Source organism: Phaseolus vulgaris, chromosome 9, assembly GCF_051622355.1.
Source record: "Phaseolus vulgaris cultivar YP4 chromosome 9, ASM5162235v1, whole genome shotgun sequence".
NCBI lineage: Eukaryota > Viridiplantae > Streptophyta > Magnoliopsida > Fabales > Fabaceae > Phaseolus > Phaseolus vulgaris.
Genome location: NC_143506.1, coordinates 7453701 through 7524839, shown reverse-complemented (window position 1 = coordinate 7524839; position 71139 = coordinate 7453701). Strand labels below are relative to the sequence as shown.

Sequence of the window (71139 nt, the reverse complement as noted above, 5' to 3'; positions counted from 1 at the left end):
CTCAGGCCACTCTCGTGCGCGATTCCCTGAGATGTGCTCATGCGAGGTCCACGCGTAACGCTCTTGCTGGGAACCTCAGTCCCAGCTTAACTGCGTGTAACACGAGGCCCCCGATGACCATGCACACCGATGACTGATCAGTGCTCTATTGCTTCTCGCGTTCTGCCCCCAGGCGTTAGTCTGGGAACTGGTCTGTTGGTGGCCACTTGGCTACTGACCACCGACCACCGTTCTGGGTGATCTGTCCCCTGACCTCTCTGCCGCCTGATCTGTCGATGGTCACTTGGTTACTGACCCCCCGATCACCGCTCTTGGCGATCGCCTCCCTGATCTCTCTGTCACCTGGTCCACGTGTCACCCTGCGAGTGGTCCACGTGGTTCTCTGCTGCTGACGTCATTGACTACCGATGACCGATCGGATAAAAAACAATCGGTTGTTTTAACTTAGTTTGAAAACATTTTACTTTCACAAAGATTGAGAATGCCTATGCTTTAGATTTAATCAAAGGGTGGATTACAACGTTCAAACTAGCCCAGAACTAAACTAAACCAGCACAACAACACCAAGCACAACAAAGGCTTCAACATCCTTCAAAGGATTTGGATTCTTCAAAGCTTGAACCCCACTTGGTTCAACAATCTCCCCCTATTTGATGAAGACAAATCTCTGATTCTTGTGTTGTACCTGATTGAATCTGAAGCAGTTCCTGCAAGATACAGTTTTGAACAAAGCATAGAACTTCTGATATTTGGTTAGCACAGATATAACAAAATAAACTTCAGAGCTAAATATCAGAAAATATTACTCATCCCAAACTGTTTTAACAATGAAACTTAAACACAGTAGAAACACAACATATATCTCCCCCTATTTGTCTTCACAAATAGACAAAGAGAAGATATAAAACAAGACATTGTTTTGATTACATCAGAATTAAAGCAGTAACAGCAGAAAGAAAGAAATTTAAAAAACCAGATATAACAGCCAAAAACAATCGATTGTTCCGATAACCAATCAGTTGTTTTTCCTTCATTCTTCTTCATCAGCAAACTGAAGATCAAAGATTTGGTTCTCGACAACTTCAATCTGTTCATCTAGAGTCATGAATCTTGCATCCATGTTGTCAAACCTGGTGTCAATCCTCTGGAAATTGCTAACACAGAGATCATGGAGGCTCCTTTGATTTTCAGCAAAGCTATCAAGCCTATTCACCATGAGTCTTTCAAAAGAAGACATGGCTTGCATCCTTTCTCCTTGATTTCCAGCACCAACACTTGGTCCAACATCTTGATAATCTTCAGGTGGATCTTCATGTTGAACATCCATATCAGCAGGTTCATCTTGTTCAAGATTAGCAGCACCACTAGATGAGGCACCAAGATCACCATCCTTGCTTATCTATTTTCCACCTACTTTGGTAAAACCCATTTTGCTGAGTGATCCATTGTTCAACTCTTGAGTTGACTTGACCAACTCAGATGTTTCATCTTCAAGGTTTACTTCAAAATAGAGTAGAAATTTAGATACCAAAACAGCATATGGATAATGATAATCACCTAACCTCATGGCTTTTTGCATGTGCTTAGGGTTTAGGGTTTAGGGTTTAGGGTTTAGAGTAGAAATTTAGATACCAAAACAGCATATGGATAATGATAATCACCTAACCTCATGGCTTTTTGCATGTGCTCTTTGATGATGTGAATCCAATTGATTTTGATTTTCTTCGTGATGCAGAAGATATATACCATATCTTCTTCAGTAAGAACAGAATGATTACTCCCTCTTGGAGTTAGAATCCAAGTTACAATGAGAGCAAGCAATCTCTCATCAAGCTTTAGACCTCCAACCGAGCATGTACGTACTTGAGCATGTTGATTCTTCAAGCAACTCGTGTAGAATTCGATTTTGTTAAAATCCTCCACCACTCCTGATGGCATTCTCAAGGAGCTCTTCTTGAATGTTGGTGAGTATGGTGCGGAAGCTCAATGTAGGAGATGGACAAGGTCCTCCTAGGAGTTGTGGTGACCTTGAAGGTGCATGAAAAGTGTGGAAAGAGGGGAGGTTCGGCCAGCCCCTTGGTAGATGGTGAAAGGAAGATTAAAACCTAGAAGCTACGCAAGGAGCAAAGTATGGCACTAAATGGGCAGCATAACATTACTCAATTTAATCTTCCAAATACAAGTGATGGGCTTCTCCTTTTATAGGCTAAGGAGGCCGTAAATGTTAAGCTAATAGAAGATGAAATGCTAACCAAATGAAATGGAGATGTGAAGCACATGGGCACATGGCCGTTCCTAGTGGAGAAAACCTTCTAGAAAACGTAAGCAATCTAGGGTAAATCAAAAGGAGACAAGTTTATGCTTTTTAACACTACACTAAGTACTAAGCTACCCCTAATGGGCCTTCATGTAGCATGTACAAGTTCCTTTCCCTTCCATCCGTTGCTTGACCCAAATGTGCGTGGAGATGCTTGGCCATGGACCTAGTGATAGGTCCTAGACGGTCTAGGCTTCCTCCTAGACGCTCCCTTTCTAGTCGCCCTTCATCTTGTGCTAGACGCTCCCCACTTGGCTCTAGACGCTCCCCACATGGCTCTAGACGGTCTAGACTTGGCTCTTGTCTTCCATAGGGTGGTGAGCTTGGCCCTCCTCCATCAACTCCAAGGTTTCCCTTGTTGATTCTAAGACCAGAGAACTTGAGACCAACAACAACAGTCCATACTTCCTGAGTTATCTCCATCTCTACACCCTTCACATGAGAAACTAGATTGTTTTCCTCAAACTTTAGGTTTGTGTAGAAAACCCTCACCAAATATGGATATATGTTTCCATTCATCTCCAGGAACTTTTTGAGAGATTGATCCTTGAGCAGCCTTCTCACATTATCAAGCTTTTGACTTTTTAGCCAATCAAAGCATACAACCTTGGGGTTGTTTATCTTTTTGATACTTGTTTCATACCTATATTTCTCAATAAGATCATTGTCTCCAGAAAACCAGTCTTCTAGCCTTCCTCCAAACCTTACAGCCCTGGTTTTGACTCTCTTTGAGGTGAGAGGAGTTGATTCCATGATGGCAGAGAAGAAAACAGAGAGGAGCTTTCTTCACAGATTTTTGCAAGAGATGTTGCAATTGGTTGTTCTTGTGGAAGAGATCAGCTGCACTAGATTTTATAGCAGAGAAAAGAATCAATTAGCCTTCAATTTTATTTAGTGGGTACTTGATATTTCAGAGAGAGAGGACTTGACTCTGCTCTACACAGAAAACGTTAGAAAAAAGTTGAAAATCACATGGTCTTCACATGTGATCTTTGACTAGTCATTAAGGATCTTGAATTCCCATGATTTTTGAATATTTTCCTTTATGACAGTTGTAACTCCTTTCTGAACGTAATCAACTTTCAACACAGATTCTTTGACCAAGATTCTCTCTTTTGAATTGATCTGCAACGGATAGAAATTCAAAATAGCAATTAAAACAATTTCTTCATAGTGCTGTCAGACCCAAAACAATCGGTTGTTTCGATGAAACAATCGGTTGTTTTTCTGCAGCAGTTAAAACTGTTTTAAAATTTTAACCATGAGCAGAAGAAGTTCAAAGCAGATGACATTGAGCATAATAAAAAGATTGTTTAACCATGAGAAAGAACTTTGAAACAGAAATTAAGAACAAATAAAGGAAAGTCTTATCCTTATGTTAATTCTTCAATGAGCCATGTGCTTTATGATCAAGAAGCCTCTTTTCACTGTTGAGATCTTTTGCATAACATTGATTCAGCTTCAATGATTGTCTTTTTCTTCAAGAATTTGATCAGATGACTCAGTCCCTCCTTTTTCTTTAGTTTTCCTGCATAAAAGATTTCAAGCGACAAGATTTGGTCCCCTTACAAATTTGGGTCTTTTTGACTTTTCTTTGCAGTTAGAAACTTCACATCCCTTAGGAATCCATTTCATAAAACCTCTTGGAACAGAATATTTCCTTATTTTGCAGAACCTAACAGAGTGGCCTTTCTTCATGCAGTAAAAGCATGTAACAACCGGTTGTTTCATCTTAACAATCGGTTGTTTTTCTGACTTTCTTGAAAAACTTTTTGAAAACTTATCTTGCTTGTTTTGTGGACTAAAGCCTAAACCAGCCTTTCCAAAAACACAGCTTTGAGATGCCAAGACATTCTCAAAGTTAGATTTCCCCTTTGAAAGCTTGTCCACAGTTTCAACAAGATAATGAACCTTTTTCTCAAGATTTTCACAATTTTCGCAAATGAGAGTATCACACTTGCAAGAATCATTTTTGAAATGGTTTTCCAAATTTTCAAAATCACTTTTTGCTTTTTCCAAATCTTCTTCAAGTGATTTAACTCTCTTTTCAAGCCAACTGTTAAGATCTTTCAATCGGTTGTTTGAAAGAACCAATCTATTAGCTTCATCATGTGTTTCTTGAAAAGCTTCAAGCAATTCACTGTAATTTTGTTCATTTAAGGAAGCACATGAACTTACTTCACTTGAGCTGCAAGATTCATCATCATTTTCAGCAACCAAGCAGATGTTTGCTTTCTCATCTTCACTTAATGAAGAACTTGATGATGACACCTCATTTTCATCCCAAGCTATGTAGGCTCTTTTTGTCTTGCCTTTCTTCTCCTTGTAGCTAGACTTTTTCTCCTTGCTCTTGTTTGGATAATCTGCCTTTATATGACCTTGCTCACCACAACCAAAAACAAGTATAGTTATTTGAATTAAAATCATTGGATTTCTTGTTTCCATACCTATCTTTGTTGTTGTCTTTGTTGCGGTTTCTCTTTAGGAATTTGCTGAACTTTCTTGACAGCAAGCTAAGGTTTTCCACATCACTTTCATCACTAGAATCTTGTTTCCCTTTGTGCTTGGATGCTTTTAAGGCTATGCTCCTTGTGTGCTTATCTTCACTCTCTTGAACAATGAGTCTATTCATCTCTAGCTCATGTTCCTTAAGCTTTCCAAACAAAGAAGCAACACTTAATGATGTTAGATCTTTAGATTCGAAAATAGCAGTTACCTTTGGTTGCCATGCTCTATCAAGACATTTCAAGATCTTGATGTTCAGCTCTTCTTTATCAAAGGTCTTTTCAAGGCTCATAAGGTGATTGATGATGGCGTGAATCTTTTCTGCACCTCAGCAATTGTTTCTCCTTTAAGCATTCTAAACATCTCATACTCTTGTATTAGAGCATGCTTTTTAGCTCTTTTCACTTCATTTGTGCCTTCATGAGTAACTTCCAAGGTGTCCCACATTTCTTTTGATGATTTGCATTGCGAGACCCTGAAAAACTCATCAGAATTTAAAGCAGAGGTTATAATATTTTTGGCAATGCAATTGAATTTGGCCTTTTTGCTTTCTGCATCAGTCTATTGAGACCATGGTTTCTCAATGACAGATCCATCCTTTTCAAACTTTGGGACAAAATGACCATTTTCAATTACATCCCAAATTCCTTTGTCAAGAGATTCCATAAATATTTTCATTCTTACTTTCCAAAATTGGTAGTTCAAACCACAAAACAGAGGTGGTTTGTTAATTGAAGCACCTTCCCCAAAAGGTAGTTTATCAGCCATTAAAAAAGATTTTTAGGATCAACTTGGATAACTTTCAAGAACCAAGCTCTTGATGCCAATTGTTAGAATGGATGACTTTAAACTAGAGGGGGGGGGGGTGAATTGTTTAAAGAGAATTTTCGTAAACTTTTAAAACAAGAATGAAATTATCTCAGTAAAACAATTGATTCAGAAATTCAGTTCGCCAAAACAGCAAGCAAAAGAAACCACTAAAACAATCGGTTGTTTCACAGAAACAATCGGTTGTTTATACCAACAAACAAGAAATAAAACTGAATTTAAAGAGTTAGAGATAGAGAGATTGTACACAGATGTTTATACTGGTTCACTCGAAACCCAAAGCTACATCCAGTCTTCTTAGAAACCCTGAGGAAATCCACTAAGCAATCACACCTTGATTACTTACACAACAACCAAGAGAATGACCTTGAACACCTCAAGAAACACACTCTCCTTGACCAACACACCTACACCAAGATTGTTGATCTTGATCCCCTCAAGAACACACAGCCAATCTTAGCAAACATAGAAACGAAACTTGTTTTCACAGAGTACAATGATTACACTTGTTACAGAAGATAATCTGAAATCAATATAAGCAGAATCCTATTCCACAAACTTTGATCAATCACAAACTCTTAGCAATCTCAGCTCTTTGAAAAACTCAAAAACTCTTAGCAAAAACTTGTCAAAGATTGATAGTCAAATCTGTTATTCTGAATTTATTCAAAGTTGTAGTTTGTTATCAAATCTTAACAAACTCTTAAATTGCATTAAAAGATTGGTCAAAGCATTTAATGACTGGAGCGTAAGCAGTTAAATCATTTAAAGCTCAGTCAAAGATAAAACAATTTTTCTGTTATGGTCCCAAAACAAACAATCGATTGTTTCCTCGAATCAATCGGTTGTTTTGGTACTTAACAGTTCAACCATTTGAAGAACAGTTTTCAATCTTTTTCTCAAAACACCTAAGTATAAACAATCGGTTGTTTCGACAAAACAATTGGTTGTTTTAACTTAGGTTGAAAACATTTTACTTTCACAAAGATTGAGAATGCCTATGCTTTAGATTTAATCAAAGGATGGATTACAACGTTCAAACTAGCCCAGAACTAAACTAAACCAGCACAGCAACACCAAGCACAGCAAAGGCTTCAACATCCTTCAAAGGATTTGGATTCTTCAAAGCTTGAACACCACTTGGTTCAACAAAAACAAGTTATCAACAAGATAAATCTAGCTAGGGTTTTTGGTGAGACAATATAAATCACAAACCTAGCTAGGGTTTTTAGTTGGTGAGGTGTGTGGGATAAAAGGACCAAATTATACTGCGTCATTTCATTTAACACGTGTGGGCCACTTGTTGGGCTCTCATACCAGTGAGTTTTGAATTAAAGCAATTCATTGTTTACACTCCTCAATTTAATAAGTACCCTCTATTTTCTTACATATTTTTAAATAATCATCTTTCTTTTCTTAACTAAGTAAATAAGCGTTACTCTCTTAATGTTACCTCTTAAAATCTTACCTGCACATTCTGTTTCATGATTGAATATTAGATATTGATATTAATTCATACTTATAAGAAAGTTAGTCGATTTTGTTAATATCATTAAATCTATTTGTAATATAATATTTTCAAAATTACTATTAAATAATCAATGTACAGATAAAAATTGTAACGGTGAAGTTTAAATTTTGAAAATTAAAATCTTCAATTCTTCCACCTTCATAAAAAAATAGAAATATGGAATAATTTTTTTTGAATAAATGTTAAATGCATAATGATATATGAAATCAATCAATCTTGTCTTATGGTTTTTTTGTGAAATGAGATTTTAACAGTTTGGTGGGAGTCTAAGGTTGGATGTACAATAACACTTGTGATGAGATAGGTGTATTATTGAGAATGTGTTTAGTATTTACTAAATGTTAGGTGTGTTAATCCTAATTTTTTACTTATACATGTACTCTAAATTTACATATTATGTTAATTAATGGAGTTTAAATATGTATCTAATTATCTTAATTATTAACGAAATTAAAAATATTTTTTTTCTTATTATATTAAAAATGGAATATATACATTTTAGGATGAATGTTAGAGCTATTTATTGTTCACACAAGATATGTAAATCTAGGTTATTATTTTATGTTTATCTTTAATACTAATATAATATAATATCTAATATGGCATGAAAAAAGTATAAGCCATTTAGTTCAGCTGTACTTGTAAATTATTGTAAATTTTCTGACATTTGTGTTCAAATTTTTAAGAAAACTTAAATTTTATATAAACAATAAGGATTGAGTGTGGGAGAACAATTCCATGAAGCAGAGGAAAAAATGTATTTTGAGTGGATCTCATGTTATTCTTGTCTTTGTTAAAAACCTCATGTTTAATAATATCCAAAAACTCAAAAACAACACAACAAACGTAAAAGCCAGATAATAATTGAAAGAGCATGTAAGGTGTTATTACTGATAATTTTGATATGGTCATTAATTTTTTTATGGAAAATTTAGAGAATATCTTAAAAAGATAATTGATTTTTATGAAATTTTAAGAGGATATTTTTTATAAAATATTTTAAATGTTTTAAAGAAAATACATTTGTAGGTAATAATTTTTGAAAGAGATTAAAATTCTAGAATTCTATTAAAATAAGAGTAATAAAATGATTTAGAAGTAGAAAATTTTAAATTTTATATTGAGAAGGTAAGAGTTTGAAGTCTTTTATCTCCCAAATTCATATATAATTTTTATCTTATATTTTTTATTTTAATGGAAGTGTTATCGATTTTGATTTAGACTTGTATATTGTTAATAGCCTAATCAAGGTGTTGGTGTCACAATCTCAACACTTTTTTTTTTAATAAATATTAATGAATATGTTTTTTCAAACTAAGTGAATCATACTCATATTTTAATTAAGTTATTTTTTTGTTTAAGTAGTTTAAGATTATTTTCCAATTTAATCAGAGTTTTCTGTGTGAACCTTGACATTTTTTTCCTTTATCTCAAACACAATTTTTTTATTAATCTCGATCAATTGATCCTGGTTGATATTTTTTTTCCAACAAAACTCAATTAAACTTCTTTTACAAATAAAGTAAGTTGAAGTTATTTATCTATCAACATTACTAGGGATTTTTTTACCAATATGAATTAGATTTCAACCGATGTTATTCGTTGTTTTTTTGTCGACGTGACTTGTTTTATTTTATCAATTGCCACCAAAATTATTATTTGTTAATAGTTAGTTAGGATTTCTTGAAAAAATAATTCATCCAACTTGTCTAATATTATTTTTTTTATCATTGTTAGTTGGGGAACTTTTCAACCTACACCGATTAAAAAAATAGATAAAAAACCGATATATAAGAATAACCCGAATCAATATAATTAAATTATTATGATCTATATTTATTGAAAAACAACTTTAACATAAATTAATTAAGATTTTTTTTTATAATACCAATTTTTTTAACAAATCGTAATAGAAAATTATTATAATTTTTTTAATATTTACATATGTTTTTTTATTTAATAGTTTATTACGAGATGAGACACTGAATCCACACTTCAACTCACAGTTTAAGTTAGTCATAAATCCGCAACCATTCTGTATTACGGCAAAGCAAATTGATCACTTAGCCAAAATTATAGAATATCATGATCACTTGGTCTCTCAGCACGTGATGAGATTAATTACGAATAAAACATGATTACTCTTTAAGAATAAAACATGATTACTCTTTAAGAGCACAATTAGGTAAACATTGGGACTGAATGAACCATGAATAATCCATCCTGTAGAAAAATGTTACGACAAAACTATAAATAGATGAAAGCTTCCAAGGTAAAAGGTAATAAATGTTTAAACTTTGAACCTGTAACCTGAATATAACCACATCTGATTTGAGCGTCACAATATCTTTGCAGGAACCTCCAGTCCTACCAATAAGACGAGAGAACGCGAGATCAAACGTCTAAAAACAAGTTGAAGTACCCAATAAAAAGATTATTTAGTCTTTTAAGAACAAATAGTAATTGAAATAATTTGTTATAAGTTTTAATTTTCTCACTCAAACAAAAGATTTAAAAAATAAATTAATTTAAAATAAGATTAAATGTTTTAAAAATAATGAAATTATGTATATAAAGGCAAAATTTTGTATCCAAATATTATAGGTTTTCCGTATATTTATTTATCTGCACTTATCTTATTGCTTAATAATTCACGTTTAAATTGTAGATCTTGGTCCTTCATTATTGAGGGGTCCATTTTAGAAGAAATTGCTTTTTGAATTCAGATAAATAAGAAAGAAAGGCAAAGCAAAAGTGCATGCCTTTTTTTTAAACGACTAAGAAATGGGTCGCTAATCTCTCACACTTTTAATTCTAATCAGTGTTTTGTTTTCTATGTTAAGTCCATCTGTCATTGTCTTTAATTAGGTACTTCTACCTTATTATCACTACTTTTACCATTTTTTTTAAGTGTTTTTAACGAAGATAAAAAAAGATAATGTTATTATTGCATTGGACCAAATAATGTTATTATTAAATTTTTAGACGGAAATATGAGATAATATTTTGTATTTCTCTTCTAACACGATTTTGTATCGTTTACTAATTTTGTTTATTTTTTCCAAAAAAAAAACAAATGTTTAAAAATATGATTTTATGACTTTTTACGTAATTTATGGTACATACAAAACGAAATAAAAATGCAAAATACCACATATTTGTATGTTGAGCACTAGAGTTTTAAGTTGGATGATATACAGTCATATGTTTGTGTTTTATATTATTAGTTTGTAGTAAGGTAATGTCTTTAAATATAGGTCATACGCATATTTGTTTCATTTATGATTTTCTTTCTTATCCACTTCCAATTGTTATTTAACGGATTCGATACAAATTTAGTTAATCAATTCATTTCAACCAATTGTTGTGCTATCTTTGAATATGATTACTACTTCATTGTATATTTTTTTTTGGAAAAAAAAGGTATTTTGTGATATCATTTTTCAATCAAACCACTACAATTTTTTTTTTTAATTTTCAAAGTCCTTCTTAATTCCGCTTTACTTAGCCAAATCCACAACAGTGAGAGTATTTTCTCAGGACTTTTTGCAGAACCAAATTTCAATGCTTTAATTAAATGCAAGAGTGATTTCTTGAAAGGAGAGAAGCACTTTATAAAGAATGGAAATGAATGTTTGATATCCATTAAAGAAGTTGTGCCTATATGATCCCTACAATGTGAAATATTTGATTAGATGTGTAATTTTGTTTTTACCTTAAGAAAATTAAAAATAAGTAAACAAAGTAATTTTTTATTTGAATGTAATTTTTTTTCTTTTGTTATTTCTTTAGTGTAAATCAACTTTCGTTCCCATTTAAAAAAAAAATATGTTAGGATTGGGAGATTGCGTCTTTAATTTGCATTTTCTAAAAGCGGCTATTAAGGTTGAGAGATTGTGCCTTCAATATTCATTTTCCAAAAAAGTTGTTCTTAGGATTGAGAGATTGCGCATTCAGTTACAAACTCAAAATGCCACAAAAATTTAAACTGAAAGCGCAATCTCCCAACCCTAACACTAGCTTTTGGAAAATGCGAATCAAATGCACAATCTCCCAACCATAATAGCAGTTTTAAGAAAATGCAAATTGAAGGCGCAATCTCCCAACCCAAACACCAACTTTCGGAAAATGCGAATTGAAGGCACAATCTTCCAACCCTAATAGCAGCTTTCGGAAAATGCAAATTGAAGGCCCAATCTCCTAACCCTAACAACAACTTTCAAAAAATGAGAACGAAAGCTCATATGACATTACATTTCCAACTTTTTCCACACATCATTTGGACCTACACATTTATAATAAAATATTATTTTTATGTCACGTCATTGGTTGTAAAGTGAAGCAGCCACGTGCCAATTGTTTATATATCACTACTCAAGAACGAAAAAGATTGTTTAACATCCATAAAAAAGTTGCACCTGTAAACAACCCTATTACGTGCCACATTTGATGACATGGCAAAAGGTAATTTTGTCCTTACCTTAAAAAATAAAAAATGACGTAAACAAAATGGTTTTTTATTTGAATGAAATTTTTGTTATTTGTTTAAGCGTAAACCAACTTTTGTTTTCCTTGTTCGAAAGCTGGGTGTTAGGGTTTGGAGATTGCGCATTCTATAAGAAAATTATATAAGAAAATTGTAAGAAAAATGATGATGTCTTTATTCTCTTGTATATTTATATAACTTCATGTACACGAAATATATACAATTGTCTGGAGACTTTCTCTCTCCAAATTATAAGTTAATTATGTAGGGATCCACTAATCATGAGATTCTATCATTATTAAATTAATTGTATATAATTGCGTACAATATCATACAATAAAGTACAATAATTGCATATAATTTGACAATTATTATTTTCTTAATACCTTCAATTTGCATTTTCCAAAAGCTGCTGTTAGGATTGAGAGATTACGCCTTCAGTTACAAACAACACTCCAAATGGCACAAAAATTTGAACTTAACGCGCAATCTCCCAAACCTAACACCAGATTTTGGAAAATGCGAATTGATGGCACAATCTCCAAACTCTAATAACAGCTTTCGAAAAATGCAAATTGAAGGAACAATCTTCCAACTCTAACAATAATTTTCGAAAAATGAGAATGAAAGCTCATTTAGCACTACATTCCCAATTTTTTCCACACATAATTTGGACCACACATTTTTAATAAAATATTATTTTTATTCCACGTCATTGGTTGTAAAGTGAAGCAGCCACGTGCCAATTGTTTATATATCACTACTCAAGAACGAAAATGATTGTTTGATATCCATAAAAAAGTTGTGCATGTAAACAACCCTACTACGTGCCACATGACATACCAAAGTGTAATTTTGTCCTCACCTTAAAAAATTAAAAATGAGGTAAACAAATTCGTTTTTTATTTGAATGAAATTTTCGTTATTTGTTTAAGCGTAAACCAGCTTTTGTTCTCATTTTTCGAAAGCTGGGTGTTAGGGTTTGGAGATTGCGCATTCTATAAGAAAAATGATGATGTCTTTATTCTCTTGTATATTGTACCGACCAGTCCTTGGACATCGATGACCGCTAGTAATGGTGGGCCACGTAAGTTGGGTCCCACAAGCGGCATGAACCAGTGTGTCAATTAGTTGTCAGATGTCGATCACCAGGATATGCCGACGTGTCCTCGGCAACAGAGTAAAGCCGATGTGACATCGGGCATCGGTGGTTTAAACAGTTAAATTGGACCGTGGAAGGTAGGTCCCAGGAAACATACCAGTTATCAGTAAAACGCCCAGAGATAGGGGGAGCCTAAGTCACAAAGTGCCCATGCGTGTGGTGTGGATAGCGCAACTGGGTGCGACACGAGTAAAGAGTTATGGAAGGCACGAATGCCTGTTAGGGGTAGGGTTTCCAAGGGAAGCTGCATGCATGGCACGTGAATAGTTAGGATACCCCCATAACGGATGGCCCCAGAGATTTGGTGCACAAGTTGGTACCCAAGTGGCCATTCTGTTAGAGGTTGCACTCATGGTTGTCAAACTCGCGAGTCAACTCGTTGACTCATCCGAGTTTACGTGCCCACTTCACCTTACCGAGTTAACTCGGTAGCAGACTCGGTTTTGAGGTAAAATCGGTGGAATCGGTAGACTCGGTGTGGACTCGCAACTCTGGTCCAAGGCGAGTCCAGCTGGTTTTTTTTTTTGAAAAACAAAGCTGTGTCGTTTTGAATGGGGGACCTGAATGAAATAAAAAAAACTTAGGTTTTTGCGTTTCGTTTTTTGTTTCCGTTTTGTGGAGTGTGGCAACGATAGATTGAGCGGTGGTCGCGGGTTGCAGTGGTGGTGGTCACGTGCGAGTTGCTGCAGGTTGCTATAGGTGGTGGTCGCGTCGCGGGTTGCTGCAGGTGGGGCGTTGCGGTGGTCGCGTCGGAGTGTTCGTCGGACTCGTGGGTTGTTGCTGCTCATCATATAAGGTTAGAGTTGGGTGGTGTGAAATTAGGGTAGGGAAGGGAAGGGATTAGGGTTCTGTTTTTTTTTTATTGGCTGCAGAATGAACTGCAGTATTTGTTTTTTTGGAGTTGCTGGTTGCCCTGCACTTTTGTTTTTTTGACAGAAATTGAATTTGGAGGAGCATTATTTTTGTTAAGAAATGTCTGCGAGTGGATCAAATTCAAGTGAGCTCAATAGAACTGCATCTTCATCTTCTAATAGAAGTAAAAATGCTCTAGGAAATAGAACTGATGTTGGATGGAAGCATGGGATAAATATTAATGGAAATGGTAAAAAAGTGAAGTGTAGTTATTGTTCAAAGACTGTGAGTGGAGGAATATTTAGGTTCAAGCATCATCTTGTTGGAACTAGGGAGGACTCTGAACCTTGTTGTTCTGTTCCAGAAGAAATAAGGGATTTGATGATAAAAATTGTTGTAGAAGCTAAGCAAGCCTCTTTGAAAAAAAGAAAGTTAAATATAATTGATGAAGACCAAGGATGTGAGGGGCTTGAAGAAAGACTACATATATTTGGTTCTAAAGGAAAAGAAAAAGTTGGTAGTAGGGGGGCAGTTCAAGCTACCATAAATCAAATGATGAAGAAAGGTTATAAAGAAGAAGTGAATGCTCAAGTTGCTGAATTTTTTTACACAAGTGCCATTCCGTTTAATGTAATTAAAAATCCAGCTTTTGCAAAGATGTGTGAAATGATTGGAAAATATGGAGCTGGCTATAAACCTCCATCTTATCATGATATTAGAGAAAAACTATTGAAGCAAGCAATTGACAAAACTGATTTAGTGCTTCAAGAATACAAGGAAGAGTGGAAGAAAACAGGTTGCACAATCATGTCTGATGGGTGGACAGATAAAAAGAGGCGTTCTATTTGCAACTTCTTGGTGAATAGTCCTAAAGGGACTATTTTTATGTATTCATTGGACACCTCAGACATATCAAAAACAGCGGATAAAGTTTTTAAGATGTTGGATGACATTGTTGAATTAGTTGGAGAAGAAAATGTAGTGCAAGTGGTGACTGATAATGCTGCAAATTTCAAGGCAGCTGGAGAGTTGTTGATGCAAAAAAAGGGAGCATTTGTATTGGACCCCATGTGCTGCACACTGCATTGATTTGATTTTTGAAGATTTTGAAAAGAAGTTGAAGGTCCATGAACTTACTATCAAGAAAGGAAGAAAGATCACCACTTATATTTATGGCAGATCAATGCTAATTAGCATGTTGAAGAAGTTCACAAAAGAAAGAGACTTGATAAGACAGGGTGTAACTAGATTTGTCACCGCTTATTTAACTCTAGGTTGTCTTCATGAATTGAAAGCCTCATTATTGACCATGTTCAGTTCTGAAGAATGGAAAACAAGCAAATTTGGAACTTCACAAGAGGGGAAAAAGGTTGAAAATATGATATTAGACAGCCGATTTTGGAAGAATATCTCCACGTGCCTCAAAGTTGCTGCCCCTCTTATGGTGGTCCTAAGATTGGTGGATTCAGATGCAAAACCTGCAATGGGTTTCATATATGAAGAGATGGATCGTGCAAAGGAGAAGATTAAGAACAATTTTAATCATATTAAGAAAAGGTAAAAATTTTATAGCTTTTCTCTTTAAAAAATTAATTACTCCTTCTTCTTCTATTACTTATATGATAGTTGGTTGGTTGATATTGATTACTATTGAATGAATGTATGTAGCTATGAAGAGGTTTGGAAAATAATTGATGCAAGATGGGATAATCAACTTCATAGGCCTCTGCATGCAACTGCATATTATCTCAATCCCCAATTCCATTATGAACCTGAGTTTAGATCTGATGATCCTGAGGTGAAAGAAAGGTTGTATACATCCATGAGAAGATTGGTTAAGGATGCTGCAGAAAGAAGGATAATTAATGTGCAACTTGTTGAGTATCATTTTGGTAGAGGAGCCTTTGCAATGGATGACGCAAAGGAAAGTAGAAAAACAATACTTCCTGGAGAATGGTGGGAGATGTTTGGGTATAGAACTCCAGAGTTGAAGAGGTTTGCTATCCGAATTCTAAGCTAGATTTGTAGCTCTTCTGGATGTAAGCGAAATTGGAGCTCATTTGAAATGGTAATTGAAGTTATTTATAATTTCTTTATTTAGTTGTATATGGTTAGTTACTAAATTTCCTATTTAATATAGGTTCATACAAAGAGAAGAAACCGTTTGCATCAGAAAAAGATGAATGATTTGGTGTATGTCATGTACAACTTGAAGTTGAGTAATAAGCAAATTAGAAAAACAGTTGCTCTTCCCTTTGATGATATTCAATCAGATGATGAATGGATAACTGAAGAGGGAGATAATATTGATGAGATTGATCAAGTTCAAGATGCAAATGTTCACTTAAATCCGATAATAACAGTTCCAACTCTAGATGCATTTGATCTTGAAAATTTGACTTTTGATGTCAATGTGAATGAAGATGAAGATGAAGATGAAGATGGAGATGATGATGAAGATGATGATGGAGATGATGATGGAGATGATGATGGAGATGATGGAGGAGAGGATATCATTAGAGGATTGGACATAGAAATTTGAATTTCTAATTATTTAATTTCTATGACTTGAATTGAACAATTTAACTTTTGTAGTATTTGTATGACCTTCTTTATTTGAGACTTTGAAGTTAGATTATTTGGTATATTATTAATTCTCATTCAGGACTAAATGTAGTTATTTACACTATTTTTTTTTTAATATGAAAGTAGACTCTGAGTCGAGTCTACGGAGCTCCCACGAGTCTACGTAGATTCGCGAGTTTGACAACCATGGTTGCACTCCAGCAAGGGGAGCCTTACGCGCTAGATTACACTAAGATTGGGTAATAGCGGAGCAAGGGAATTCCTCTAGAAACCCTAAATGTGGGTAACGGAAACAGAAGAAACCCTATGCTATATAAAGGGTAGTAAGAAAAACCCACGAGGTACGCAGTTTCTGAGATTAGAAATATTACTCACACATACTGTTTCTTAGCCTCAGTATTGACTTGAACGTCGGAGTGCAAACGACCTCTAGGGCGCCCCCTTTGTCTTTGCAGGTACAAAGTGCTTTGATCCAAGAAAGTGCAAACCTAGGAGGAGACAGGCATGCGTGTGATCGTCGTTAGAGTCAATCGACAAGAACATTTGGCGCCCACCGTGGGGCCCGTTAAAACTTGGTCCTATTCACAAGTGTAGAGAAGAGATCCAGCAATATGAGGAACACGAGGCAAGGATCTGCCGCACCGAACGGAGGGAAAAACATCACCATGCAACAAATCATGGAGAGGATGCACGCCCTTCAGGAGATGGTGGCGGCATCCATAATGGATCAGGAATGCATCCAGATTGACCTGGCTGCGTCGCAAGCAAGAAAGGAAGAGCTTTGCAGGACCAACGAGGAACTGTGCAGGAATTTGAAGCAGGCAGGGGAACGCGTGGTGGATGAGGGAGCCCCGCCTACACCATCCAGGGCTTTCCCAATGCCATTCTCACAGGTGATCATGGACGCCGTGATACCAGCCACCTTTGTAGGTCCTAAAGCTGCCTTTACAGGTGTAGATTATTGAACCAAGTGGTGTTCAATGTTTTGATGAATCCAATCCTTTGAAGGATGATGAAGCCTCTGCTTTGCTTGATGCTGCTGTGCTGGTTTTAGCTTTGTTCTGGGGTAGTTCAATGTTGTAATCAACACTTAGATTAAATCTCAAAGCAATTAGCATCTCAATTTTATCAAAGCAAAATGTTTTTAAAACTAAGTTGAAACAACCGATTGTTTTGTCGAAACAACCGATTGTTTACACTTAGGTGTTTTGAGAAAGTTTGAAAACTGTTTTTGAATGGTGTATTTTGTTAAGTAACAAAACAACCGATTGATTCGAGGAAACAATCGATTGTTTGTTTTAAAACCATAACATAAAAACTGTTTTCTTTGACTGAGCTTTAAATGCTTTAACTGTATACGCTCCAGTCATTAAATGCTTTGACCAATCAACTTTAAATGCTTTTAAGAGTTTGTTAAGATTTGATAACAAACTATATTCTTAGATATATTCTGAAAAACAGTTTTGATATATTAAGAATCTTGAAACAAAGTTTTTGATCTAAGAGTTTTTCAAAGTATTCTGAGATTGCTAAAGAGTTGAGAGATTGATCAAGGTGCTGAATAGGATTTTACTTGTATTGATTTCAGATTTCCATCTGTAACAAGTGTAATCTTTGTAAACTGCTGAACAATTCGTTTGTGTGTGTTGCTGAGATTGGCTGTGTGTTCTTGAGGTGTTCAAGATCAACAATCTTAGTGTTGGCCAAGGAGAGTGTGTTTCTTGAGGTGTTCAAGGTCATTCTCTTGGTTGTGGTGTAAGTGATCAAGTGGTGATTGCTTAGTGGATATCCTCAGGGTTTCTGAGAAGACTGGATGTAGCTCTGGATTAGAGTGAACCAGTATAAACAACTGTGTACAATTTCTCTATCCCTATCACTTTAATTCAGTTTTGTTATTTTGGAACTGGTATAAACAACCGATTGTTTCGCTAAAACAACCGATTGTTTTTCCAGCTTTGTGCTTTTGCTGTTTGTTTTGGAAAAACTGAATCCTTAATCAAAGTTCTTCTAAAGTATTTTCATTCTAAGCTTGAAAGTTTTCAAAAATCCTTCTTAAACAATTCACCCCCCTCTCGTTTAAGGCCATATATTCTAACATAGATGACCCAGAGGCTCATCTCACGACCTTCCACACCCAGATGATGTTGTCTTGGGGCTCTGATGTAGTGCATTGCAAGATGTTCATGAGCACGCTGATAGGCACAATGCTAGACTGGTTTGTCAGCCTCCCTGACGGACATGTAACGTCGTTTGCGCATTTTTCTACGCTGTTCAGGGAGCAGTACATCGTCAATCGGGCTCCTCCGCCAGTCTCTTACGATCTTTTCAATGTAAGATACTCCCAGGGAGAATACTTGAAGGACTTCCTCAACCAATTTGGGGCACAGGTAGTGAGGCTGCACACCAAGGACGAGGATATGATGGTGCACGCTTTCAGGAAAGGAATCTTGCCAGGACCCTTCAATAAGTCACTCATCAGGTTTCGCCCCAAAAACTTTTGCGAGATCAGGCGTCAAGCAGTAGCCCATATCGTCGCAGAAGGGGAAGTCATCGAGAAGCGCGGAAGCATTGTCTCCGTCCGCCTACGAGGGCCAAGTCGACCTCAGCCCATGAGGGTACATGAGGCGACGACAAAGAAGAAGGCTCCAAGGAAGCAACAACCCTACGAGGCCAGGAAGCCCCAAACTAGGGTGCACGCGAAGGAGGATGCGCCCCCCAGACACAACTTCCTGGTAGAGTTGACAGAGCTGATCGCTATTCCCAACATAGCGGAGAGACTAAAAATGCCCCCAAAAACTGACAAGAGATTGGGGCCCAGCAAGAATGCTTGGTGTGAGTTCCATCAAAACCCCATACGTAACTGCTTATCACTAGGGCACCAGTTGGACGAATTGGTGAAGAACGTTTTCCTAAAGGACTATTTGCAGGAGCTACAAGAGGTTCAGACGTTGGCAGCACCAGGGGGTGATCAAGGGCACGAGATGCCCGTTCATGGTGAAATTCACACCATTTCAGGAGGTTTATCGGGAGGGGGATGCATCGCTTCTCAGCGGAAGAAATACGCACGAGCGGTGATGACGGTAGAGGTGCAAGAGGCAGACCAAGCTCTTGACATCAACCTCGTCTTCACCAAGGTCGACCTTCAAGATGTCGTTCGACAATGAACCAGTAGTGATCTCGGTAGTAATAGCAGGAAGAAAGGTGCATCGTGTCCTAGTTGATCGGGGAAGCTCGGCAGACGTGATGTTCTGGTCGACCTTCAACAAATTACAGTTGTCTCCCGACCAGTTGAGGCCTTACACCGACTGCTTGTATGGATTTAATAGAGACCAGGTAGAAGTGCGTGGACACATAGAGCTGAGGACCTCTTTCACGGATGGTGTAGCTTCCCGCACAGAGAACATCAGGTACCTTGTTGTTAACACTCCCTCAGCTTACAACATACTGTTGGGCAGACTTGCCTTGAACAGACTGAGAGCGATAACATTAACAAGGCACATGTAGATGAAACTACCTTCCTTGGGGGGACAGTGAATGAAATTTTCGTTCTTTATTTCAGCGTAAACCAGTTTTCGTTCTCATTTTTCGAAAGGTGGGTGTTAGAGTTGGGAGATTGCACATTTTACAAGAAAATTATATAAGAAAATGGTAAGAAAAATAAAGATGTCTATATTCTTCTGTGTATTTTCATAACTTCATATACACGAAATATATACAAGTGTGTGGAGACTTTCTCTCTCCAAATTATAAGTTAATTATGAAGGGATCCTCTAACCATTGGATTCTATCATTATTAAATTAATTGCATACAATAATTGTGTATAATTTGACAATTATTATTTCCTAAATAGATTCAATTTCCATTTTCCAAAAGCTGTTATTAGATTTTGAAGATTGTGCATTCAGTTTTCATTTTCCGAAAGCTATGTTAGAATTGAGAGATTACGACTTTAGTTACAAACAACACTACAAATGCCACAAAAATATTAACTGAATGCACAATCTCCTAAACCAAACACCAAACTTCATAAAATGCGAATTGAATGTGTAATCTCCCAACCTTAACAACAACTTTCGAAAAATCAGAACGAAAACTCATATAAAACTACATTTTCAATTTTTTCCACACATCATTCGAACCCACACATTTATAATAAAATATTATTTTTATGCCACGTCATTTGTTGTAAAGTGAAGCAGCCACGAGCCAGTTGTTTATATATCATTACTCAAGAACGTAAATATTGTTGGACATCTATTAAAAAGTAGCGCATGTATACAACCCTACTACGTGCCACATTTGATGACATGGCAAAATGTATTTTTGTCCTTGCCTTAACATATTAAAAATGAGGTAAACAAAATGGTTTTTGATTAGAATGAAATTTTCGTTCTTTGTTTCAGCGTAAACCAGTTTTCGTTCTCATTTTTCGAAAGTTGGGTGTTAGAGTTGGGAGATTGCACATTTTATAAGAAACTTATATTAGAAGATGGTAAGAAAAATAAAGATGTATTTATTCTTCTGTGTATTTTCATAACTTCGTATACACGAAATATATACAAGTGTGTGGAGACTTTCTCTCTCCAATTTATAAGTTAATTATGTAGTGATCCTCTAACCATTGGATTCTATCATTATTAAATTAATTGCATACAATAATTGTGTATAATTTGACAATTATTATTTCCTTATTAACTTCAATTTGCATTTTCCAAAAGCTGTTATTAGAGATGGAATATTGTGCATTCAATTTACATTTTCGGAAAGTTGTTATAATTGAGAGATTATGCGCCTTCAGTTACAAACAACACTACAAATGCCTCAAAAATATTAATTGAAGGCGCAATCTCCTAAACCTAACACCAGCTTTCATAAAATGCGAATTGAATGTGCAATCCCCCAACCTTAACAACAACTTTCAAAAAATGAGAACGAAAACTCATATAAAACTACATTTTCAAATTTTTTCCACACATCATTCGAACCCACACATTTATAATACAATATTATTTTTATCCCACATCATTTGTTGTAAAGTGAAGCATCCACGAGCCAATTGTTTATATATCACTACTCAAGAACGAAAATATTGTTTGACATCTATTAAAAAGTAGCGCATGTAAACAACCCTACTATGTGCCACATTTGATGACATGGCAAAGTATAATTTTGTCCTTACCTGAACATATTAAAAATGAAAGGATGTCTTTATTCTTCTGTGTATTTTCATAACTTCATATAAACGAAATATATAAAAGTTTGTGGAGACTTGCTCTCTCCAAATTATAAGTTAATTATGTAGGGATCGTCTAACCATTGGATTCTATCATTATCAAATTAATTCCATATAATTGCGTACAATAACGTACAACAATACAATAATTGTGTATAATTTGACAATTATGATTTCCTTAATAGCTTCAATTTGCATCTTCCAAAAGCTGCTATTAGAGATGGAAAATTGTGCATTGAATTTGCATTTTCCGAAAGCTGCTGTTAGAATTGAGAGATTGCGCCTTCTGTTACAAACAACACTACAAATGCCACAAAAATATTAACTGAAGGCGCAATATCCTAAACCTAACACCAACTTTCATAAAATGCGATTTGAATGTGCAATCTCCCAACCTTAACAACAACTTTCGAAAAATAAGAACGAAAACTCGTATAAAACTACATTTTCAATTTTTTCGTCACATCATTCGAACCCACACATTTATAATAAAATATTATTTTTATGCCACGTCATTTGTAGTAAAGTGAAGCAGCCACGAGCCAGTTGTTTATATATCCATACTCAAAAATGGAAATGATTATTTGACATCCAGAAAAAAGTTGTGCAGGTAAACAACTCTACTATGTGCCACATTTAATGACATGGCAAAGTGTATTTTTGTCCTTGCCTTAACATAATAAAAATGATGTATACAAAATAGTTTTTTATTTGAATGAAATTTTCGTTCTTTGTTTTAACGTAAACCAGTTTTCGTTCTCATTTATCGAAAGTTGAGTGTTAGAGTTGGGAGATTGCACATTTTATAAAAAAATTATATAAGAAGATGGTAAGAAAAATAAAGATGTCTTTATTCTTCTGTGTATTAAAACTCAACCGAGTATTTCCGCATCTTCATGGTAGTCCTCGCTTCGTGTTTTTCCTCGGAAACGTCATAATCCTAATGTTGTTCGCACAATCGGGTCACTTTTCGAATCACACTTCGGAAGAAAAACCATCCCCCGAACCCGATCTCTATCTCGAGTTTCTCCAACACAACACCGTCAAACAAAAACCAATTGTTCACAACAACAATCGTAAAGCAAAGATGAGTGTGAGAGTGGAGGATGGTGCAAAGGATAAACAAATTGTTCCCACCAAAACAGAGACCAGTTTGGAGATGGTGAAGAAGGATTACAGAAGGTGTGAATCGGACATCGTAGAGCGCGTGGTGGAGAATGAGAAACCTAGGCGCGCGTTGCAGAGGTGTGAGACTGAGAAAGTGGTTCGCAACGTTAATTCGTACCCTGAGGATGGGATGAGCAACGACGAGTTTCGTTGCAAGATTGAGGCTTTCATTGCTCGCCAACAGAGGCTACGAACGCAAAAGTAAAATTGTTGATTAAGAGTTGAAGGGTATTTGGTTAAGAAAAAGTTTGTAAATTGCTTCTAGTGTTGGCTGAGAAGTGAAAAGTATACATGCAACGTTGCAAAATGTATAAAATTAGTGATCAACATAAAATCGGAGCAATTAGGTTTTATTGAATTGGCTATGGAAGTTAGGTGGTGTCTACAAGTAATGTTTTTACTTGAAAACTCATTTTACATCTGTAAATGCAAAGAATATGTGATGCAGCTAAGGGAAATTCCCATTTGTAAGCAGAAGATGAGATTATGTTGCTTTGGAAAAAAAAAAGACATTTGAAATTTTGGGATGTTGTGGCAAAGTGTATACATTTTGTTGATTAAGTTTGTAAGAGATAGTGAATAACAATCCTATTACATAGAGAAGAGAAAAAGCATTGGTGTTATTAACCGGGAAAGTGATCAAAATGGTGTAGAATTATAGGCAAATGTAGAAAAATTTATGGAAAGGAACATTTCTGATCCATTAAGCCAATTCTGCTGGTCAGTTGAATTATTTTCTTCCATGAATAATAATTAATATTTTTTCAAATAAAAATATGTATACTTAATTTTATTTTTTTTATAAATAGTATCAGCCACCTTTCAAGTACTCAACATTTTCATCTCAACAACAATCTCTACCATGATCCTCATCTGCCTATAATCCAATGTCATTCATGCAGTATTATCGATCAACAATGTCTTCATAGATATCGCATCACAAAATCAGAGTAAGACCAATGAATTAATATCTTTTCAAATAAAAATATGTATACTTAATTTTATTTTTTTTATAAATAGTATCAGCCACCTTTCAAGTACTCAACATTTTCATCTCAACCGCAATCTCTACCATGATCCTCATCTGCCTATAATCCAATGTCATTCATGCAGTATTATCGATCAACAATGTCTTCACAGATATCGCGTCGCAAAATCAGAGTAAGACCAATGAAGTTGAAGACATTGATGATGACATTCCACCTTCGTCCCCTTCTACCGTTTCCTCCAAATAACAACCACAAGGACAATGAAGAAGACCACCCTTTGGCACAACTTATCATAGATGACAACTTTTCTTACATTTCTATTTTCTAATTATGTATAAATTGTACTTATTTATCATTTTATAAATATTGTTTAAATACTTTCTTTTATTTATAATTGTATCAATGGTAAAAGTTACTTCATAAACCAAATTCAATTTTTTTAAAACAACAAAAATATTTTTAACTTTAACAATATTTAAAAACTACTAAATTTTATATTTTATTGTACAACCCATTAACTTTGTTTTTTTTTTTCAAAACAAAATTTTATTTAAATTTTTTTAATATTATTTATCTATAAAATACAAATTTTCACAACATTTCTATTTGGTTGATGTAATTTTAAATAATTTTTAAATTATGATTATATACAATTTTTTTTTAAAAAAAAATTATTATTATTTTAAAAAATTGAACTAAAGTTGCTAACAAAGTTGCATCTTTAATTTAAATAAAAAACATTAAGTTGAATCTCTTTATATTTAAATTTCCAAATTGACAACTTTTATTAAAAGAAAAAATAAGTGATAGATTAATAAATTTGATTCATGCGGCCTACATTATTAGTAAATTTTGTTATTAAAGTCTTAGCTTTAGTATGAAATTTGGAAAACTGAAAAAACATCTCCATCATTGCCACAGTGCAAAAGCCATACACTATCTGCCACTGCCTATAGACTTTTATTTATTTATTTTGCCTTTCTCTTCTCTTTTGCTTTTAATTATTCAATGACAAGTAGGACCACCTCATTTATGCTTTAATTTTGGTCTTAAAATCTCACTTCTGATTCCTCTATTATGCCTGCTTTAGTACAAAAGATGAGTACTGCTGGACATATCCAGGCTTAGAAGGTTTCATGGTTAAACACATCTCCGCTTTCTAAAGCTTCTTTTTACTTAATTATTAAGTTTAACACGTTTATTTAATTACCATATCTCAGACTGATATAAAAATTTATCAGTATTATTCACGCTAATCAGATTCAACACTGCATGTATCCAACTTATTTTATAAATATATTCACAGTTTAAAATTAAATTAAGTTATATATTTAATACTCTCTTCCAGTAAATATGAAGTAAACTTAAATATCGAAAAACCTTACACCACATCTAAATAAAGTTATATATAAAATAGTAAAAAATACTTTGCTTCAAAAACATAATATTAGCAGACACTTTTTTCACTAAAATAATTCAATGTTTACCCTCCTCAAATTAATAAGTACAGCCTCTACTCCTCTCTTCTCTTAAATAAACCTTTTTTTTTTTCTCTTAATTTAATAAATAAACGTTATTCTCCTCTGCATATTCATTTTCTCTTAATTTTTGTTCTACTAAATACGAAGTTTACTCTTTCATTCTTGAATATAGGACATTGATTATAAATTCATATTTGTTAAGAAAGATAGTCAATTTAGTTAATATCATTAAATTTATTTGTAAATATAATATTTTCAAAATTACCTTTAAATAATTAATATTTTTTATAATTTGTTTAAACCTGTTCCGGCCGGTTGACCTGGGACGTCTTTGTGCGCAACCTTGTCCGTCAACTAGGGACACCTTCCCTCTGGCTACCTAAGGATACCTGCAAAGAAGGACAAAAGGGGCGCCCTAGTGGCCGTTTGCACTCCGACGCTCAAGTCAGCTAGCAAGAAATACCAAAAACTCTACACCTTCGTATCGGAGCACCGTGAATGACACTCTGAAGGTGGTCAAAAGAACTACGTGTCTTGTATCTTTTCTCCCTCTGGCAAACAACCTCTCTCTAGTCCCTTGTGCGTAGCCTCAAGACTCGAGCAAGCAACTAGAGTGTATTCTCGGAAAATCTGCCAAAAGTTCCAACCCTGTTTCCAACGTCCCAGGTTCTATTTAAACTACTCTAGCATTTAAAGCGTCTTAAAGCGCATTTAAGGTTATGAAACGTTTAGCGCCTTTAAGACGTTTAAACCGCTTGGAGCATTTAAAGTACCTTAAACGCTCGAAACGTAAAATTTAACTTAAATAGCTTTAATTACCTTGTACCTGACAAATTGATGTTTCTGTTCTGACTTGGCTGCTATTACACGTGGAGGGCCTCACAGCACCGTGACCCTACTTGGGGGTATTTCCTCGTGTGAGTCCTCCTTCCTGGGAGTGCATCTGCGCAAGGGGTGACTTTTTGGGTGCCAACTCATGCCCCCAAACCTCTAGTCTCTCGCTTTGAGAGCGTATCTACCTTCCTCTCGTACCCTGCACCTGGCTACCCCTGGGCGTGACCCTTCTCATGAGTCGTAACTATCCCAAGGGCCTCTCTGGGGCGACATGGGCACTTCACGAGTCAGATTGCTCTCCACTGGCGCTAGTACTATGGCCTTGAAGCCACCTTTCTCTTCCCTTTATGGCTACCCCGGGTTATCGGGGTTTGAGGCCTTCCCATGGCGTCACTCCCTCCATGGTCTTTCCTACCCATGGGTATCGGGGAGCAACACTGTGGTTGCCTTGCTCTTGTGACATTTTACCTTGGCGACGCCCTACCTTGGTGACGCCTGCCCTAGGCGACGTCTTATCTTGGCGACGCTTCCTCTTGGCGACGCCTTGCCTTGGCGATGCTTGCACTTGGCGTCGCCTCACCTAGGCGACGCCTTATGTTGACTTTGACCTCGACGCTGACTTTGACCTTGACTTTGTCAATGCCCGGGAACGGGACGGTACAAAACCCATTATAATACTTTATTTTATAAATTTAATTAAATAAATTATAATAAATTGTGTGAACAAATTTATAACAATTATGCCATTCAATAAAATTTATTGAATAAATGTTGTTAAATAGACTCAGGGTTGTACATGAATCAATCTGATCCTGCCGGTTGACCTAGTGCAAAAGCGTTGCCTCGTCACGAACCTCCTCAACAGCTTGACTCCACGTGCCCTTCAAGTCCACACCACAGAAAGCCTCTCTGAGAACCTGAAAACACAGGGTGGCGCCTCTGCGGCCGATGGCGCTCCGACGCTCAAGTCAGTAACATGAACACCCAAAAACTGAGAGAAAATATACTCTGCAAAACCGTACTAAAGGCACACAACCCTAGCAATGAGCCGTAATGAAAAACGTACCTCTGCAAATTCTATTAAGTTTACCTTTATAGCTAGGTTTTTTCTCTCTCCAGGCCGTTATGCTTTTGGACGCGTGGCTCGCATCCAGCCCTGCACGTGTCGCCATCTGGGCTGGGATAGCAGGTAGCGCCCAGCCCTACACGTGTCATCATCTGAGCTAGGATAACTTGAGCGTCATTTCTCTATTGCATCCAACCCTACACGTGTCATCATCTGGGTTGGAGTAACAGGTAGCATCCAACCCTACGCGTGTCGTCATCTGGGTTGGGGCAACTTGAACGTTATTTCTGTGTAGTAACCAGCCGCGCGGCTAAGTCCTCTACTCAAGGAGCAAGCTAGCACGCAATATGTCCTAGAACACCACCTGACAAGGCGAGTATCGGGTGCAGCAAAATGCACCATTTCTATGATATCGCTTGTCGTTAGTGGTACCTTTCTTATTGCTACACCATGCATGTTCTAGTTGGGGGAACCTTGCCACCAGCATATGTCCACTCTGGGAATCCTGTCGCTGATGGGCAAGCTGTTCCCTTCAACCTACTCGACATCCATGCCCCATGCTAGCGCAACAATCATCTCGTTGGACTTACACGCTTGGACTTACTCTTCTGAGTTCCCAGCAGCCTTAACTAAGTCTGTTGGGAAATCCGGCGACGTGCTTCTTGCGGTGATGTCAGGCCACCCGGTCGCCAATCGTCTAACACGTCAATGTTATACAATCTCGGTGACAACCGATCATGTACGTTGTAGCACGCCACTTCCACGAGCGGCGACTACACTAGCTTCTGAACCACTCGCCCTTCTCTAGCCACGTGCTCTGCTAAACACGCCTCACGTAGTCACGTGCTAGACACGTCAACACACCCGATGACCTGGTTGGTACACAAGCCCCCCAGTCTCGAGTTGCGACTTGTTCAGCGAGAAGACTAAAGAGGTTTAAATCCGGCGGCCTACGTCGCTTTGCGCGTTGGCTCTCGTACTGCTCACTGACTTGACACTTCACCAACTCCTTCGATCATTCGACACGTGGACTCATCAACGACCATTATCCATTGTCGTTTGCGCTTCCCACAACGTTAGAAACCCTTCGAAACTCTTAAACATTTCGCCCAATTTCACTGTTTCATTATCTTCTACCTCTCTTCAAACTCTCGAAACGCTCCAGCGAACGCTTACCACCATCTTTCTGAATACTCCTCTGATCATCCAAAGGTAACTTTTTTTATCACTTCTACTGATATTTGCTGCATTTTAATCGGTTTGCATCATCCATTAACTGTCTGGAGCATACGTTGTGGGATGTTTTCTCTGCTTTGTTTTTTCTTTTCTGCGTTTAGGGTTTCTGAACCTTTTCTCTACGAGCCCCCTTTGTTCTTCCATCTCCTTCTCTTCTGTTGAGTCTTTCTGTTTACGAACTCTCATATCTTCCCTTTTTGTCTTCTTGCAGCTTCCTCGATGGCTCGTTCAAAAATCACACCAAACCCTCCTCCATCTCCTCGCAACCCTCCGACGAAAACCCGTAGGGCAAACCCTTCCTCTTCCCGCGACCCCCTAAGGGATCCTAACGTCCCTTCCAACCGAGACGCAAGACCCGCGTCCTCCCAACCTAGCCAACCACAACCAAACCCACCACAGCCCAGCGCGATGGTGGGGCCTCTTCCAGACTACAAGCGACTATATCCGTGGGCCTCCGCGACCCTGCTGGGTGAGACTTCATCCATCAACTCTGATCGCGATATCCTTCCTCTCAAGAAAGGTGATCAGGATCACCTCTCTTTCAGCAAAGAGCACGATGACAAAGTATATGTGCGCCCTTGTCCTCCTAGTGAGCCCATCTGCACCGATAATCAGGGGAGCGACGACGCCCCTTTCTGCTTTGTCTATACCACTATGTTCAAGAAGGTCAAGCTTCGATTTCCCTTCACACGCTTTGAGAGGGAGCTCCTGACCGAGCTCGACACAGCCCCCGCCCAACTTCATCCCAACAGTTGGGCGTTCGTCCGGGCTTACCAAATTATCTGCGCGCACTTGGGACATCCGGCCTCAGTGGATGTGTTCCTCTACTTGTTCGAGGCGAAGAACCCGGGCGATCGTCTATGGGTTAGCCTCAATGGGGTCGCTGGGAGGTCCATTCTCTTCATCTTCCAGCAATCCTATAAGGACTGGAAGGGGAAGTTCGTGCGTGTTTGCTGTAGCGACCAAGACCCTTCCCTTCTCGACGGGTTCCCCTTGTATTGGGTGAACAAGGGAAAGAAGGAGTCGAGCTTTAGGAAGGCCAGGGGGCCAGAAAAAATGGGAGAGCTCAACAAGGACTTGTGCGGTTTCTGGAAAAGAGTCGCCTCCTCCAACGTGATTCTGCCCACTTCCTCCATCATCGCCTACGAGTTTCTCGAAGGCCAGTTAGACGTTCACATAGGTTTGTCCTTAAGTCCTTGAGTTCCCTTAGCTTACACTTGCATCGCCCTGTCTTTACTTTGGTGTTGCTGTTCTGACTTGTGTGTGGTTTTAACTTTCCCCATGGATTGTCTTATATTGCTTATCTTTCTGTGCATTGTTAACTACTGAATTCTTGTGCTGGTTGGTAACTGTGGGTCACTAATGCAAATATGATGCTGGGGAAGGATAGGATGGCTGAGCTACGCGCCATAGCCAAGTCCCACAAACTTGCGGCGGGTTCCCAAACGGTCCCAAACTCTGTCGCGGATATCGCCGCTGCCCAAGGCCAATCTCCGCCAGTTGGTCCACCCGCAGCTACTGCTCTTCCAGCCCCCCAACGCAAGAAACTACCACTCAAGAAGGCTAAGAGGAAAGCCCCCAGGGTAGTGTCAGACGAAGAGGCGGACGAAAGCACCGAGGACGGGCTAGTCTGCAAGAGGAAGAAGGGGGCTGTGATCGAGCCCCCAGCAATTGAGAGCGCCGCCCCAAACTATATCGAGAACCCCCCCAGCGCCTCCACGCCATTCGAGTCCGTTGGGGATGTTCTTGCATCAAACGCCTCAGTTGCTGAAGCTGTTCCTGAGCAACTTGCTGATACGCAAGCCTCTTCCCAAGTCGCCGAAGAACTTCCTGCCTCACCACCACGCCTCGAGGCTCCCCCCGCCATCCAACCTTGTGAGGGTGGTGGTGAGCACCAACCTCCGACTCCTCCACCAGCTTCAAGCCTTCCAGCTCCTCTCCAGGAAGCCTTGAAGTCCTTCACCGTGCGCCTAAGTGCCATGGTTGACGACTGTCTTCCCCAAATCGTCGGCGAAGGGCTAAGGGACTCCCTGGAGAAGTTCGACCTTGATAATCGGGTCCATCAGGAGGTGGCGAGCACCGCAAAAGCCGAAGCCGACAAGATCAAGTGCGACATGCTGATGCAAGGCCTCGAGTTTTCGCGGGTTGAAAAGGCTCTCAAGGACGAGCTTCAAAGCGTGCGCAAGGACAACAAAGAACTGCGCAAGAAACTTCACGACAAACTCCAGAACGTCGTCGAGCTGGAGAACAGGATTGTCCCTTTGAGGGAGAAAATTGCGACGCTGGAGGAGGCAAAGAAAACCGATGCCTAAAGGATGGCCAACCTGGAGAAGAGGTCAATCGAGAGGGAGACTCTTTTGGGTAAGGTCGAACAAGATCGGGATAAGGCAACCACAGAGCTGAGCGAAATGGCCACCGAGCTTGCTCGAGTTCACGAGGAGAACAACGGATTCAAGAAGAAAGTCGACGAACTTGAACTTGAAGTCACCCGAGTTCGCGAAGAGAACAACGGGTTGAAGGCAAAGATCGACGACCTTCAGCTTGAGGCTGCCCAAGTTCTTACTTCGGGCTTTGGAGCAGCTTTGGAGCAGTTTGCCTGTAAATTTCCTGATCTTGACCTTTCGGAGCTTTCAGTGTACAATGAAGTGGTGGATGGCAAGATCGTACCCCCAGCTGACTTATCGCCTTGAAACTTCTTGTATTTAATTTTGACTTGTATGTAATAACTTTTATTCTGCTCAAACTGTTTGATATTCTTGTGCACGTGTGTATATATATATATATATATATATATATATATATATAGTCTTCTAATTTATCTGTCGTGCAATCGACTGGTTTAACTGGATGGGTTTTTCCCAACTCAATGTACTTTGTACCAACCGGTACTTAACTCTCTGCAAACCACCTTAGCTTAAACAAACGGTTAATCCGAAACAATAACGTTTAATACGAAATCACTTACTCGGCAAAAAGGGCTTAGGTCGATCTTAGTATCTGAAACCTCTCTCGCCCGATCTACCAAGGGCCAAAAGCATTTCTACATCGTCGCCCAGAACTTCGTTGATGCGGCCCTCGCCATGCGATTCTCTTTCTATTTCAATCTCAAACCATGGGCTTCTGGCGACGTCATCTTCCTTTAACTGAGAGCGTCCCTTGCGGGACCACCTCCGGATTTCATCTTTGCTCATCTGGGGGGAGAGCTGTCTTTCGAATCTCCCTCTACCTTCCCCGAGTCTTTACCCTGAGATAACTTACATCATTGTTCCCCCATCTGGGGGTAGAGCCGCCTTTCGGATCCTTCTCTACCTCCCTGGGTTTTAGAACAACGATTTAGGTGGTGAGGTGCCCTCTGTGAACCTTCCCCAACCACCCTTTAACCTCCGATTTAACTGGTCTTACTACGTGATGGCATTTTCATGTGTTCTTCTTGAATCAAAGTAGAAAAATAAGGTGCGGAAGCAATGGGTGAGATGATCAAGACCCTCCTAGGAGTTGTGTTGGCCTTGTAGGTGCATGATGAGTATGGTGTTTGAGTGGTTTGGCCAGCTCAAGGGAGAAGGTGAAAGGATTGAAGTTTAGAGCCTAGATTTCTAGGAGAAGTAAAGCTTGTGCACAAAAATGGCAGCATAACCTTACTCAATTAAACTTGATGATGGAGGAGGGCCCAAGCTCACCACACGATGAAAGCCAAGCCTCCAAGACTAGACGGTCTAGCCTATGATGAGGAGCGTCTAGACTCAAAAAGGAGCGTCTAGCCCATGAAGAGGAGCGTCTAGGCCATTATGAGGAGCGGCTACATAAGGAGCGTCTAGGCCATGATGAGGATTCCTTCTAGACCGTCTAGCTTCACATACACATGGGTCAAAGCTACGGTTTTGGGAAGAGAAGACCTTTTTGTAATTGTTACATAAAGGCCCATTAGGGGTGCTTAGTAATTAGAGTAGTGTAGAAAGCATTTTTTTTGTGTGAACATTCTAGAAAGACCATGGAGGGGGTGAGCATAAAAACTAGACACACCCCTCCCCATGTGCTCATTTGTGCACCCATGTGCCATGTGCACCCATGTGCTTCACATTTACATTTCATTTGGCTAGCATTAGGGTTGCATTATGGTCCTCCTTAGCCTATAAAAGGAGGAGCCTACACCTTGTATTTTCAAGTTTATTGTGAGTAAAGTTATGCTGCCAATTTGTGCTCAACTTTGCTTCTCCCTAGAATCCTAGGCTCTAAACTTCAATTCCTTCATCTTTTCCCTTGAGCTGGCCGAACCACTCAATACCCACACTTATCATGCACCTACAAGATCAACACCACTCTTAGGAGGATCTTGCTCACTCTCATTCATTGCTTCCGCCCCATACTCTACATTGATTCAAGAAGAACTTCATGAAAATGCCATCATTTGGTATCATGAGCTTTTGGTTCTTCAAGATGAGTAGCTTGGTCTTTTAAATTTTCAGTTCTTCTTTATTTCATATTGTCATTTAAATTCCATACTTGTCTTGCTGTTTTTTACTTTTTAAATTGTTCTTGGTGTGCTTATGGAAGATCCAACCAAAGCACAATTGTTCAATTGATCTTGAACAAATTCTGTGCAGCTTGTGATAGGATTCCTTACACCATTGAGTGGCTGTTTTTCTTTTAGGAATTTGAGTCCTTATTGCTTTCTTAATTTTGCTTCATTTTATGCTTTGAGTCTTTATTTTCTGAATCTATAAATGTTGTGTCAAGTCATGTGAATCCATATTTGTCAACAATTCTTAGTAGTCCTATTATTGGCTTGATTGTTTCTTGCTTTTGGGTCTCTTTAATTTGTTTGAATCTGCTGTTCTTTGATCCTTTGGTGCCTTTTTTATTTTTAGTTTGAGTTCATATTGTGTTTAGATCATACACAATTCTATTTCACAAATTTCCATTGTGTCTAAACTTTGGTATCTTGCTGTTTTTGTTTCCAGTTTTCAGATTCCCCTGTTTACACCTTCTCATTACTAAGCACCCCTAATGGGCCTTTATGTAACAATTACAAAAAGGTCTTCTCTTCCCAAAACCGTAGCTTTGACCCATGTGTATGTGAAGCTAGACGGTCTAGAAGGAATCCTCATCATGGCCTAGACGCTCCTTATGTAGCCGCTCCTCATAATGGCCTAGACGCTCCTCTTCATGGGCTAGACGCTCCTTTTTGAGTCTAGACGCTCCTCATCATAGGCTAGACCGTCTAGTCTTGGAGGCTTGGCTTTCATCGTGTGGTGAGCTTGGGCCCTCCTCCATCATCCCCTCCCTCTTGAAAAGGATTTGTCCTCAAATCCAAAGCTTTTGCTTTTGAGGGGGCTTGTTGTGGCTGGATGGTGTCCATCATCTCCTCCTTCGGGAAAAGATCTATCCTCAGATTTGCTAACTTGATCTCGGATAGCAGCCTCTTGCTTCGTCAAGGTGTGTCCTCCCGGATCAAATATCAACCTATGAGAATCTTGAAACAAAGCAAAGGAGTTAGAGTGAGTATTTGGAGAACAATTAATTGTGTGAAGTTGCCATCTTTGTTTTTCTCTTGTTTTGGTCAACTTCCCACAATGCTTCCCTTTTGATGGTTGTAGGTGCCTTCTAATCCTCTTATGTTTTCTAAAATTTCCAACAGTAGTTACTTTTTCTTTAGGCATAATCCCTTTAGGAAATGGTGACAACTTTAAAAAGGCAAGAGGACTATGTTCACATACAACTTCAAATGGAGAGATATGAGTAATCTTGTGGACTACTCCATTGTATGCATGCATAAAAGGAAAAGGATTCTTATCCCAAGAATTGTGGGTGTCCCTCATGATTTCGTGAAGCATAGAAGGGAGAGCTATGTTTTCAAATTTTGGAGCTCTATCCCTTATTTTTGAAAATAAATCATGGAGGCTTGTCACTTTTCTTAAGAAGAGTTTATCCACTTCCATGAAGAAAGAATCAAGACCTTTTGTCGTCCTAGGAAGCTCTAATTTGAAATGTGTGTCTTCCCATGGATCTTTTACAAAAGGTGAAGGAGTATAGAGTTCTTGGGACGTTGCCTTAGGTGTAGTTTGAAAACAAAAGTTATACCTAAAGTAATGTCTTTGAACTTCTTTTCTCATGGGTGACAAAAGTTTTCCTCTTAAAAGCTCTAGAGTTTTATCAACTCTAATTTGACCCATGAGTTCTCCTTCATGAAGAATTTCTCTTTTATGTGTGAAGGTAGTCTCGTTGATACAACCTTTGTTCATGGAAATTTCAATTCTTTGCAAAGGTTGTCTCAATAAGACATGACAAGTTTCTTTAGGCACTACTTCACATAAAAAATTGTCTTTGTAGATGCCTATAGATGACTTGACCTTCACTTGGTGATATCTTGGCATGTATGTAAAATAATCTACTATATTTTTATCTATGCAAACCTTTTTTAAGGATTCTTCTTTTTTTTCTAGGCTTGCAAGTGTTCCTTTACAAAAGGTAAGGCTAAGTTTTTCAACAAGAGGTATATTTTCAAATGTATTTTCAACTTTTCCTTCTTGTTGAATGACCTTGTGGGAAGGAACACTCTTCTCCCACGCCTTTTGTTTCCCAAGGTTTTTCTCTTGCTTTTCTATTTTTACATTTTCTTCACTCTCACTAGCTTCTTTTTCTTGGCTACTATTCTCATCTTTGTCCCTTAAGATCATAGATCTTTCATTGAAACATTGAGATGCTAATTGATCATTGCCAAGGTATTCTAAACATGGAATTTCTCTAGCTGGAGTGTGAGAGATATGCTTGATTAGGTTTTCTTGTCTCTCTTTCCTAGCTCTCCTAGGGAATTGTTGATGATATTCATTTTTCCGAAGACTTTCTTCCCCAAGATAATCATGATGTTTAGAGCTAGATGCATGAGAATGTAATTTTTTTTGAAAATTGAGACTTCTCATTCTTTGCTTTAGTCAAAACATTAAGTTTAGTCTCACTCTCCAATTGTCTATAAGCAATTGATTGCACAATTTGTGAAACTTCTTTCAAAAGAGTTTTTAAAGATTTTAATTCACTTCCAATAGACTTTGTAGAATGAGAAGAAGAAGGCATGGCTAAAGCTTTGTGTATACAAGTATTTTACCTTGAGAAAACTTAGGAAAGTCAAAGAAGGTAGTTTTCCAGGTAAGGGAGGTGAGTCACAAAGGACTACTTAAATACCAAGCCTTTGCCTTAGCCAAAAACTATCCCTCAATGTCTTCACACAAAAGTAAACCACTTAGAACACAATTAAGTTGAGAAATCAAATTTTCAATGAAAGAAAACAATGCAAGCTACTAATCAACAAAGCTAGTCGGTTTAACACAAACTTAACAAAATAACCATGCAAAGCGTCACTAACTAAGCAAAAGAAAAGGCAATTACAAACAATTAACAATTGCTAATTAAGAATTCTATACTAGTCGGCCCTAGGTGAGGCTTCTTGGACACTTTGAGCCCTTGAAGACACACTCACCGTCTAAAAACGTAATTAAGAGGTAATTAACAATAAACCAAGTTGCAAAGGAAATAAGAGAACTCCCTTTGTTGATCCTCTTTTTGGGTTAGTGCACTTCCTTGTTGTCTTTGCTTGTTGATCTTCCAAGTGTTTGTAGTGTTTTTCAAGAATGCTTGTTTCGGCTTTGGCCTTGTCTTCTCCTTAGAATGATGGTCTTTAATTCTCCAATTTCCAGCACCTAGCAAAGGGCTAAACCTTAACCAAATCAAGTTCCCATTCACATAAGCACCAAAGAAGAATAAATTCCAGCACCCAAATTAGAGGTCAAAGAACAAAAGCAAGAAACAAATTTAATTGAATAAAACAGTACCACCAAAAGGATTTAGATTGTGACAACTAGAAAGAGAGTCAATTAAGTAAAGCAAACAAATAAAGGTACTCAATTAAAGGTTGGCACACAAAAGAATTCCTAAAGAAAAGCACTAGATTAGATGACCAAATAAAAAAACAACACCACTGGAAAATGTTGTGGGCCAGAAAACGTGTTTGTTCCCCGACTTATGCTGATCTTTATTTTTGGAATTTGGCTCTGAAATTTGTTATGCAAGATATTCAGGATCTTATCTAAAATCTGGCTTTGGATTCACTCAAAACGGATGCACCATTTTTTTTTAATAAATTTTGCAAAATTGGTGTTCGGTTATGCCAGCTGGAGCGCTTCAGATTTGCACTCTGATCTTAAAAGATTTATCATTTTTTTTCTGTTGCTTCTTTTGACCTAATTCTTTTTTTGTCTTTTCTATAACACTTTAAACTTGCATTTTCCAGAAAATCAGAATTTTCCTATGGGTGGAAATATTTTTCTGGGTTAAAACAGCCAAAACAGAGAAGGTGTAAACAGGGGAATCTGAAAACTGGAAACAAAAACAGCAAGATACCAAAGTTTAGACACAATGGAAATTTGTGAAATAGAATTGTGTATGATCTAAACACAATATGAACTCAAACTAAAAATAAAAAAGGCACCAAAGGATCAAAGAACAGCAGATTCAAACAAATTAAAGAGACCCAAAAGCAAGAAACAATCAAGCCAATAATAGGACTACTAAGAATTATTGACAAATATGGATTCACATGACTTGACACAACATTTATAGATTCAGAAAATAAAGACTCAAAGCATAAAATGAAGCAAAATTAAGAAAGCAATAAGGACTCAAATTCCTAAAAGAAAAACAACCACTCAATGGTGTAAGGAATCCTATCACAAGCTGCACAGAATTTGTTCAAGATCAATTGAACAATTGTGCTTTGGTTGGATCTTCCATAAGCACACCAAGAACAATTTAAAAAGTAAAAAACAGCAAGACAAGTATGGAATTTAAATGACAATATGAAATAAAGAAGAACTGAAAATTTAAAAGACCAAGCTACTCATCTTGAAGAACCAAAAGCTCATGATACCAAATGATGGCATTTTCATGAAGTTCTTCTTGAATCAATGTAGAGTATGGGGTGGAAGCAATGAATGAGAGTGAGCAAGATCCTCCTAAGAGTGGTGTTGATCTTGTAGGTGCATGATAAGTGTGGGTATTGAGTGGTTCGGCCAGCTCAAGGGAAAAGATGAAGGAATTGAAGTTTAGAGCCTAGGATTCTAGGGAGAAGCAAAGTTGAGCACAAATTGGCAGCATAACTTTACTCACAATAAACTTGAAAATACAAGGTGTAGGCTCCTCCTTTTATAGGCTAAGGAGGACCATAATGCAACCCTAATGCTAGCCAAATGAAATGTAAATGTGAAGCACATGGGTGCACATGGCACATGGGTGCACAAATGAGCACATGGGGAGGGGTGTGTCTAGTTTTTATGCTCACCCCCTCCATGGTCTTTCTAGAATGTTCACACAAAAAAATGCTTTCTACACTACTCTAATTACTAAGCACCCCTAATGGGCCTTTATGTAACAATTACAAAAAGGTCTTCTCTTCCCAAAACCGTAGCTTTGACCCATGTGTATGTGAAGCTAGACGGTCTAGAAGGAATCCTCATCATGGCCTAGACGCTCCTTATGTAGCCGCTCCTCATAATGGCCTAGACGCTCCTCTTCATGGGCTAAACGCTCCTTTTTGAGTCTAGACGCTCCTCATCATAGGCTAGACCGTCTAGTCTTGGAGGCTTGGCTTTCATCGTGTGGTGAGCTTGGGCCCTCCTCCATCTCTACGTCAATATTGGTGTCTCTCTCAAGGGGGAAAAGTGTTCTTCTCCAACCCTCCTTTCCCATACTTGAGATCGTTAACACCCCTGACTTTTCAGTTTCATCTTGCCTGAACTCACTCGAAGGTGAGAAGGACTTTCCCTGATGCCTCAACTTGCCCAGGCGTTACATCTTTGATGAGCATATATTTATTCACACTTAATAGCCTTAATCATAGATTATTGGACTATAATAATTAATAAATCCATTGTTTTAATTAATATTCTTATAATTGGGTTTATTTAGGCCTTAACTATTATTATTGTTAATTTTGTGTTTTTAGGGTAAATGATCTGAAGCATCTACCTTTGTGAATGGGCCAAATATGCAAAAGTCCAAGTTGCTTCTTTGAATCAAAACAGAAAACAAATTCTGTTGGAGAAGAAAGAGAAAATAAAAGCTACAAGATTCCAGAAACAAAATTGGAAGCAAATCTTCTGCAAAATAAAAAGAATTATGGAAAGTGGAAACTGTTTACAAAATCTAAACTGCAATATTTTCCCAAGATCCTTGGAGCAGAAAAGCCTTATAAAAGGACACAAGCATCAAGTAGAAAGGGAGAGAGTTTCATAGGGTTTTCTTAGTTTCTTTTCTTATTTGTAATTATTTTTCCTCCGCATGGAAAGCTAAACCTTTTGGTTGATTCCTTTGTGATTCCCCATTGAGTTCTGAGGTTTTGATCAATAAAAGTTTCTATTTTTAATTCTCTATAGCAGTTGTTTTTATTGTCTAATCTCCTGGAAAACTAGTTTTTGTGAGAGGTTGTACTTGAACGCATGATTGAGAGTCTTCCTTATCTTAAACTTTGGTTTCTTAGTTAGTTCGTATTGTTCTAATTAATTTCTTGGGCGCATGATTCAAGAGAGAGGAGATAAGCATTCCCATGGAGTATACGCATGGAACAAAGTGGGTATTGATTAAATCAGTAGACGCATGCTTTACTGGTGAGCTTCAGTTGAATTAGGTTTGGCGCAAGTTCAATCTAGTTTAGCTCTGCTGAGGATTGAGAAAAGAATAATCTTTAGAGAGCCCGTGAAGAATTCATTGGTGGAAGAACTTGGGAGTCAATCTGCATTCTTTACTGATTCAAATCATCATTTATATTTTCTTGCTAAACGATCGTAACCCCTGTTTCTTTACCATTATTGCTAATTTTCATTGTTTGCAGATAGGTTTTGAATTCTATTCACTGAAATTACTATTGGATTCGTTGGGAGACGACTTGGGGTCATCTGACCACAACTATATTATCACCTCTCTAGTGTTAGACAAATCTACGCTAGAATCATATTAATTTGACAGCAAAACGACAGTTATCAAATTTGGCGCCGTTGCCGGGGATTCCAATTTGATTTTGGTTATCAGGTTTTTCTTCTTATCTGTATAATTTTTTTTTCCTTCCTAATTTTTTTTTTTTTTTGCATATTTAAATTTTGTTTTCTTCTTATTAGTTTTTATTTATTTAGTATACCCTAAAAAAACAAAAACAAAATTAAAACTAAAAAATCTAATATTCAACTTTTTTTTTTCTTATTTTTTTTTATAAACGAAAAAATAAAAAAAAAACGAAAAATTAAAAATTAAAAAAATATAATATTCGGAACATCTTTTTTTATTTTTTTATTTATTTTATCTCTTATATCTTTTATCTTTATTTTGTTTTGAATTGTTTTTATTTTATTTCCTTATATCTTTTATCTTTATTTTGTTTTGATTTGTTTTTATTTTATTTTCTTATATCTTTTATCTTTATTTTGTTTTTATTTGTTTTTATTTTATTTCCTTATATCTCTTATCTTTATTTTGTTTTGATTTGTTTTTATTTTATTTCCTTATATCTTTTATCTTTATTTTGTTTGTTTTTATTTGATTTGATTTTTATCTCCTATATCTTTTATTTTTATTTTGTTTGTTTTTATTTTCTTTATCTATATATCTTCTGTTTTTAGTTATTTTTTTTGTCATTCTTTATTTATTTATGTTTCTGTTTTATTTTTATTATTGATCTTTTTATTTTCCCTATTTATTCATTTTTACATTTTTTTTCCTTGTCATTTTTTTAAGCATTAAGTGTAGCCATTACATTAGTTCTTTTTAGAATCTTGCATTTAGGGTAGACACTTCAGTTGCTACTCTTTGTTTTTTTTTTAAAAAAAAAAATTGAAAGCAATTCAGGGAAGACTCTGGCTAGGAAAGACTTGGTATTTAAGTTTGTCCATTTGTGACTCACCTCTCTTTCCTGGGAGTTGACTTGGGTTGTTTCCTTTTTTTTTAAAAAAAAAAAAAAGAGATTTTGCTCTGAGAGGTCTAATAGAATATTCAATTAAAATACATGTCTAGTACAACCTCGTCTTCTAGTTCATCACCAACTACTGTCGGAAGCCCTAACTCTGGAATTATGGACGAACGGACCCTCAGAGAACTTGCTGCTCCAGATGTTTCCTTCCAAACTATGTGTATCCAATATCCAGATGAGCAATGTGAGCTTAAATCTGGTTTGATACACTTGCTGCCTAAATTTCATGGCCTTGCAGGTGAAGACCCGCATAAACATCTTAAGGAGTTTCACACAGTGTGCACCACCATGAGGCCAGCTGAGGTCACAGAGGAGCACATCAAGCTTAAAGCATTCCCTTTTTCATTCCAAGATGCAGCTAAAGATTGGCTATATTATTTGCCGGCAGGATCAGTGACTAATTGGGAAGGGTTGAAAAGAGTGTTCCTTGAAAAATTCTTTCCAGCATCCAGAGTCACATCAATAAGGAAGGAAATATGCGGGATCAGGCAACAAGATAGAGAAAGTCTCTATGAATACTAGGAGAGATTCAAGAGGCTATGTACAAGTTGTCCATACCATCAGATTCATGAACAACTTCTAATACAATATTTTTACGAGGGTCTGATAGCTATTGATAGACAAATGATAGATGCTGCCAGTGGAGGAGCTCTAGTTGACAAGACGTCAGCCGCTGCAAGACAATTGATTGAGATCATGGCTTCTAACAATCAACAATTCCAAACACGTAGCAACTCTGCAGCACCTGTTCGTGGAGTTCATGAGATGACAACCAATTATGCAGCTGATCATGCTCAGATGAAGGCACAACTAGACAATCTCACATCCATGATGAAGCAACTAACTATGCCTCAGATGGTTGCAAGGGTATGTGGAATTTGCACCGCTAACCATGCCACTGATGCTTGCCCCACTCTTCAAGAAGTTGAAGGAGGAAACAATGTTGAATGTCCTCAAGCTTATGCTGCAAACATCTTTAATAGTGGTAGACAGTCTACTAGTTTTCCCTTCAATAGTAGACTATCTAACCCACCTCAACAACCATTCAACCATGATTTGTCCACCAATAAGTATAATCCAGGTTGGAGGAATCATCCGAATCTTAGATGGGGTAACTCACAGCAACAACAACCATCCCCACCACCAACTTTTGTATCAGAAAAAGGTGGATCTTCTCTAGAGGATGTAATAAAGCACATGGCTGAAGTTAATACGCAATTCCAACAGAGAACAAGTGAAATAGTACAAAGAACAGATGAAAGAGTACAGAGAACAGAGGTAAGCATTCATAACTTGGAAAATCAGATTGGTCAGTTAGCCACTCGTATGAATGAGATGAATTCCAAAGGGTCTGATAAGCTTCCCTCCCAGATAGTCATCAATCCACATAATGTTAGTGCCATCACTCTGAGAAGTGGTACACAGTTGCAAGCACCTGTGCAAAAATCCACCAAAGTAGACGATCAACTGAGATCGTCTAACACCTCCAACATTACTACTACTCCAGAAAATGATGATCAAAGAAGGGTCAGCACAAGGAATAATGACATGGATGCTCCTCTTAGACCGTCTCATGAAGTTGATATACAAGGAGAAAATGCTAGTCTCGATAAACCATCTATTCCTCTTCCTTTTCCACAAAGAGTTGTTCAGACGAGCAGAAAAATGGAAAAAACTGACAAGGAGATTCTCGAGACATTCAGAAAGGTTGAGGTGAACATTCCTCTGCTAGATGCTATTAAACAGATTCCTAAATATGCAAAGTTTTTGAAGGATCTATGCACACATAAAAGGCGTCTTAAAGGGAACGAAAAGGTAAACATGGGAAGGAATGTTTCTGCTCTCATTGAAAAGCCTGCAGTAACAATTCCTGAAAAATGCAAAGACCCAGGCACTTTCACCATTCCTTGCGTAATAGGCAATAACCTATTTGAAAATGCAATGCTTGACTTGGGAGCATTTATAAATGTTATGCCTTTATCTGTGTTTACTTCTTTGTCTATTGGTCCTCTTAAACCCACAGGCATAGTCATTCAGCTCGCTAATAGAAGCACAGTCCAACCTGCAGGGCTTATTGAAGACGTCCTTATTCAAGTAAATAAACTTGTTTTTCCTGCAGATTTCTACATTTTGGACATGGGTGGAGAAGATTCAAATTCTGGTTCAACAACCATCATCTTGGGCAGACCTTTCTTGAAGACAGCCCGCACCAAGATTGATGTTCATGCAGGCACACTGACTATGGAGTTTGGAGACAATTTAGTCCAGTTCAATATCCTAGACGCTATGAAACACCCAATTGAAGATCACTCTGTGTATCATCTTGACATTTTAGATGATATTGTGGATGATAATGTGTTTGATTTTCTAGGTTTTGTAACTGATGTAGATGTTGTTGATTCACACTTAGCAACATCAGATGATATCAACCATGATGAATTGCAGGTTGCGAAAGTTTCTCTCAGCACTAGACCAGTACCGTCCATCATCCAACCGCCATCACTTGAACTGAAGCCACTTCCGGATCATCTTAAGTATGCCTATTTGGAAAAAGGGGAGCAACTTCCAGTGATTATTTCTACTTCTCTAACTTATGAACAAGAGCAGAAACTGTTGCAGGTGATTAAAGAGCACAAAAAAGCCATTGGTTGGACGTTGGCAGACATTCCAGGTATCAGCCCTTCTATTTGTATGCATAGAATTCTACTAGAAGAAGGGACAAAACCTGTGAGACAACCTCAACGCAGGCTTAATCCCCAGATTCTTGATGTGGTGAAGAAGGAGGTCATTAAGCTGCTACAAGCTGGTATCATATACCCTATCTCTGACAGCACTTGGGTGAGTCCGATTCAGGTTGTTCCCAAGAAATCTGGGATAACAGTGATAAAGAACGAGCATGATGAACTTATTCCTACTAGAGTGCAGAACAGTTGGAGAGTTTGTATTGACTACAGAGCTTGAATCAAGCCACCCGGAAGGACCACTTTCCTCTTCCTTTCATTGATCAAATGTTGGAACGTCTAGCAGGTAAAACGCATTATTGTTTCTTGGATGGTTTCTCTGGATATTTTCAGATATGTATAGCACCAGAGGACCAACACAAGACCACTTTTACTTGCCCATTTGGAACCTTTGCATATAGAAGGATGCCATTTGGCCTATGTAATGCTCCAGGAACGTTTCAACGATGCATGATGAGCATATTTTCTGATTTAATTGAGCATTGCATAGAAATTTTTATGGATGATTTTAGCCTATATGGTTCTTCTTTTGATGATTGTTTGGCTAACCTGGTCAAAGTACTTGACAAATGCATTGAGAATGACTTAGTATTAAGTTATGAGAAGTGTCATTTTATGGTTACACAGGGTACAGTTTTGGGTCACATTATCTCTGAGAAAGGTATTAAGGTAGATCCAGCTAAACTGAATGTTATCTCACAACTACCTTATCCCTCTTCTGTGAGGGAGGTTAGGTCTTTTCTTGGTCATGCAGGATTCTATAGACGATTCATCAAGGATTTTAGCAAAATAGCATTACCTTTATCTAACTTACTACAAAAGGATGTATTGTTTGATTTTGGAGAAAGATGCAGAGAGGCATTTGATGCTCTTAAAGCAGCACTTGTGACACCTCCAATTATAAAAACTCCTAATTGGACACTCCCTTTTGAGATCATGTGTGATGCCTCAAATTATGCACTTGGAGTTGTCCTTGCACAACGAGTAGATGGTTTGTCACATGTGATCTATTATGCCTCTAGAACGTTAGATGCTGCTCAGTCTAACTACACCACCACGGAAAAGGAGTTGTTGGCTATTGTCTTTTCCTTAGATAAGTTCAGATCGTATCTCCTAGGATCCAAGGTGGTTGTTTTTACTGATCATGCTGCCCTGAAATATCTCTTAAAGAAGACTGACTCAAAACCAAGGTTGATTAGGTGGATGTTGTTGCTCCAAGAATTTGACTTGGAGATTAAAGATAGGAGTGGGGCATGTAATCATGTTGCAGATCACCTTAGTCGAATTGAGAAGGAACAAGATGCAGAGCCCATCCATGATGATTTCCCAGATGAGCATCTTCTTATAACGGAATCAGTAAACGGTCCAACCAGAGCATCTAATGCATATTCTAAATTATCTAGCACATCTGAACTTATACCTTGGTACGCTGACATAGTGAACTACCTTGTTGCTTCTGTTTTTCCACTATTGGCAACTAAGGCACAGAGAGACAAACTCAAGAGCGATGCCAAATACTATGTCTGGGATGACCCATACTTATGGCGTTTCTGCAGTGATCAGATCATATGCAGATGCATTCCTGACCAGGAGATCCCATCTGTGCTAAATTTTTGTCATGCTTCATCTGTCGGAGGACACTTGGCTGCACAACGTACTGCAAGAAAGGTACTGGATTGTGGTTTCTTTTGGCCAACCATTTTTAAAGATGCATGGACCGTCTCATCCACATGCGAGAAGTGTCAAAGAGTAGGTAATGCCATCTCCCAAAGACAACAAATGCCCCAACAACCCATGCTATTTTGTGAAGTCTTTGATGTGTGGGGTATTGATTTCATGGGTCCCTTCCCTATTTCTTTTGGATTCACTTATATCCTTCTTGTTGTGGACTATGTCTCCAAATGGGTGGAGGCAATAGCCACAAGAACTAATGATTCCCATGTTGTTGCAGCTTTTATTCGATCTAACATCTTCTGCAGATTTGGGATTCCTAAAGCCATCATCAGTGACCAAGGCACACATTTTTGCAACAGGATACTCGATGTCCTATTTCGAAAATATGGGGTGATCCATAGAGCGTCCACACCATATCATCCACAAACAAATGGTCAAGCTGAGGTCTCTAATAGAGAAATAAAACGCATTTTGGAGAAGATGGTTAAGCCAATAAGGAAGGACTGGAGTAAACGTTTAGACGATGCTCTTTGGGCCCATCGTACAGCCTATAAAGCACCTATTGGGATGTCTCCCTTTAGGGTTGTCTTTGGAAAAGCTTGCCATCTACCTGTGGAGATCGAGCACAGAGCTTACTGGGCAATAAGGACATGCAACATGGATTATGACAAGGCAGGAGAACAGAGAAAACTTCAGCTGCAAGAGTTGGACGAGATCCGTTTGGAGGCATATGAGAACTCCAAATTCTACAAGGAAAGGACCAAGCATCTACATGACCACTTCATCACTGGAAAGGAGTTTGTTGTCGGCCAGCGTGTGTTAATGTTCAACTCCAGATTAAAACTCATGCCTGGAAAGTTGCGTTCAAAATGGATTGGACCGTTTTTGGTCACCCATGTCCACCCTCATGGTGTTGTAGAATTGCAGAGTCTGACATCTACCAATACATTTAAGGTGAATGGACACCGTCTAAAGCTCTTTCATGAGATTCCTCAAGACGAGACGGTGGAAGAGATTACCTTGCAGCACCCGAATTACCCTCAAGCTTGAGGAGGGAGTATTTCTTCCCTTACTTTTATCATACACATATATTAATTGTTTTTACATTGAAGACAATGTATGATTTAAGTGTGGGGGGAGAATTGTAGTTAGGATTTGTTTTACTGTTTTATTTTTATTTTTATTTTCTTTTATTCATTATTTTTTTTATTTTTTTTTATCTAAAGAAAAAATTATTTTGAAAAGTGATCTAGGGAAGACTCTGGCTAGGAAAGACTTGGTATTTAAGTTTGTCCATTTGTGACTCACCTCTCTTTCCTGGGAGTTTTACTTGGTTTGCTTTCAAATAAAAATTCCTTAGTATTTTTTTGTTTTCTTTTAGCAAACATTTAGAGCATCTAATACAAGCATTATGCATGTTTCTAGATAAATTTTGAGTTTCTTGATCCTTGTTGTGTGGATTTCTTAGAAAAGTTTTGAAAAATAAGTTGGTTATGAGAAATTTAGAGTTGAATCTTTTGTGATAAACTGTCCCAGGTGAGATTTTGAGCTTCATTGACAGATTGTCTAATATTCTTTTTAGTGTGTTTTCACTTGTGTCTGCTTATACTCTAGAACTTAGCTTGATTCTTTGTTTTACAATTGTGATTTACGTGCATGAACTGATATGATAGAGGCATTCTTTTGTTTAAATTAACCCACTAGCCATATTAGCCTACCTTTATGATAATCCATTTGTTAGCCCCTTGAGCCTATAACCTTTTTCTTATTTTTAACCCTCATTACAAGCCTCAAAACAAGAAAAACCATGTTTGTCCCTACCTTAGAAGATAAAGGAGCTTTGAAATCATTTGGGAATAGGTTTTTGAATAAGTGTGGGGGTGTATGTCATTTTCATAGTTTACCTCTTCAGTTTAAAAAAAAAAGGGATAGAAAAAAAGAATACAACAAGAAAAAGAAAAGCAAAGCAAAATAAACAAAATAAGAGTAGATCTTCTAATACATTGGATTGACTATCTACTATATGAAAAAAAAATTATATCTTGAAATAAAAAGAGGAGTCATAATACTTACACTTGTTTTTAGACTTATCCTTCATTGCTCCTTTGTTTTTCTATGGTTTTTAAGCCTATTTTCCCACTTTTACCTACCTTTACCTTAGCCCCATTACATCCCTTATAAAGTCCTCTTGATCTTTGATTGCATATTTTTCAATGGTTGTGAATATTAGAGTCCTGCTAAGCATATGGTAGTGTTTGTCTGCATGGGTGCTGAGTGTAAATACAAACCTAAACACTTGAGAGTTAGAGAGCATTTGGTGAGAAGTTTATCAAATTTTGATTCACCTTTGAATTCGATTACCTACTTGTAGTTCAATTCATAGGATTCCATTCACGCTGGTTTTGATTCCTTGATTGTCTTGAAAATGTATCATGCTGATATAGTTGTTCTGGTTTGCTGCATTTTAGTTTTCATTATTTTTCCTTTTAGCTTTCTAAATATTTGTAGAGTGTTTTGCCCAGGAGTGCAAAAAGGATAAGTGTGGGGATATTTGATGAGCATATATTTATTCACACTTAATAGCCTTAATCATAGATTATTGGACTATAATAATTAATAAATCCATTGTTTTAATTAATATTCTTATAATTGGGTTTATTTAGGCCTTAACTATTATTATTGTTAATTTTGTGTTTTTAGGGTAAATGATCTGAAGCATCTACCTTTGTGAATGGGCCAAATATGCAAAAGTCCAAGTTGCTTCTTTGAATCAAAACAGAAAACAAATTCTGTTGGAGAAGAAAGAGAAAATAAAAGCTACAAGATTCCAGAAACAAAATTGGAAGCAAATCTTCTGCAAAATAAAAAGAATTATGGAAAGTGGAAACTGTTTACAAAATCTAAACTGCAATATTTTCCCAAGATCCTTGGAGCAGAAAAGCCTTATAAAAGGACACAAGCATCAAGTAGAAAGGGAGAGAGTTTCATAGGGTTTTCTTAGTTTCTTTTCTTATTTGTAATTCTTTTGCCTCCGCATGGAAAGCTAAACCTTTTGGTTGATTCCTTTGTGATTCCCCATTGAGTTCTGAGGTTTTGATCAATAAAAGTTTCTATTTTTAATTCTCTATAGCAGTTGTTTTTATTGTCTAATCTCCTGGAAAACTAGTTTTTGTGAGAGGTTGTACTTGAATGCATGATTGAGAGTCTTCCTTATCTTAAACTTTGGTTTCTTAGTTAGTTCGTATTGTTCTAATTAATTTCTTGGGCGCATGATTCAAGAGAGAGGAGATAAGCATTCCCATGGAGTATACGCATGGAACAAAGTGGGTATTGATTAAATCAGTAGACACATGCTTTACTGGTGAGCTTCAGTTGAATTAGGTTTGGCGCATGTTCAATCTAGTTTAGCTCTGCTGAGGATTGAGAAAAGAATAATCTTTAGAGAGCCCGTGAAGAATTCATTGGTGGAAGAACTTGGGAGTCAATCTACATTCTTTACTGATTCAAATCATCATTTATATTTTCTTGCTAAGCGATCGTAACCCCTGTTTGCAGATAGGTTTTGAATTCTATTAACTGAAATTACTATTGGATTCGTTGGGAGACGACTTGGGGTCATCTGACCACAACTATATTATCATCTCTCTAGTGTTAGACAAATCTACGCTAGAATCATATTAATTTGACAGCAAAACGACAGTTATCAATCTCCTCCTCCCCCGGATGCACTGAGGGCTTTCAACTTGCCTCAATTCGCTCACGCAAAGAGGTCTTGTGATCTGTTCTTGCCTGTGCTCGCTCAGGGCGAGGAGGACTTTAAAATCTCTTTCTCGCCTACGCTCGCTCAAGGCGAGGAGGTCTTTTAAATCTCTTTCTCGCATACGCTTGCTCAAGGCGAGGAGGACTTTTAAATCTCTTTCTCGCCTACGCTCGCTCAAGGCGAGGAGGTCTTTTAAATCTCTTTCTCGCCGATAGGAAATTTAATACTTGTGCCTCCGATCGCCGGGAGGCGGTGAGGACTTAAAAGCTTTATTCATGTGCCTCTGATCGCCATATGGTGATGAGGACTTAAAAAACTTTATTTCTGTGCCTCTGATCGCCATATGGCGATGAGGACTTAAAACTTAAACTTGCGCCTCCGATCGCCGGGTGGCGATGAGGGTTTTAAACTTCATGTTTCGAAAATTTTGTATTGGATGCATGCGGTTTGGATTTACCACTTTTCTTTAAAACTACACAAGGGCGATAGAGTCTCTCCCCACAAACTTGGCAAATAGACAGCATGCAAACTTAATAGCTGGGAAACTTTGATAAACTTCGAAACCTTCTTTACTGGGTGGCCTCATTAAAACCCTCCTTAGGGAAAAAGAGTGCCCCCTTGAAAAATTGTTTAAACTGATACATCTTAAACTGTTGGAGTTAATTGCTACTTACAATGCCTTAACTGTAGTAAAATTTGAGATGGGTGGCGTTCCAAGTGCGAGGAATCGCCCCTCCCTCCAGCGTCTCCAAGCGATAGGCGCCGTTCCCGAGTGCTTCGGTTATTCTGAACGGTCCTGTCCACTTGGGTGACAATTTGTTTTCCATCTCGTACTGGTGGGCCTTCCTCATCACCAGGTCGCCATCTCTGAATTGCCTCAGCTTTATCTTGGAGTTGTACTTACGCTCAACTCTTCTCTTTACTGCCTCGGCCTTCACCCGCGCTTCCTCCCTGACCTCGTCCAGCAAATCCAAGTTCATTCTCCTTTCTTCGTTTGAGTCTTCCGCCACGAAGTTCTGGAATCTCGGCGAGCTTTCCTGGATTTCAACTGGAATCATCGCATCGCATCCATACACTAAGCTAAACGGGGTTTCGTGGGTTCCCGATTGCTCAGTGGTATGATATGCCCACACTATGCGGGGAACTTCCTCAGCCCAAGACCCCTTGGCCTTTTCCAACCTCCTCTTCAATCCTCTCAGCAAAACCCGGTTAGCGGACTCCACTTGCCCATTCGTTTGCGGGTGTTCCACGGAAGCAAACACCTGTTGTGTCTCGATGTCCTCGCACAGCTTCTTCAACAGGTGGCTTGCGAACTGAGTCCCATTTTCTGATACTAGACGCTTGGTGATGTGATTCCAATAGCCTCATAGAACAAGATTCTTGACACTTTAAGGAATCACCTTGAGCTGGAAAATGTAGAGGCACTTTCTTAGAAGTTGGATCATGGTTCTAAAATCAAGAACTCACCAATAACAAGCACCAAATCCCAAACTCATTTGGATGAACCAAATATTGTCAAATTGAATCAACAAAGGAAGATAAAAAGAAGAGACCGAACAGAATTTAGGCAAGAATACATAAGAACCGAACATAAAAGGAATTGAAAACAAAAACAGAACACATGTGCTGGAAAATAGAATAGCCGAACCAAAACATGCTCAAGAACACAAGATGATCCTGCCGGCAACTTGAACGTGGGTGAATCGCTTCGTAACGCTTTCTGCCCTGTCTTCGCGACTGCGTCTCCTGAAGAATCACCTTCTGAACTCTCTCTCTCTGATGTCTTCAAAATGTGACCTGCAAAATACACAGACGGCGCCTCTAGCGGCCGTTTGCACTCCGACGATCAAGTTAGTTCAACAGGACCACCAGAAACTGGAAACTTAGTAAAAATGTGTGTGTGAGAAAAACTTGCACTCTGTTTTTCCTCTCTCCCCCCTCACTCTCACTTTGATTCTGCCTTTTATCTCTCTTTCCCTGCTTCTGGGCATAACAGAATTCTGTTATGCTTTTCTGGCATGTGTCAGAACCCTGTCGTGCTTTTCAGAGAAAGCGTACCTTCAGAATCAGCAATGGGGAGCGTGAGAGTCTGCGCATGTCTGCGCTTGGCTGCGCCTGTCTGTACCTTTAGCGGTACGGAGTGCCCTTTTGTCTGGACCGCACCCCTCTCAGATGGTGACATGTGGAGGCCTGCAACTCACATCTAACCACACACGTGTCACTTACTGGAAGGGCTCTAGCGCCTCTCTTTGTCCGCCTAAGCTACGCCCTTGCGGAGTAACTTAGGATGCTTCTCTTATCTGGGTAAATTGCACACTCTTAGGAGTGGTCGTCGGGTGTGGCTGGTCTAGGCGCACTCACCGAACGTTACTCTCTGTGTAGGCGACTTACCCTTCTGGATGACACGCACGTAATGGGTTGAGGGAATCACCAATCACTGACTGGCTTACTAGTTCCCTCAGGCCACTCTCGTGCATGATTCCTTGAGGTGTGCTCATGCGAGGTCCATGCGTAACGCTCTCGCTGGGAACCTTAGTCCCAGTTTAACTGCGTGTAACACGAGACCCCGATGACTGATCAGTGTTTATTCGCTACTCGCGCTCTGCCTCCAGGCGCGAGTCTGGGAACTGGTCTGCTGGTGGTCACTTGGCTACTGACCACCGATCACCATTCTGGGTGATCTATCCCCCGACCTCTCTGCCGCCTGATCTGTCGGTGGTAACTTGGTTACTGACCACCGATCACCTCTCTTGGCGATCGTCCCCCTACCTCTCTGCCACCTGGTCCACGTGTCACCCTGCGAGTGGTCCACGTGGTTCTCTGATGCTGACGTCATCGACTACCGATGACCGATCGGATCACAAGCCCCCCAGTCTCGAGTCGAGAACTCGTTCTCAGCGATGAGACTAAGTGGTCGTGCCCTCAGTCCACGTGGCAACCGGGGCCGCCTCACGTGCCACCTCACGTGCTGCTTCTTTAACGTTTGGACTTCCTTTCTTAATCTCGCGACACGTGGCCCCATCAACGGCCAGCGCTGTGCGTCGCTAGCGCTTCTTTCATTCAAATTGGCGCGCCCTTCCACTGTTCCTTCATCTTCTTCATTTGACTCCCAGACTCTCTGCGAACCTCTCTTCTGCGCACCCATCTTTCTTCAAATTCTCTGTGATCTTAAACTCTTACGATCATTCAAAGGTATGGTTTTTCTTTTCCCTGGCCCCTTTTTGGTCATCTTTACCGATTGCATTTATCATTCTAGTTATCATGCATCCATCTTCCCTGTTTTTCTTCTTCTCAACCCGCGCTAGGGTTTTTCTCATGTTTCCGCTTTGACTTCTGCCTCCCCTTCTTTCTCCTTTACCTGGGCATTTCTTCCTCATTCCCTCTCTCTGTTTTTCACCGAACCATCCATCACTCTCTCCCTTTCTATTTCTGACCCTTCGTTTTCCTCCATTGCAGCTATCTCTCGATGGCTCGCTTGAAGCAGACCGCTCGTGTCATTGCCTCTTCTTCTGGTGCACAGCCCTCCGCGAGTGCACCAGCTTCGCCACCGCCTGTTGTCACCTCATTCCATGACAACGCCAAGGTCTATGACTGGGCCCCTCTGGCGTTGCTATCTGAAACGTCCATCTTGCTACCTGAGGACCATCTTAACTCACTTTTGAGCCACGACCCGGACGAACCCTCGTGTTCCATAGACAGGGAAAACGACTTCCACATCCGAGTCCGCATCCCTCCCCGAGGGATGCCCATTTGCGCTGACGACAGGGCCACCAATGGGGTGCCCTTCGTTTTTGTTTACTCTGCGATCTTCAAAAGGTTGAAGCTGCGACTCCCCTTCACCTTCTTCGAGAAAGAGCTGATGATGGAGTTGAACGTCGCGCCCTGCCAACTCCACCCCAACGCCTGGGCCTTCATCCGGGCGTTTCAGATCCTGTGCAACCACTTTGGGCACAACGCCTCGGTGGAGGTGTTCCTTTACTTCTTTGAGGCGAAGAAACCAGGGGATAGGTTTTGGGTCAGCCTGAACGGGGTTGCTGGACGGGTGCTTCTGGGCCTGTACCAGCAGTCCTTCAAAGACTGGAAGGGCAGATTTTATATGATATCCGCCACCCCACAAAGCCCTCATCTGCTCGAGGGGTACCCCCTCTACTGGGTCCCCCAGGTTCAATTTAAAAAACCCAAGGACCTCGAGACCATGGCCCCCTACGAGCGCGAGCTGTGTGGGCTGCTCCTGGGGGCTAAGTATGACTCCGCTCGCCTCATCAAGGATGAGTTTGATGTGGTTTCCCTGAAGAAATATATAGGTAGTTCTTTCTCTGCCGCCCCTTAGGACATTTATACCTCCTCATGCATGCTCTTATACCTTTCACCTTGCTTGCGTCTCTTAGCTGTCTAATTTTCCTCTTTCTTGCCTATGCAGATTCAATGTCAGGGAAAGATAGGAGGTTGGCGGTGTTGGAGCTCGCTAAACGCCAAGCGGCCAAAGGGACTGGCTCTTCCTCTTCCACCACTGAGCCAATCGAAGCCCCTCCGCTCTCGGTCGCGCCAGCCGAAGGCCCCGAGCAAGGGAAGAAAAGGAAAAGATTGGTGAAGGCTTCTTCGCTGGTACCTGCTGCTGCTGCTGCCTCAGTGGAAGAGGAAAGCTCAGGCTCCCCCCTCATTCACCGCCAGAGGAAGAAAGCAGTGGTTGAGGGGGTCTCGTCTCTCCAGCCTGGAGGGATAGAGGTGGTAGAGGTAGAGGAAGGTTCACCACCTCCCTCTCCCTCTACTCGACCTGCCCCAGAGCCCGCATGCCCACCTTCTCCTGGCCAAAAATCGCCCCCAATCTCTCAACCGCCAACTTCCCCCCCAGCAGGCCAATCACCTGGTCCATCCGCTCACCCTGTTGGGGGTGTTTCTGCTCAAAACGAGTGTGCCCCGCCTCCAATAACAATCTCCACCGCCAATGCTGAACATGGTGGGTCTGGCTCGCGCCCAAGCAACACTGGAGCCAACCATGAGAACTTCAGCAGAGTTATCTCCATGGTGCGACAGCACATCAGCAATGGGGAGCTCGTCGACTGGAGCGGGGAGGAGATAGACGCACACCTTGCCAAGCAGGTGGTGCTCTCGCTGGAGTTCTCCACCCAGCATCGCAAGCAGAAAGCCCTGGAGAAAAGGGTGAAGGAACTTGAGCACGACAATGAGTCGCTGCACAGTGACCTTGAAGCCGCTCAGGGGGCTGTCGAGCTGATGCGAGGCATGGTGGAGAAGGCCAGGAGGGAGTACTTGCTGCAGGTCCAGGAGACCATCAAGATGGAGATCTTGATGGGGCAGACTGTTGGTCCTCTGGACTGCAAGGTGGCAGAGCTACAGGCTGAGAATTCTTCTTTGCTTGAACGGAGTCAGATGGTGGAGGAGTTACAGGCTGAGAACGCCTCCCTACGCCAACAGGATTCTCAGCGGGTGGAGATGCTCAAGGCCGCCAAGGAGGCAACTGCTGCTGCCGAAAAGAAGCTTGAGGAGGCAGTGGGCAAGCTGTCTGAGGCTGCCTCCTCCCTTGCTACCCTTACCACGCAGAGGGATGCTGCAGAGGCTTTGAGGCGAAGTCTGGAGGCGGAGAAAGAGGACTTGATGAACGTGGGCGCCGATTCCCTCATTGATGGATTCGAGCTGGCGCTCGAGCAAGTCCGCTGCGTCCTCCCAGAACTGGACCTTGCGCAATTCAGCATTCATCACTCGGTGGTAGATGGAAAACTTAGGCCTCCTACTCCCTGAATCTCTTCTTTTTTGTAATTTTGACTTCTTCTGTACAAAGTTTCATTCTGTAACCTTATGTTTCTGCACCATTCAACTCTTTGTAACTGACAATTGTATGAACATCTCTGGTGATATACCTTGGTTTCAATTGCTCAATTTCTCTTTGTATTTTCTTTGGACTCCACTTATCTTTATGTGCGCGACTAACTGTTAGCTAGTTTAAGTTCAGCGCGATCTTGGGCTTTACCTTTCCTTTCGCACACGACTAAGTGTTAACCAGCTTAGGCTTAGCGCGATCTGCTTCTCTTACTCTATGCGCGCGACTAAGTGTTAACCAACTCAAGCTTAGCGCGATTTGCTTCTCTTACTCTTTGCGCGCGACTAAGTGTTAACCAACTCAGGCTTAGCGCGATCTGCTTGATCTCGACTGGCTACTCCCTCAGCTTGGTGTTTAACGGTCCTCGCGCGCTGCTTTGTACTACTAGCCAATTACCGACAACTCATCAGTGATCGCTCTTTAGTCCTTACTTAGCTTCTCTGTCGCTCTAGCGCTAAGTGCATAAAGGACCTTGACATCGACTGCTCAAAGTGAGGTCTCATATTGGGAAAAGGAAGTGTTTCTCGCTAACCCCTTTCCCTTTCCCCGAGGTCATCACCCTTTGGCGGGTTGAGTTGCTCACTCCCTGTCTCACTCCTGGGGTGAGAAAGGTTTTCTGACTGAGAGTCTTACTGGGCCAATATTGGTGCGTGCCAAGTGGGTAAGGACGTTTTGTCAAAACCTTTCCTTTCCTTCTCTTGGTCTTACTAGCACCCCTGGCTTTTCAAACCTTTCTGCTTGCGCTCACACCTGGGGTGAGGAAGACTTAGATCGGTGCCAGTACTTGCGCCTAGGGCAAGTAGGGCCTAACCAATCACCTGCACTTGCACCTGGGCAAGGAGGATTTTAACTTTAATACTTGAGCACACTTTATATGCTGGAAATTTTTCTTTAATTGGGTGGCCTCGTTAAAAACCCTCTTTAGGGAAAAGAGTGCCCCCTTGTCTGTTCAACTGTTTCCACCACAAACAAAGCATGTGCCTTTTAGCGTGAGAACGCCATTACTGTACAATTTTAACTGAAATAAAATTTTAAATGGGTGGCGTTCCACGTTCTGGGAATTGCTCCTCCTTCCAAAGTCTCCAGGCGATAGGCTCCGTTCTCTAATGTCTCCACCACTCTGTACGGGCCTGTCCACTTCGGGGATAACTTATTCTGCATGTCATTCTGATGCGCCTTTCTCATCACCAGATCACCTTCCTGGAAGCGCCTGGGCCTCACTTTAGAGTTGTGCCTCCGCTCTACTCTTCTCTTCACGGCTTCAGCACTGACTCTGGCCTCCTCTCGCACTTCGTCTAGCAGATCTAGATTCACCTTACGCTCTTCATTGGACTCTTCAGCAACGAAGTTCAAAAATCTGGGGGAGCTCTCCTGTATCTCTACAGGAATCATGGCGTCTGTCCCATAGACAAGGCTGAAGGGTGTCTCATGGGTGCTGGACTGTGGGGTGGTGTGGTAAGACCACACAATCCTGGGGACCTCCTCTGCCCAGCCTCCTTTGGCCTTGTCTAGCCTTCGCTTCAGCCCCCTGAGCAGCACTCGATTTGCTGACTCCACCTGCCCATTTGTTTGTGGGTGCTCCACTGAAGCGAAAACCTGTTGTATCTTTAGCTCTTCACACATCTTCCTCAACTGATGACTGGTGAACTGGGTGCCATTGTCGGAGACCAGCCTCTTGGGTATCCCGAAGCGGCAGACAATATTCTTCCAGACGAAGTGTTCGACTTTCTGTGCGGTGATGTGTGCAACTGGCTCTGCCTCCACCCACTTAGTGAAATATTCGATGGCCACAATGAGGAACTTCATCTGCCTTGCCGCCAGGGGAAAAGGTCCTAGGATGTCAATCCCCCATGTATGGAATGGCCACGGGCTATGGATGGACCTCAACTCCTCAGGGGGTGCCTTGTGCCAATCTGCATGCAGCTGACATTGTTTGCATCGCTGAGCAAACCTTATGCAATCTTCCTTCAGCTTTGGCCAGTAGTACCCCGCGCGGAGTACTCTACTTGCCAAAGCGCGACCACCCACATGGCTTCCGCACACCCCCTCGTGCAGCTCAGACATGAGTCTGGTGCATTGCTCGCCGTGTACACAGATCTGCACAGGGTGAGAAAATCCAAATCTAAATAAGCTTCCATCTATGAGAGTAAACTTACTTGAACCCCTCTTTATTCTTTTTGCCTCTGCCAGATCGAGCGGGAGTACACCGTCTTCTAAGTATAGCCGGTATGGCGTCATCCAGGTGTGGGGCTCCTTCTCCGCGCGGACTTCCATCGACTCACCGATCTTTGAGGGTCGCGATCTCACCCTCGGCGCTCTCAGCGTCTCTTGAGTCAACGACCGATGACCGATCGTTAGACGCTCCATTGACTTGTATACATGAAGCACCTGGTTGTCTGATACAAACGCGCGCGGCACCTTCAGGGTCTCCTGAATGACAGTCCTCTGCTTCCCCCCTTTGCCTGAGCTGGCCAGCTTGGCAAGCAGGTCTGCTCGGGCGTTCTGCTCTCTTGGTACATGCACTAACTCAAACTCGGCGAAAGACGTCTTCAGGAGCTGCACATACTCCAGGTAGGCTGCCATCTGGGGGTCCTTTGCTTGGAACTCCCCGGTAACCTGCCCGGTGACCAGTAACGAATCGCTCTTGGCCAGCAGATTTCTTGCTCCCATTTCCCTTGCTAGCAACATTCCCGCGATCAGGGCCTCGTACTCCGCCTGATTGTTGCTAGCTTTGAAGGCGAAACGGAGGGATTGCTCGATCAGTACTCCGTTTGGTCCTTCCAGGATGACTCCAGCGCCGCTTCCCTGCTGATTAGAGGAGCCATCCACCGATAACACCCATCGAAAATCTAGCCCTTCCGCAGGTGTCGCGATGGATGATAGCTCGACTACGAAGTCCGCGAACACCTGCCCCTTGATCGGTCCTCGGGGCTCGTATTGAATATCGAATTCCGACAATTCTACTGCCCACTTGACCATCCTTCCTGCCACATCAGGTTTCTTCAATACATTCTGGATAGGCAGATCAGTCATCACCACCACTGTGAAGCTGTGGAAATAATGTCTGAGTCTTCTGGCTGAGAATACCACCGCTAGAGCAGCCTTCTCGAGGGCCTGGTACCTGGTTTCAGGGCCTTGCAGCACCTTACTCACGAAGTAAACAGGCCTCTGGGCCTGGTCCTGCTCTTGCACCAGGACTGAACTGACTGCCCTCTCCGTAACAGCAAAGTATAGACGGAGAGGAATGCCTACCTGGGGCTTTCGCAAGACTGGTGGGCTTGCCAGATATCCCTTCAACTTAATGAAGGCCTCCTCGCACTCCTGCGTCCAGAGAAATCTGCTGTTGCGCTTGAGACACTGGAAGTATGGGTGACCTTTCTCCCCACCAGCAGACATAAACCGGGACAGTGCTGCCAAGCGACCGGTGAGCTGCTGCACCTCCTTCACCGTCGTTGGGCTCCTCATCGCCACGATCGCCGCACACTTCTCCGGGTTAGCTTCGATTCCTCGCTCTGTCAAGAGGAAACCCAAGAACTTCCCAGCCTCTACACCGAATATGCATTTCTCAGGGTTGAGCTTCAGCCTATACTTGGCAATGGTGGTGAATAGCTCTTCCAGATCAGCTGCATGATGCTTCTTCTCTTGCGACGTAACCACCATGTCATCTACATAGGCGTGTAGGTTTCTTCCCAGCATGGGCGAGAGCACCCTATCCATGAGCCGCTGGTAGGTAGCCCCCGCATTCTTCAACCCAAGTGGCATGACCTTGTAGCAGTAGCAAGACCGTTCCGTCATAAACGCGGTCTTGCATTCGTCCATTGGGTGCATCCTGATCTGATTATACCCTGAGAAAGCGTCCAAGAAGCTGAGTAGCTTTCCCCCTGAGGCGCTATCGACTAGAGCATCTATACTGGGTAAGGGGTAAGAATCCTTGGGGCACGCCTTATTGAGGTCAGTGAAGTCCACGCACATTCTCCACTTGTCGCTTGCCTTCCGCACCAGTACCACATTCGCTAACCACTCGGGGTACTGGATTTCTCTGATATGCCCTGCGACAAGGAGCTTCTGCGCTTCGTCGTGGATCACCTTCCTCTTCTCCTCGTTGAATTTCCTTCTTCTCTGTCGCACCGGTCGAACCATGGGGTCCATTGATAGACGATGGCAGAGGAAATCGGGGTCGATTCCTGGCATGTCGGATGATGACCATGCAAAGGCATTCATGTGCTTCTCAATCACACCCATGATCAGCCTTCGCTCTTCTTCAATGAGGGATCCCCCCAACTTGAATTTTCTTCCCCTGATGTCCACCTCGACCCATCCTTCAGCTGGGTGGGGCCTCCGCTCACTGGCAATGACCGCTCTCGCGATCCCTGACTCGCGAGGAGTGATCGTGCCTTCCTCCTCTTCCTCGACTTGGGCCACCTGGGAGCCCCCCACCGCAGCGTTCTCCATCCTCTGAGCGCCTTGTGTCTCCCTGACCGCCAATCGCTCTTTGCGCACGCCTGGTGGTGGTTTTGTGGTGACATGGCATACACTTTTTTTTTGCTTCAAACTGTTCTCATAACAGCGTCTTGCCTCAGCCTGATCTGACTTGATGGTTATCACGGCCCCTTCCATCGACGGCAGCTTCAACTTCATATGCCTTGTCGATGGTATTGCGCCCAGTCTATTGAGCGTTGGCCTCCCCAACAGGACATTGTACGCAGAAGGGGCGTTCACCACCAGGTACTTTATCTTTTCCGTGCGGGCTGCCGTTCCGTCGGTGAACGTTGTCCTCAGCTCGATGTATCCCCGCACTTCTACCTGGTCCCCTGCAAAGCCGTAGAGACAACCAGTATACGGTCTCAACTGATCAGGGGACAACTGTAGCTTGTTGAATGTTGGCCAGAACATGACATCCGCCGAGCTTCCTTGATCTACGAGTACTCTATGCACTCGTCTTCCTGCCGTGATGAGAGAAATGACCACAGGGTCGTTGTCGTGTGGGACAACGTCTCGTAGGTCAGCCTTCCTGAAGACAATGTCCACCTCAGGGTAATGACTCTCATTCACTGCATCTACCGCCATCACAGATCGAGTGTATCTCCTTCTTTGTGAAGCTGTGCACCCCCCACCAGAGAAGCCTCCAGCGATCGTCTGCACTTCCCCATGCACAGGGACTTCATGCTGTTGCTCTCCAGTTTGGGATCCTGACGCGCGATCACCCTGTGGCTCACGCAGGTAATCTGCTAGAAAACCAGACTTCACCAACTCTGCCAGTTGGTGTCCCAGCGCCAAACAGGAATGAAGTGTATGTCCAAAGGCCTGATGAAACTCACACCATTCATTCTTCTTCCTTCCGAGTACCTTGTCTGTCTTCTCTGGTACTCGTAGTCTTGCTGCTACGGCAGGAAGGGCGATGAGATCCGCCAACCCCACCATGAAGTTGTATCTTGGGGGCGCGTTATTCTCCCTTGCACGCCCCTTACTCTGGTCTTTGCCTGGTGCATAGGGACGAGGTTTTTCCCTCACCTTCTTCCCCTCTTTGGCCTCATGCACCCTCGCTTGCTGTGGTTTTCCTTGCCCTCCACGCGGTCTGGGTGGTGCAGCACTTCCCCTCTTCTCAGAAACTTCTGTTTCTGCCACTATGTGCGCCACCGCACGCCGTCGGATCTCTGCAAAGGTGCTGGGATGGCTCCTGATGAGAGACTCACTGAAAGGGCCAGGCAGCACTCCCTTCTTAAACGCGTGCACAAGCATATCTTCATCTTTGCTGGGTAGTCTGACCACTTGTGCTCCAAAACGGTTGAGGTAGTCTTTCAGCGACTCCCCCTGGTATTGGCGCACGTCGAACAGGTCGTAGGACACCACTGCAGGTGCCTTGTTGACGATGTATTGCTCGATGAAGAGCTTCGAGAACTGAGAGAACGACGTGATATGCCCTTCTGGTAAACTCACGAACCACTCCATGGCGATTCCGCTCAGTGTGCTCATGAACATCTTGCAGTATACAGCGTCTGAGCCCCCAGACAACATCATCTGGGTGTGGAATGCCGTCAGATGCGCCTCCGGGTCTTCTACCCCTTTGAACGACGCTTTTACCCCCACCAGGTTGGAAGGCACCATGGTTCCCATAATCTCAGGGGAGAATGGCATGGGAAATGCCCTTGGAGGTGAAGGCTGCCTAGACACCCTTTCGTCAACGACGTGCTCCCTCTGCGCCTGCAGCGTTCTTCTCAACTCTTCGTTGACACGATTCAGTTCGTCGTTCCTGCTTTGCGACGCAGCCAACTCTGTCTGCATCCTTTCTTGTTCGACCTTCGACGCTGCAGCGTTATCCTGCAGCGTGCGCACCATTTCCAGGACCTGCGCCATTGTCACAGCTCCTTCATCAGCGGATGGCGCAGGTGATGGTTGTCTGTTTCTAGGCATCTTCTCTATCAGAGAAACTGATAAAACTCTGGTGAGCTTTAAAACTGTGGTATATATGGGACAACGATTCACTCGGGCCCCACGGTGGGCGCCAAATGATCCTGCCGGCAACTTGAACGTGGGTGAATCGCTTCGTAACGCTTTCTGCCCTGTCTTCGCGACTGCGTCTCCTGAAGAATCACCTTCTGAACTCTCTCTCTCTGATGTCTTCAAAATGTGACCTGCAAAATACACAGACGGCGCCTCTAGCGGCCGTTTGCACTCCGACGATCAAGTTAGTTCAACAGGACCACCAGAAACTGGAAACTTAGTAAAAATGTGTGTGTGAGAAAAACTTGCACTCTGTTTTTCCTCTCTCCCCCCTCACTCTCACTCTGATTCTGCCTTTTATCTCTCTTTCCCTGCTTCTGGGCATAACAGAATTCTGTTATGCTTTTCTGGCATGTGTCAGAACCCTGTCGTGCTTTTCAGAGAAAGCGTACCTTCAGAATCAGCAATGGGGAGCGTGAGAGTCTGCGCATGTCTGCGCTTGGCTGCGCCAGTCTGTACCTTTAGCGGTACGGAGTGCTCTTTTGTATGGACCGCACCCCTCTCAGATGGTGACACGTGGAGGCCTGCAACTCACATCTAACCACACACGTGTCACTTACTGGAAGGGCTCTAGCGCCTCTCTTTGTCCGCCTAAGCTACGCCCTTGCGGAGTAACTTAGGATGCTTCTCTTATCTGGGTAAATTGCACACTCTTAGGAGTGGTCATCGGGTGTGGCTGGTCTAGGCGCACTCACCGAACGTTACTCTCTGTGTAGGCGACTTACCCTTCTGGATGACACGCACGTAATGGGTTGAGGGAATCACCAATCACTGACTGGCTTACTAGTTCCCTCAGGCCACTCTCGTGCATGATTCCTTGAGGTGTGCTCATGCGAGGTCCATGCGTAACGCTCTCGCTGGGAACCTTAGTCCCAGTTTAACTGCGTGTAACACGAGACCCCGATGACTGATCAGTGTTTATTCGCTATTCGCGCTCTGCCTCCAGGCGCGAGTCTGGGAACTGGTCTGCTGGTGGTCACTTGGCTACTGACCACCGATCACCATTCTGGGTGATCTATCCCCCGACCTCTCTGCCGCCTGATCTGTCGGTGGTAACTTGGTTACTGACCACCGATCACCTCTCTTGGCGATCGTCCCCCTACCTCTCTGCCACCTGGTCCACGTGTCACCCTGCGAGTGGTCCACGTGGTTCTCTGATGCTGACGTCATCGACTACCGATGACCGATCGGATCACAAGCCCCCCAGTCTCGAGTCGAGAACTCGTTCTCAGCGATGAGACTAAGTGGTCGTGCCCTCAGTCCACGTGGCAACCGGGGCCGCCTCACGTGCCACCTCACGTGCTGCTTCTTTAACGTTTGGACTTCCTTTCTTAATCTCGCGACACGTGGCCCCATCAACGGCCAGCGCTGTGCGTCGCTAGCGCTTCTTTCATTCAAATTGGCGCGCCCTTCCACTGTTCCTTCATCTTCTTCATTTGACTCCCAGACTCTCTGCGAACCTCTCTTCTGCGCACCCATCTTTCTTCAAATTCTCTGTGATCTTAAACTCTTACGATCATTCAAAGGTATGGTTTTTCTTTTCCCTGGCCCCTTTTTGGTCATCTTTACCGATTGCATTTATCATTCTAGTTATCATGCATCCATCTTCCCTGTTTTTCTTCTTCTCAACCCGCGCTAGGGTTTTTCTCATGTTTCCGCTTTGACTTCTGCCTCCCCTTCTTTCTCCTTTACCTGGGCATTTCTTCCTCATTCCCTCTCTCTGTTTTTCACCGAACCATCCATCACTCTCTCCCTTTCTATTTCTGACCCTTCGTTTTCCTCCATTGCAGCTATCTCTCGATGGCTCGCTTGAAGCAGACCGCTCGTGTCATTGCCTCTTCTTCTGGTGCACAGCCCTCCGCGAGTGCACCAGCTTCGCCACCGCCTGTTGTCACCTCATTCCATGACAACGCCAAGGTCTATGACTGGGCCCCTCTGGCGTTGCTATCTGAAACGTCCATCTTGCTACCTGAGGACCATCTTAACTCACTTTTGAGCCACGACCCGGACGAACCCTCGTGTTCCATAGACAGGGAAAACGACTTCCACATCCGAGTCCGCATCCCTCCCCGAGGGATGCCCATTTGCGCTGACGACAGGGCCACCAATGGGGTGCCCTTCGTTTTTGTTTACTCTGCGATCTTCAAAAGGTTGAAGCTGCGACTCCCCTTCACCTTCTTCGAGAAAGAGCTGATGATGGAGTTGAACGTCGCGCCCTGCCAACTCCACCCCAACGCCTGGGCCTTCATCCGGGCGTTTCAGATCCTGTGCAACCACTTTGGGCACAACGCCTCGGTGGAGGTGTTCCTTTACTTCTTTGAGGCGAAGAAACCAGGGGATAGGTTTTGGGTCAGCCTGAACGGGGTTGCTGGACGGGTGCTTCTGGGCCTGTACCAGCAGTCCTTCAAAGACTGGAAGGGCAGATTTTATATGATATCCGCCACCCCACAAAGCCCTCATCTGCTCGAGGGGTACCCCCTCTACTGGGTCCCCCAGGTTCAATTTAAAAAACCCAAGGACCTCGAGACCATGGCCCCCTACGAGCGCGAGCTGTGTGGGCTGCTCCTGGGGGCTAAGTATGACTCCGCTCGCCTCATCAAGGATGAGTTTGATGTGGTTTCCCTGAAGAAATATATAGGTAGTTCTTTCTCTGCCGCCCCTTAGGACATTTATACCTCCTCATGCATGCTCTTATACCTTTCACCTTGCTTGCGTCTCTTAGCTGTCTAATTTTCCTCTTTCTTGCCTATGCAGATTCAATGTCAGGGAAAGATAGGAGGTTGGCGGTGTTGGAGCTCGCTAAACGCCGAGCGGCCAAAGGGACTGGCTCTTCCTCTTCCACCACTGAGCCAATCGAAGCCCCTCCGCTCTCGGTCGCGCCAGCCGAAGGCCCCGAGCAAGGGAAGAAAAGGAAAAGATTGGTGAAGGCTTCTTCGCTGGTACCTGCTGCTGTTGCTGCCTCAGTGGAAGAGGAAAGCTCAGGCTCCCCCCTCATTCACCGCCAGAGGAAGAAAGCAGTGGTTGAGGGGGTCTCGTCTCTCCAGCCTGGAGGGATAGAGGTGGTAGAGGTAGAGGAAGGTTCACCACCTCCCTCTCCCTCTACTCGACCTGCCCCAGAGCCCGCATGCCCACCTTCTCCTGGCCAAAAATCGCCCCCAATCTCTCAACCGCCAACTTCCCCCCCAGCAGGCCAATCACCTGGTCCATCCGCTCACCCTGTTGGGGGTGTTTCTGCTCAAAACGAGTGTGCCCCGCCTCCAATAACAATCTCCACCGCCAATGCTGAACATGGTGGGTCTGGCTCGCGCCCAAGCAACACTGGAGCCAACCATGAGAACTTCAGCAGAGTTATCTCCATGGTGCGACAGCACATCAGCAATGGGGAGCTCGTCGACTGGAGCGGGGAGGAGATAGACGCACACCTTGCCAAGCAGGTGGTGCTCTCGCTGGAGTTCTCCACCCAGCATCGCAAGCAGAAAGCCCTGGAGAAAAGGGTGAAGGAACTTGAGCACGACAATGAGTCGCTGCACAGTGACCTTGAAGCCGCTCAGGGGGCTGTCGAGCTGATGCGAGGCATGGTGGAGAAGGCCAGGAGGGAGTACTTGCTGCAGGTCCAGGAGACCATCAAGATGGAGATCTTGATGGGGCAGACTGTTGGTCCTCTGGACTGCAAGGTGGCAGAGCTACAGGCTGAGAATTCTTCTTTGCTTGAACGGAGTCAGATGGTGGAGGAGTTACAGGCTGAGAACGCCTCCCTACGCCAACAGGATTCTCAGCGGGTGGAGATGCTCAAGGCCGCCAAGGAGGCAACTGCTGCTGCCGAAAAGAAGCTTGAGGAGGCAGTGGGCAAGCTGTCTGAGGCTGCCTCCTCCCTTGCTACCCTTACCACGCAGAGGGATGCTGCAGAGGCTTTGAGGCGAAGTCTGGAGGCGGAGAAAGAGGACTTGATGAACGTGGGCGCCGATTCCCTCATTGATGGATTCGAGCTGGCGCTCGAGCAAGTCCGCTGCGTCCTCCCAGAACTGGACCTTGCGCAATTCAGCATTCATCACTCGGTGGTAGATGGAAAACTTAGGCCTCCTACTCCCTGAATCTCTTCTTTTTTGTAATTTTGACTTCTTCTGTACAAAGTTTCATTCTGTAACCTTATGTTTCTGCACCATTCAACTCTTTGTAACTGACAATTGTATGAACATCTCTGGTGATATACCTTGGTTTCAATTGCTCAATTTCTCTTTGTATTTTCTTTGGACTCCACTTATCTTTATGTGCGCGACTAACTGTTAGCTAGTTTAAGTTCAGCGCGATCTTGGGCTTTACCTTTCCTTTCGCACACGACTAAGTGTTAACCAGCTTAGGCTTAGCGCGATCTGCTTCTCTTACTCTATGCGCGCGACTAAGTGTTAACCAACTCAAGCTTAGCGCGATTTGCTTCTCTTACTCTTTGCGCGCGACTAAGTGTTAACCAACTCAGGCTTAGCGCGATCTGCTTGATCTCGACTGGCTACTCCCTCAGCTTGGTGTTTAACGGTCCTCGCGCGCTGCTTTGTACTACTAGCCAATTACCGACAACTCATCAGTGATCGCTCTTTAGTCCTTACTTAGCTTCTCTGTCGCTCTAGCGCTAAGTGCATAAAGGACCTTGACATCGACTGCTCAAAGTGAGGTCTCATATTGGGAAAAGGAAGTGTTTCTCGCTAACCCCTTTCCCTTTCCCCGAGGTCATCACCCTTTGGCGGGTTGAGTTGCTCACTCCCTGTCTCACTCCTGGGGTGAGAAAGGTTTTCTGACTGAGAGTCTTACTGGGCCAATATTGGTGCGTGCCAAGTGGGTAAGGACGTTTTGTCAAAACCTTTCCTTTCCTTCTCTTGGTCTTACTAGCACCCCTGGCTTTTCAAACCTTTCTGCTTGCGCTCACACCTGGGGTGAGGAAGACTTAGATCGGTGCCAGTACTTGCGCCTAGGGCAAGTAGGGCCTAACCAATCACCTGCACTTGCACCTGGGCAAGGAGGATTTTAACTTTAATACTTGAGCACACTTTATATGCTGGAAATTTTTCTTTAATTGGGTGGCCTCGTTAAAAACCCTCTTTAGGGAAAAGAGTGCCCCCTTGTCTGTTCAACTGTTTCCACCACAAACAAAGCATGTGCCTTTTAGCGTGAGAACGCCATTACTGTACAATTTTAACTGAAATAAAATTTTAAATGGGTGGCGTTCCACGTTCTGGGAATTGCTCCTCCTTCCAAAGTCTCCAGGCGATAGGCTCCGTTCTCTAATGTCTCCACCACTCTGTACGGGCCTGTCCACTTCGGGGATAACTTATTCTGCATGTCATTCTGATGCGCCTTTCTCATCACCAGATCACCTTCCTGGAAGCGCCTGGGCCTCACTTTAGAGTTGTGCCTCCGCTCTACTCTTCTCTTCACGGCTTCAGCACTGACTCTGGCCTCCTCTCGCACTTCGTCTAGCAGATCTAGATTCACCTTACGCTCTTCATTGGACTCTTCAGCAACGAAGTTCAAAAATCTGGGGGAGCTCTCCTGTATCTCTACAGGAATCATGGCGTCTGTCCCATAGACAAGGCTGAAGGGTGTCTCATGGGTGCTGGACTGTGGGGTGGTGTGGTAAGACCACACAATCCTGGGGACCTCCTCTGCCCAGCCTCCTTTGGCCTTGTCTAGCCTTCGCTTCAGCCCCCTGAGCAGCACTCGATTTGCTGACTCCACCTGCCCATTTGTTTGTGGGTGCTCCACTGAAGCGAAAACCTGTTGTATCTTTAGCTCTTCACACATCTTCCTCAACTGATGACTGGTGAACTGGGTGCCATTGTCGGAGACCAGCCTCTTGGGTATCCCGAAGCGGCAGACAATATTCTTCCAGACGAAGTGTTCGACTTTCTGTGCGGTGATGTGTGCAACTGGCTCTGCCTCCACCCACTTAGTGAAATATTCGATGGCCACAATGAGGAACTTCATCTGCCTTGCCGCCAGGGGAAAAGGTCCTAGGATGTCAATCCCCCATGTATGGAATGGCCACGGGCTATGGATGGACCTCAACTCCTCAGGGGGTGCCTTGTGCCAATCTGCATGCAGCTGACATTGTTTGCATCGCTGAGCAAACCTTATGCAATCTTCCTTCAGCTTTGGCCAGTAGTACCCCGCGCGGAGTACTCTACTTGCCAAAGCGCGACCACCCACATGGCTTCCGCACACCCCCTCGTGCAGCTCAGACATGAGTCTGGTGCATTGCTCGCCGTGTACACAGATCTGCACAGGGTGAGAAAATCCAAATCTAAATAAGCTTCCATCTATGAGAGTAAACTTACTTGAACCCCTCTTTATTCTTTTTGCCTCTGCCAGATCGAGCGGGAGTACACCGTCTTCTAAGTATAGCCGGTATGGCGTCATCCAGGTGTGGGGCTCCTTCTCCGCGCGGACTTCCATCGACTCACCGATCTTTGAGGGTCGCGATCTCACCCTCGGCGCTCTCAGCGTCTCTTGAGTCAACGACCGATGACCGATCGTTAGACGCTCCATTGACTTGTATACATGAAGCACCTGGTTGTCTGATACAAACGCGCGCGGCACCTTCAGGGTCTCCTGAATGACAGTCCTCTGCTTCCCCCCTTTGCCTGAGCTGGCCAGCTTGGCAAGCAGGTCTGCTCGGGCGTTCTGCTCTCTTGGTACATGCACTAACTCAAACTCGGCGAAAGACGTCTTCAGGAGCTGCACATACTCCAGGTAGGCTGCCATCTGGGGGTCCTTTGCTTGGAACTCCCCGGTAACCTGCCCGGTGACCAGTAACGAATCGCTCTTGGCCAGCAGATTTCTTGCTCCCATTTCCCTTGCTAGCAACATTCCCGCGATCAGGGCCTCGTACTCCGCCTGATTGTTGCTAGCTTTGAAGGCGAAACGGAGGGATTGCTCGATCAGTACTCCGTTTGGTCCTTCCAGGATGACTCCAGCGCCGCTTCCCTGCTGATTAGAGGAGCCATCCACCGATAACACCCATCGAAAATCTAGCCCTTCCGCAGGTGTCGCGATGGATGATAGCTCGACTACGAAGTCCGCGAACACCTGCCCCTTGATCGGTCCTCGGGGCTCGTATTGAATATCGAATTCCGACAATTCTACTGCCCACTTGACCATCCTTCCTGCCACATCAGGTTTCTTCAATACATTCTGGATAGGCAGATCAGTCATCACCACCACTGTGAAGCTGTGGAAATAATGTCTGAGTCTTCTGGCTGAGAATACCACCGCTAGAGCAGCCTTCTCGAGGGCCTGGTACCTGGTTTCAGGGCCTTGCAGCACCTTACTCACGAAGTAAACAGGCCTCTGGGCCTGGTCCTGCTCTTGCACCAGGACTGAACTGACTGCCCTCTCCGTAACAGCAAAGTATAGACGGAGAGGAATGCCTACCTGGGGCTTTCGCAAGACTGGTGGGCTTGCCAGATATCCCTTCAACTTAATGAAGGCCTCCTCGCACTCCTGCGTCCAGAGAAATCTGCTGTTGCGCTTGAGACACTGGAAGTATGGGTGACCTTTCTCCCCACCAGCAGACATAAACCGGGACAGTGCTGCCAAGCGACCGGTGAGCTGCTGCACCTCCTTCACCGTCGTTGGGCTCCTCATCGCCACGATCGCCGCACACTTCTCCGGGTTAGCTTCGATTCCTCGCTCTGTCAAGAGGAAACCCAAGAACTTCCCAGCCTCTACACCGAATATGCATTTCTCAGGGTTGAGCTTCAGCCTATACTTGGCAATGGTGGTGAATAGCTCTTCCAGATCAGCTGCATGATGCTTCTTCTCTTGCGACGTAACCACCATGTCATCTACATAGGCGTGTAGGTTTCTTCCCAGCATGGGCGAGAGCACCCTATCCATGAGCCGCTGGTAGGTAGCCCCCGCATTCTTCAACCCAAGTGGCATGACCTTGTAGCAGTAGCAAGACCGTTCCGTCATAAACGCGGTCTTGCATTCGTCCATTGGGTGCATCCTGATCTGATTATACCCTGAGAAAGCGTCCAAGAAGCTGAGTAGCTTTCCCCCTGAGGCGCTATCGACTAGAGCATCTATACTGGGTAAGGGGTAAGAATCCTTGGGGCACGCCTTATTGAGGTCAGTGAAGTCCACGCACATTCTCCACTTGTCGCTTGCCTTCCGCACCAGTACCACATTCGCTAACCACTCGGGGTACTGGATTTCTCTGATATGCCCTGCGACAAGGAGCTTCTGCGCTTCGTCGTGGATCACCTTCCTCTTCTCCTCGTTGAATTTCCTTCTTCTCTGTCGCACCGGTCGAACCATGGGGTCCATTGATAGACGATGGCAGAGGAAATCGGGGTCGATTCCTGGCATGTCGGATGATGACCATGCAAAGGCATTCATGTGCTTCTCAATCACACCCATGATCAGCCTTCGCTCTTCTTCAATGAGGGATCCCCCCAACTTGAATTTTCTTCCCCTGATGTCCACCTCGACCCATCCTTCAGCTGGGTGGGGCCTCCGCTCACTGGCAATGACCGCTCTCGCGATCCCTGACTCGCGAGGAGTGATCGTGCCTTCCTCCTCTTCCTCGACTTGGGCCACCTGGGAGCCCCCCACCGCAGCGTTCTCCATCCTCTGAGCGCCTTGTGTCTCCCTGACCGCCAATCGCTCTTTGCGCACGCCTGGTGGTGGTTTTGTGGTGACATGGCATACACTTTTTTTTTGCTTCAAACTGTTCTCATAACAGCGTCTTGCCTCAGCCTGATCTGACTTGATGGTTATCACGGCCCCTTCCATCGACGGCAGCTTCAACTTCATATGCCTTGTCGATGGTATTGCGCCCAGTCTATTGAGCGTTGGCCTCCCCAACAGGACATTGTACGCAGAAGGGGCGTTCACCACCAGGTACTTTATCTTTTCCGTGCGGGCTGCCGTTCCGTCGGTGAACGTTGTCCTCAGCTCGATGTATCCCCGCACTTCTACCTGGTCCCCTGCAAAGCCGTAGAGACAACCAGTATACGGTCTCAACTGATCAGGGGACAACTGTAGCTTGTTGAATGTTGGCCAGAACATGACATCCGCCGAGCTTCCTTGATCTACGAGTACTCTATGCACTCGTCTTCCTGCCGTGATGAGAGAAATGACCACAGGGTCGTTGTCGTGTGGGACAACGTCTCGTAGGTCAGCCTTCCTGAAGACAATGTCCACCTCAGGGTAATGACTCTCATTCACTGCATCTACCGCCATCACAGATCGAGTGTATCTCCTTCTTTGTGAAGCTGTGCACCCCCCACCAGAGAAGCCTCCAGCGATCGTCTGCACTTCCCCATGCACAGGGACTTCATGTTGTTGCTCTCCAGTTTGGGATCCTGACGCGCGATCACCCTGTGGCTCACGCAGGTAATCTGCTAGAAAACCAGACTTCACCAACTCTGCCAGTTGGTGTCCCAGCGCCAAACAGGAATGAAGTGTATGTCCAAAGGCCTGATGAAACTCACACCATTCATTCTTCTTCCTTCCGAGTACCTTGTCTGTCTTCTCTGGTACTCGTAGTCTTGCTGCTACGGCAGGAAGGGCGATGAGATCCGCCAACCCCACCATGAAGTTGTATCTTGGGGGCGCGTTATTCTCCCTTGCACGCCCCTTACTCTGGTCTTTGCCTGGTGCATAGGGACGAGGTTTTTCCCTCACCTTCTTCCCCTCTTTGGCCTCATGCACCCTCGCTTGCTGTGGTTTTCCTTGCCCTCCACGCGGTCTGGGTGGTGCAGCACTTCCCCTCTTCTCAGAAACTTCTGTTTCTGCCACTATGTGCGCCACCGCACGCCGTCGGATCTCTGCAAAGGTGCTGGGATGGCTCCTGATGAGAGACTCACTGAAAGGGCCAGGCAGCACTCCCTTCTTAAACGCGTGCACAAGCATATCTTCATCTTTGCTGGGTAGTCTGACCACTTGTGCTCCAAAACGGTTGAGGTAGTCTTTCAGCGACTCCCCCTGGTATTGGCGCACGTCGAACAGGTCGTAGGACACCACTGCAGGTGCCTTGTTGACGATGTATTGCTCGATGAAGAGCTTCGAGAACTGAGAGAACGACGTGATATGCCCTTCTGGTAAACTCACGAACCACTCCATGGCGATTCCGCTCAGTGTGCTCATGAACATCTTGCAGTATACAGCGTCTGAGCCCCCAGACAACATCATCTGGGTGTGGAATGCCGTCAGATGCGCCTCCGGGTCTTCTACCCCTTTGAACGACGCTTTTACCCCCACCAGGTTGGAAGGCACCATGGTTCCCATAATCTCAGGGGAGAATGGCATGGGAAATGCCCTTGGAGGTGAAGGCTGCCTAGACACCCTTTCGT

The 71139-nt window shown here is 42.2% G+C and overlaps 1 protein-coding gene, 1 non-coding gene and 2 pseudogenes across 3 annotated transcripts; all 4 read left to right on the top strand.

The window, feature by feature from the left end:
- Positions 1-13801: 13801 nt before the first annotated feature.
- Positions 13802-16341, top strand: LOC137821722 (uncharacterized; annotated as a pseudogene). The gene is made up of 3 exons (XR_016515668.1): positions 13802-15238; positions 15350-15749; positions 15822-16341. The product of XR_016515668.1 is annotated as an uncharacterized LOC137821722 (transcript).
- Positions 16342-18405: 2064 nt separating this feature from the next.
- Positions 18406-19431, top strand: LOC137822147 (uncharacterized). Its single transcript, XM_068627051.2, has one exon. The coding sequence runs from the start codon at positions 18406-18408 to the stop codon at positions 19429-19431; it is 1026 nt and encodes a 341-aa protein (XP_068483152.2).
- Positions 19432-22376: 2945 nt separating this feature from the next.
- On the top strand, positions 22377-23182 carry LOC137822146 (uncharacterized; the record flags this gene model as incomplete). The annotated part of the gene is made up of 1 exon (XR_016515688.1): positions 22377-23182. It is a non-coding gene; the product is annotated as an uncharacterized LOC137822146 (transcript).
- A 17177-nt stretch (positions 23183-40359) lies between these two features.
- Positions 40360-43420, top strand: LOC150025131 (uncharacterized; annotated as a pseudogene).
- Positions 43421-71139: the final 27719 nt, after the last annotated feature.

Bases quoted from the DNA above. Each gene is read 5' to 3' on its own strand.
- LOC137822147 (XM_068627051.2), top strand. From the start codon at position 18,406: ATGATGTTGTCTTGGGGCTCTGATGTAGTGCATTGCAAGATGTTCATG.